Here is a 68,864-nt window from a genome sequence, read left to right on the forward strand (position 1 = left end):
GCTCTGCCCCTCTGGGCTGCAGTCCCTGTCCCCAAGGGGCAGCTGTCTGCGTTTGGGGATCGGGGGTCCTGGGTTCTAGTCCTGCCACTCTTCACTGGGTGACCTTGGGAAGTCCCCTGCCCTTTTTGAGGCCCGGGCCATGTGCCTGGCTCTACTAGGCAGGGGGAGGTATGGTAGACCCACTGAGGGAGGCTCTGGGGCCTGGAACTGTGGCGGCCAGTCCCTTGGCTCTAGGGCTCAGGTGTGGACCGGGCCTTAGGAGGAAGCTGGTCCCAGCCAGCCGGCGTGTTCCAGACCTCAGGCCTCCTGCCTCTAACCCAGTTAGCAGGACTCCTGTCTAACCCCTGTCTGGGGGCCTGGGCACAGGAGCCAAGCCTTCCTCCCTCCAGATGTCCACCCGCCTGAGCTCTTGGGGGCCGCCTCTCCCTGCTGGCCGAATGCCTCTCCCCAGACCCCGCTCCCGAACAGCAGTGCCCTGGTCCCGTGCCAGCTCCCCGGAGCCAGGAGCCAGGTCCCCCCTCAGCTGGCACTCTTGTTGCCATGGTAGCAGTTGCCTTGGAAGCCACTTCCCTGAGTTCAGCTTCTGAACAGTCTGGGAAAGCGGCCTGTCCCCCAGGGGACCGGGGCATTAATCACACTCTTTTCCAGGGTCCTCACCCCTCAAGGAAAATAAACGGAACTAAACCACACCGAGGCCTTTTCACCCCCTCCTCCTCCCCAACCCATGCCAGCCTTGGACTCGGCACCTCTGGGGAGGAAAGAGCATAGGCACGCACTCCGGCCCGGACCTCACGGGGAAACAGAGATTTTGTGGCAGAACTCAGCTGTGACCTGGGGCCTACGCACCCCCAATGCGCCGTCCCAGATCCAGAGGCCTCGGGGACCCAGGCTTCAGTGAGGAGGGCTCTGAGGCTTGCGAGGTGGGGAACAGGTGGGGCAATCATCCTCTAGTGACTCGAGCCTCCACCTCCTTTACCTATGATAGGAAGCACATCACCCAAGGACAAGCTTGTGTTTTCTTTCTCGCAGATGAAACAGCCTGTATTGAGGAAAGAATAAGCAAGCCTCCCTCTCTACATTTCCAATCAACAGGAGAGCAGGCATCACAAAGGTTTCAAGTAGCCTTTAATGACACTCCCCTGTCAAGAGGGAAAAGATGGAGGCCTTGACTGAACACAATGTCTCCCTCTGACGGTATGGTTGCCAATTCCTCCCACCTCAAATAGGACAAGTTAGAAATTCAGGGACAGAGAAATGCTACTTCCCAGCTGAGCATGGAATCTGGACACCGAGGTTCTCTCAAGGACTCTGGGGCCATCCTTCCACTCCCCATGTCTCAGTTTCCCCATCTATTCCATAAGGAGCTTGGATGGGTTTGTAGTTCTGTGATCTTGTAACTGATAATGCTTTACTGTGTCTCTCCTCCATATTTCCTCTTATGTCTCTGGGCCCTGAGGGATTTACAAGGTCAAAACAAAAACAAAACCCTCTAATTTCGAATTTGGTCTCGTTTTTAGAGGTTAGAGTGTTCTTCTGGGATCTGAAACTCACAGTGCACAGGCCTCCCTGCCTCCAGCCTCTGCCATCGGCATCCGCCTTCACCAGGTGGGCAAAGTGAGGTTCAGGAGGTGAGCGGCTGGCCCAGGTCCCACAATGTGAGGTGCCCTGTCCTGCTGATGGTGTGGGGGCCGCCCTCAGCCTTACGCCCCTGCCCAGCTAGTTATGCAAACACTTACTGGGGGTGAGGTGTTGAGATTCCCAGAGCTCAACATCTCAGGAACACATTGTCATAGACAATTATTTTGACAGCTCCTTCTAAAACTAGTCAGTGGGGGATCAATTACGTGTGACAGAGACATGGGCTGTCATTTGATGCCTAATTAAAGGAATAATCAGACCTCATCCTGGAGAGCGGCACAGGGGACGTTGACCACAGCCACTGTAGCTGGAGAATCCCCACCTCCGGGGGCTTCCTCTTATGGGGGCCTGGAACACAGCCAGGGGGCCACTGGCGCTCTGCAGTCCCCCTCCTCTCTATGTACCTTTGAGTTCACACCTGTCCTTGCCCAGGCCCCTCTCCAGCCTCCCGGCAGTGCTTACCTCCGCTGAAGCTCAGTCCGGTGACCCTGGCCTTCTCAGGCCCCCACCCCTGCCCAAGGAAAGCCCCTTGTTAGAGACGGAGGTCCCACGGGGCCCATGGCCCTCCTCCCTGCTGACCTGAGGTGGTCCTGCGGGCCCAGGCCCTCCCTGAGCTCTGCCTTGTGTTCAGAAGCCAGGTCCTCTCGGGGCATTCTGTGGGGCTCACTCCCTGAACCGGCCCGTGAGGGGCTCACAGTCTACAGAGGAGACAGAGAACAGGACAGATGATGGGGGAGCAGTGGTAGGCAGCCCACCCACTCAGGCACCATCAGGAATGGCTTTACAGACTTGGGGCTGGCCGAGCAGACACTCAGCAGAATGGTGGCAGCAGAGAAGGGGTGGAGCAAGGGGCAGGGGTCCCTGTGGAGGCGGAGGGCCGTGGCCTGGCTATGTTGGGTGGCAGACATCGTGGGGAGACAGAGGCACGCACAGAGGCCAGTGGGGCTGGTGATGGGACCCTGGGAAGAGGGCCCAGATGCCTAGGTGCAGGCATAGGACCAGGTCCAGATTCGGGGATTAGGGAGGCCCTGATCCATCAGGGGCCAGAGAATGCAGTAGGTGGCGAGGGCCGGGTCTGGGGGTGGGTTAGGGCTGGGCTGGGCTACCACTGCCCAGCCTTGAATTGGTGGGTCCTGCAAGTACGTTAGACAGGAGGTGCTAGCCATGTCCCCTGGCCACTGGCACCCAGTCCCTGCCAATCCTTCTCCCCATATTTGTTTTCCTCCTACCCCATCTCCTCCCCCCCACCATCTGCTTCCTGCTCTTCCTTCTCAGCCCCCTGCCAGGGATCCCAGGAGGGCTGGGGGGCTCGCCCTCTCAGCCCACTGGCAACTAAGGGGGTGGATACCAAGCCTACCCGAGGAGAAGGAGGTCCCCTGAAATCAGCCTCAAACCGGGACCCCTCAGCCCTGCTCCCCGTAGGAGACCGGAGGTTGACAGGCTGGCGGAGGGGCAAGGGGAGGAGCACGAACTCAGTGGAATACCTCTTTCTCTCCTCCTGTCCCAGTCACTGTTCCTGTCTCTCCTGTTCCAGTCACTGAGCCTCCTCCAGGTCCCCTCCCATGCCCGCCTCTGAGTCCCTAGCAGAAGCCCCGTGTGTCAAATGGCAGAAGAGCGCAGAGTGGGCCCTGAGCATGTGGCCAGGGAGTCTCCTCACATCCCTGGCTGCGAAGCCGCCAGTCTATCCTGCCCCCTCAGGAACCAGCAGCGGAACCTGGGCTGAGAGCCCCAGCGGGCCTCTGGGGCAGGCAGCAGCTCACATTGCAGCCTCATGAATAACTCAGGACCTCCCAGCTGCCTGCATCTCCGAGGAACCCGTGGCCCCTGGACCAACCTCCTCCACTGCTTTAAACTTTAATAGGCCAAGGCCCAGTGGCAGCCGAGCAGGCTCCAGACAGCAAGGGCAGGATGTCCTGGGCAGAGCAGCTCAGGCTAAGCCCTCCTGAGAGGAAGCTAACAGGGGGGACCCGGTGGGGCAGGAAGGCTCCCCAGGACTCTGACAGCCAAGGCAGGATGTGATCAGGCAAGAGTCCCAAGAGTGGCCTCCAGATTCAGGGGCCTTCAAGAGAGGAAGAGTAGGCTGGCGTGACCTGGCAGGGATTCTAGGTCAAGGTGCGGCTGGGGGCCCCTAGGGGAGCGGTGGGATAGGGTTACTAGCCCCGAATCTTCCTGCCCAGAAATTCCCACTCTGAAGGTGGAGCTCCAACAAAGACCCATCCAAGAGAACCGAGCCGTCCGGGGCTTTCCTGGGGACAGGCGCCACCGGCTGCAGACGGTGCCCTGGGCAGGCCTGCATGGACATCCCCATCAGCAGCAGAGACTTCCGCTGCCTACAGCTGGCCTGTGTGGCCCTCGGCCTGGTGGCCGGCAGCATCATCATCGGTGTGTCCGTGTCCAAAGCTGCAGCTGCCGTGGGTGGCATCTTTATTGGCGCCGCCGGTCTGGGTGAGCAGGTGCCGGGCTCAGAGAGGGAGCAGGGGCATGGTCCGGTGAATGAGAAATGGAGGGAAGGGCTGGTTCAACAGGAATTGGTTGGGGAGGACGGAAGCTAGAGGTGTGAGCAAGGCAGCTGTCGGGGTGCGGGGAGGCAGAGGAGGGTTGGGGTGAGGTTCCTTCTGCCAGGGATAAGGACACCGTGGAGAAGGGAGCTGGCTGCCACACTCCTCTTTGGCTGCTCCCCCTCTGGTCCTCTAGGTCCAAGCTCTGGGCCCTTGGGTTTTTGGTGGAATTCATCAGCCTGTTGGGGGTGGGTTGACAGGGGGCAAGTAAAAGAGTTCAGAGGTCCCAACGGGACACTCTGTGAGCCAAGATAAGATCCAACTTTCCTGGTATACCTTGGTAGGGCATCTGTCTGTCTCTCCAGGCATCTGACCATCTGTCTATCTGGGCCAGTCCCACTGATATCCCCACAATGATGCTGAGTACCATCCCTCTCCCCACTCCACCACACTGGGGCAAAAGCAGAGCCAGAAGCACCCGGCTGGTGGGTTCTTGGCATCCGGACCTGCAAACTCCTGCCAAAGGCCACAAACACTTGGTCTGGGGATAAAATGGGGGTGGGTAGGGCACCATCCACTCTTCTGCTAAGCCCTCCCCAGGTCTGGGTGGGAAGGAGCCTGCTCAGGAGCTCCCAGTCCCGCCCTACGGGAGGGTGGGGCAAAGGAGAGTCGGTGGTGATGTCAGCTGGGCCCACTTCCAGCCGGCTGAGAAGGAAGGAAGCCAACCATGCTAATCACCTGGGCAGGCTGGAGCCAGGAGCCTGGGCCTTCACAGCCTGGAGCCCCTTCCCCAGATAGGCACGACTCCCTGCCCCCCCTTAGGGCTGGGTGTTGGGGGGCCGCCCCCTCCCAACACTCACAGGCTCACATTTACGCACCCACAGTCCCAACCTACACACTCATGCTCCTCCCACGCACACCCATATCCCCCTCAGAAAACACCCCCAGGCTCACAGCCTACCCACAGCTTCATGCAGCCGGCACTAACCAGGCCCCTTCCCCATCACAGAACCCCTCTGTGTCTCTCTTCTCAGGGATCCTCATCTTGGCCTACCCGTTCCTAAAGGCTCGGTTCAACCTGGACCACATTCTGCCCACCATAGGTGAGTCCCCCCCCAGCCCCCAGCAGAGCCCTCTTCCAGGGACCGCTGGGTGAGACCCATTGTGTGTAAGTCTGTGGCACACTGTGCGGTGGAGCCGAGCCCATGTGTGTGACTGCTCCTGGCTCTGTGTGTGTGTGTGTGTGTGTGTGTGTGTGTGTGTGTGTGTGTGCGCGTGCGCACAAGGTGCGGTATGCGGGCGTTGCCATGACTACCGTGCAGCGGACTCCAGCCTGTTGCTACAAATGTGCCTCAGCCAGCTCAGAGCACCCAGAACTCCCATCTCCCCCCGAGAGAGTTTCCAACTCCCCCAAAGCCTCCAAGATCTCCAGATAAGCCCATTTCATTCCGTGAGCCCCCATAAACACCCTCTACCACTCCTAAGACCTCAGGACCCCTGTATAGCTCCTTAACTCATCTCTGCCCCCCACATACATGCTACCATCTCCATCAATCCTGGGGGGCTTTATATATTCCTAGTTCTCCCCATGACGCCCACCTCCTTAAAAAGTCTGCCCTCCTCCCCTTCAAGGGCCCGTTTCTTCCAACTCCACTCCCTAATCATGTGGGACACCTCAAGGAATGTGGTGGAGCAAAGACAGCAGTAGGGATGGAGATGAGCCAGCAGGAAGGACTTCCCTTCCCAAAGCAAGACTTGATCTGAGAATGGCTTAGTAACCATGGGGCCTGGGGTGGTCTTATCCCGCAGGGAGCCTGAGAATCCACCCCCACCCAGGGCCAGACCATGGGGAGGGAAGATCCAGTGCCAATGGCAATAAAGAGGGTAAGTTTTAAAAATTCCAGTCCATCTTCCATCTTTGCTCTTTGGCTGAGCAGCTCTGTGAGACCCTGGGAGAAGCCTTGAGGGGCACGCAGAAGGGACGTCCCCAGTCACCGGGAGCCAGCATATCAGGCGGTTCTGCCATGTGTTTGGTCAAAACCCCTCTTGCTCCAAGCTGAGCCAGGCTCCTCTTGTTTGACTTCAGGCCTTCTCCATCATGCCCACCATGGACACTGGGACCGTCCCTAGGTCCCATGCCCCAGTTTACGTTTTCACTCTCTTCTCCAATGACGGAATCCAACTCTCAGAGCTGGTACCTGAAATGGAACATCCTCCTCTCCCATCTCCACACACTGGAAAATTCTAGGGCAGGAGTTTCTCAAAGACGGCCCCAGCCCACAGCGTCTACCACCAGTGGAGGATGCCTAATCCCAGCAAAAGGTCCCATTCCAGACCCTGCTCCAAACACTTACATATGTTAGTTAGTTCCATTCTCAAAACAACCACATAAGGAAGGTACTGTAATTAGGCCCACTTTATATGTGGGGCAACTGAGGCACAGGGAGATTAAGTAAGGCAACTAGGAAGTGGTGGGGCCAGACCTGAAACCAGGTATTTGGCCCCAGAGTCCTCTCTCTAACCACCCCCACCATGCTGCTGTCCTCTTGAAGGGCCATTCTGACCATCTGTGCCTCTTTAAATTCAGCAGAAACGGTCCCCTGGGATGCCCCTCTCCCCCCGTGGTCCCTCTGGGTTGCTCTGCTCCGGAGTCTGTCTGCTCAGGCAGCCCTGTTCTGATCTCTCCCCCAGGAGCCCGCAGCAGCCTGTCCACGGTGAGCAGAACACTGGAGAAGCTGAAGCCAGGGGCCCGGGGGACTGGGGAGGGCTGAGGCAGGGGCTGAGGGGCTACACCCTGCCCTCCCTCCCTGCCTGCTACCCTGATCTCACAGCCCTCCTGGGTCCAAACCAGAGGTGAACCGGGCCCTGGAGACACCAGCCCTGCATTCGCTTGGGCAAAGCTCTTGCAAATGGATTCCATGCTGCCGCATTGGGCAGGGCCTGAAGTGGGGTACTGCTGGACGTTCCACAGGGGACCCTTGTATCAGGATTTTGACCTGGTTTTTTCTCTCTGGACTGCAGCTCAGCATCCTTTCCTTTTTGATCTACTGACTGGTTTCTCTGGAATTTGGGGCCAGAGATATCTCAGTCTCTCGCTCCAGGCTGGCCACGGAAATGAACCACAGGCCCACAGCAACCACAGAGGGGATCCCTCAGCCCTTAAGGCCTGGCCCCGGGCCTCTAGAGCTCACTGGCTAGGTAGAGGGGCTGGACCAGATGTTTTCAGGTTCGCAAAAACTCTGGGCAACTCCTCAGGGACAGGCTCTTGGCAGCAGTGAACCGGACAGGAGCATGGCCTGGACAGACAAAATGGTCACTGCCATGACGTGGAGGCCAGTTGAGGCACCGACCCAGGGGCTTCCAGGAGGAGGTGGCTCCTGAGCTGAGTCCTGTCCTGACTCTTGTATGTGACTCCACCCTTCAAGGCTTTTGGTGATCTGACTCCAGACGAGACGCCAGCCTTCCCTCTTCGCCCCCGCCCTCTCACTGCTCCTGAACAATCTCAAACATTCCAGCCTCCAAACTTTGGCTTGTGTTCTCTTGGAGGCCTCCCATTCCTCTCTGCCCACCTCGGGGGCTCAGTCTGTTAAGTGTCCATCTTCAGTTCAGGTCATGATCCCAGTGATCAAGCTCCGCATTGAGCTCCCTGCTCAGCGGGGAGCCAGCTTCTCCCTGTGCCCCTTACCCTTTCCGTGCTCTCTCTCTCTCAAAAATGAATAAATAAAATCTTAAAAAAATAAAAAAAGCCCCCACCTTGAAAGGCCCACTTCCAAGGATCCCCTTAACACAACACCCTCCTCATCCCCTTCCTTTGTGCCTCCCTCTCTCCACAGTGGCCAGGCAGGCTGAAGGCTTCTTTTTCACAAAACAATTACTAATCCTACTAAAACCTACTGTACGTTGCCCTTTTCTGGTCACTGTCAGGGCACACAGTAGGTGCTCAATAAACGTTAGCGGCTTAGGGGTGCCTGGGTGCCTCAGTCAGTTAAGCGTCTGCCTTCGGCTCAGGTCATGGTCCTGGGGTCCTGGGATCGAGCCCCGCATCGGGCTCCCTGCTCGGCGGGAAGCCTGCTTCTCCCTCTGCCCCTTCCCCCTGCTGTGCTTGCTCTCTCACTCTCTCTCTGTGTCAAAAAAACTCTTTTAAAAAGCTGTTAGTGGCTTAAATTTAATGGGAAAACAATCCCCAATCTTTCCCTGGAGAGCCACGTCAAGACCCATGTACCCACAGGGTTTGGGGCAAGGAGGACCGGGCCCAGGTGTGTGTGGCTGTGCCGAAGACGTGGCTACGCCCTCCACGCCCCTCCTCACTCACCTACACCCTCAGGGTGGAGCAGGGTCTGACCTCCACAGAGCCATCTGCTCCATGAGGCTTCTGTCCTGGTTTCTGAGCAGAGGACAAGCTGGGAAGAGTCTCATTCTTCAAGGGTCAGTGCAGATGACACCTCCTCTCAGAAGCCTCCCCTGACTTCGCTGTGCTCCCCCAGCCCCAGGGCTTCCGTCCATCACAGCCCACATCACTCTGAGTGGTCCCTGTCTACTTCCTCCTCTCGAGAGCCCGGGCCAGAGGACCAGGCCCACAGGTACCCAGTGAATGTTGTAAAACCAAACCAAAAGTGGCAGAGACCACGTCATTGTACAGATGGGAAAGCTGAGGCCCTCCAGAGAAAGGGACTCATCGAGTCCTGCGGTGAGAGATTGGACGGACAGGCCTTGTATCCAGGGCTCCTCTGTCTCCCCACCAGAGCCCCTACCCGCTGCTGTGCTCTGCACAGGGACCAAGCCCCTGGCCACAGTGCGACAGGCCTCCACTCATAAATGCTGGCCAGTCATGAAGCCTGTGGTTCCTCCAGCCTGAGGGAAGTACCCCCCCCTTGCACTTCCCTCCTCTCTACCCCCCATCCCGCCTGCTCGCTGCCCCTTCTCCGTTCCCTCAGCAGCGTTATCAGTGCATAACTCGGGCCTGGGGGCCCCCCTTGATCAATAAGGAAACCCTTCCTCCTGCCCATCTTCAATCCTCACCTGAAGCACCCCAGAACGATGCCCAAGGATGGAAGGGGTGGGAATGGGGGAAGTGGGGCCTGAGCTGTGGGGAGGGTGGGACCCCTCGGCCCGCCACCAACCCTCCCCCAGCGTGATCTCCCCAAGGCAGGGCTTTGGTATCTTCACTGACTGGCAGAGCCCAGCACAGAATGGTGTAGGGGATCAGAGCAGAATAACCTGAGGCATGAACACATAAAAAGGCAAGGGCTATGTCCACTGGGGAAGAACTAGGTAGGGGTTCAAAAGACCCTTGGAACTGGACCCCTGAGACCTCCTTCCCCCCAGTCTAAGTGAATGTCCAGATGCATCCTCCCAAGTGTATCTCCACCCCAACCCCCCAGCCCCCTCAACCTGGTCACAGGAGTGGTCCATGTGGAGCTCATGCCTTCTCCACACCCATGCTTTGGAAGGTGATGTTGGGCCAAGTGGGCAGGGTGGTATGGGGGGTCGTGTTAGGGGGGAAGTGCTCTCTCAGCTCTGAGCAGCTCTGGAACCCTCCAGTATTTCCGCATGGAGTGGGTGTGGGCAGGGACAGGTCATTGGACCCAGCTCTTCCAGGGGTCTGTTCAATAAATGAAATCAGTTCTGTCCCAGAGCCCTGTTCTGACCTCAACTGTGCCTGTGCCCGGCTGGCCCCACAAGGTGGATATAATGCGGTCCTCAAGGAAGAAAGTTGGAGGATGCAGACCTGGACACCGGATCTGACCTGCTGGACTGCGAAGTTAAGGAAGGCTTCCTGAGGGAAGTGATGTCCCAGCTGTACGGTGAAGGCTGAGCTGGAGTTAGCCAGGTGAAGAGAAAGTCAACCATGGTTCAGAGAACACACCGAAGTGGAGAGTGCTTGGTCCAGGCAGCCCCGGAGGTCACAGCCCTGCTGGCCGATCGGGAGGACTGACCACGCTGGGGCTGGAGTCTGGGGATGACTCACATCCTGCCTCTGCATCCCCCAGAGTGCAGGGGGTGCTGGGCAAGAGGCCATGGGGACTTGCACCTCAGTTTCCTCCTCTGCAGCCAGAGGACGGGGTGTAGTGCCTCCTTCGAAGGGCCCCTGTCCGGAGGAAGGTTGGGGGGCACATGGTTCACATCAGGAAGGGTTTATGAATGGATGAGCAAATGAATGAAGGCAGAGGCTGGAGGAGATGCTCTTCCAGCTGAACACCTCCAGGTTCTGGAAGTCAGCACCTCGGTCTCCCACCTAGTCCTCCCTCCCCACCCCCTCATCCCCAATAGGCCCTTCCAGATCCCACTGGGAGATAGTGTCGCCTCCTGGAAGGGCCTCGTGGCCACACCCCATTCGGGGGGGGGTTGGTGGGCGGTGATTGGGGAAGGGTGGTTCAAATCAAGCCCCTTCCCCCGAAGTCTCCCTGCCCCCACAGCTCCACCCCCGCCCCCTCCAGGGAAGGGGCTGCAGACGGAACCGTGCCACCTACGTCCCTCGCTCCAGAGTGGCAACGTCGGCATCCCAGGCCCCCCAAAGTCCGGGCCGGAGACCGCGGGGGTGCTGGGAGCTCAGAGCAAGGTGCTAGAAGCCGCCGAACTAGAGGAGGGAAGGGGAGAGGGGCGGTGCGGCGCGGGAGAGGGGAGGACACTCCGTGAGAACGCCGCTCCGCCCGGGCGCCCAGGGGCCCAGCGGCCGCAGCGACGCTGCGCGAGGGGCACCCGGACCCCGCCGCCCGCCGCCCCCCCGCCCGCGGCCGCCCGGGGCCGGGCAGCCCGGGCCTGCGCCCCCCACCCCCACGCCCCGCACGCCCCCCCCCCCCCCGGCCCCCTGCGCCCGCGGGATCCTGCCCTCCGGCTGGCCCGGGCTGCTCAGAGAAGCGTCCGTCCGACCGGCTCAGGCAAGTGAAAGCCCCACGAGTTGGGGGAGGTTGGAGGGGGACCAAGGGGATGAGACCAGCGGGAGAGGGCGGCCAGGAGGGGAGTCTTGAGGGAGTGGAGGACAGGCTCCGTCCAGCCTGAAACCCCAGCAGAACGGAGTAGTGCCCAGACAAGAGGTCAGGTACCTGTAGCCCGGACAGACTTCTCCGAAAAGAGATGAGAAAGATGTAGAGGGAAACAAGGGAAGGGGACATATAGCATGCAGTGGCTGCCCTGGGCCCCTCTGCTGACCCTGATCCCTCCCTGTTCTATGTAACTCCGTGAGAATCTGCCCCAGGACCCACCTCCAGTCCCGGCCCTGCTGACAGCCACCACTTCCCAAGGCCCAAAGTGATCAGGGAATCAGAGAGAAGTGGGCACAGAGTCACTTCAAAACCAGGACCCAGGTGAAGCCAGGAAGGCAGGACACCCCTGTGACCAACTCCTCTCTTCACCATTTGTTTAACCAGCATTCCCTGGGCCCCTGGGGACAGTCAGGCACTCCACTGCAGCTCTAAGGTGGATATAATGCTGGTCTTCCAGGAAGAACGCTGGAGGATGCCGACCCAGACACCTGACTTGACCTGCTGATCTGGGGAGTTGGGCAAGGCTTTCTGGCGGAAGTGACTGCCCAGCTGCACTCCGAGGGTTGAGCTGGAGTTAACCAGGTGAAGGGGAAGTCGACCACGTTTCAGGCACAGGGGGCAGCATGTTCACCTGACTGCACCTGCTGAGTTCGGCTCCACTTGAGCAAAATCAAGGGGGCCACCTGGAAGAAGCCAGCCAGGAGGCAGCAGTGGGGAGCCCAGGAGGGATGCAGCAGGGAGAGATGGGGGAGGGGAGTGGGTGGGGTAGCATGGAGACTGAAGAGGAAGGGATGGTTTCTAGAGACACAGAGGGAAGAATCTGCAGGGGACTGGCGATGGATTGGGTTGGAAACGTGTGGAGGAAAGCCTGAGGGAGAAGGAAGAGCAAGGCTGAAATTCGGGTTTCTGGCTGGGTATCTGGGCTTTGTGGGAGAAGATGAAGTTTAAGGAGCCTGTTTCCAAGAGGAAGGGGGTGCTTCCAGAAGGGAGGGTTCAGCAGGGCCAAAGCTGTGGAGAGGTCAGGTTAGCTAAAGACTGAACCTCGTTTGCTGATTTCAGCAATGAGGAGAGAGAGAGCGTGTTGGGACAGCAACCAGATTGGAGTGGAATGAGTCTTGCGGAGGTAAAGTGTAGACAGGTAGGGAGTGTAGACAGTGCTTTGAGGAAGGGGAGAGGGTGTTAAGTGGAGGCAGATGTGGGGTTGAAGGAGGGTCTGGTTTTGTTTTAGGACGGGAGGGGCATGAGTGCATCCAGGAGGAGGTGTGGTCCCGGTGAGGGGGGCTGATGAGCACTGACTGGGTGGGGGGAAGGTTCCCCCGGAGCCTTGAAGGCCTGAGTGATCCCAGAGACGTGCTGGCTGGTGATTTTCTTTTCACCCATGAGGCTTAGCAGTTTGGGCATAGACTTGGAGGAGGCAGGGTGGAGGCTTTGCTGGGCGGCTTTGGCAGAAGGACAAAGGAAGAAGTTAAGCTGCAAGACAAGGTAAATTGCAAGGGAGTCACGGGTCAGGTAGTATGCAGAAGGACGTGGGGGCAAGAGGCTCTGGAGGAAATGCTGAGAGCTGCAGGATGGCCCCAGATCAGAGAACAGTCACAGCAAGAGGCAGCACGGAGTCACGGCCACGGGCACGCGTTTGGAAGCCGCACCACCTAGGTGTGAATCCCAGATCTGCCACATATTATCACCATGTCTATGACCCTGGGCAACTAAGGCAACCTCTCGGAGCCTCTGTGTTCCCATCTGAAAACAGAGGTGGCAGTAGCATCCGCCTGTAGAGCTGTCACGGGGCTTAACTGAGATGATATATAACATATGCAAAGGGCTTCGAAGAGTGTTGGGCACACAGTAGATGCCGTGCCGGTGTGTCTAGAGTGGTAGTGGTGAGGGGATAGTCACGGGTAGGATGGCTGGGGCTCTCAGAGCTGGAAGGGCTCGTGGTGCTGACAGGGGTCATGAGGCCCCGGGGCTGGTGAGGGAGAGGGTCGCTGAGGTGGAATGGAGGAATTGGGCACTGGAGATGAGAAGCCAACCAACTAGGAGGGCACAGGATGGGGCGGTTGTGCCAAGGATGCTGAAGTCCCTCGGAGTGGGGGACTTGGGCTGGAGGGCAGGAAGGCCACCTCCACACCAGGCAGCCCGCAGTCCCTCCCCCCACCCCTCCCACGAGCTCCAGGCAGCTGAGTTGCGTGGAGGGGAGGCAGAGGCCCAGACTGAGGCTGGAGATCCAAGTCTGGCCACAGACACGGCCCCTGCTGGGGGCTGTGGCCCAAGGAGTCTGGTGGGCAAGTCAGTGAGCCCCGGGGCAGACTGGACGAGAGCAGGAGGCCCGGGGCAGCCAGGAGCACCTCGCCTGCCTCGGTGCAGACTTGGTCTGATGACCACAGAGCTGTGATCACTGCAGAGTCCGAGGTCCCCGGGGCCCCTCAGCTGTGCGGGAAGCTGGAGCCTGCTGGGCTGGCAGAGATCATCTAGACCGAACTCCCACTTTCCCAAGAGCAAACCCGAGCCCCAGTGAGGGGAGCTTCAAGGACCTTGCCTGTTGCAGGCATGGGGACCCACGGTAAAGGGGAGGGCGCCATCAGAGCAGCTAGAATGGAAGTCCCATTACCCCTCGAATAGGCTCCAGCTCTGCTTATCTCCAAATTGTCCCCTCCCGCCCCCTGCCACACACACACTGCCAGGCGGAGAGAACTCCAGAGCCTCTACTGTCCACTGGCTAGGCAGGCCGCTGAGAGAGGGGCTGTCTGTGTGCTGGCCTGCGTCTGCAGCCCTCATGGTGTCCGGCATCTGTGCGTGTATTTCTGGGTATGTCTGCTCACTGATCGTGTGTGTGCGTGCGCGTGTGAGTGCGCGTGCGTGTGTGCGTGTGCACGCGTGTGTGCGTGTGCGCGCATGTGCGCGTGCGTGTCTGTGTGTGCGCGCGCACAGGCACTCAGGGATTAGGATGATGGGGCCCAGGAGTCAGATGCAGGAGCTGTGTAGCCACACCTTCAGACCTCATCCTCAAGCCTTAGTTCCAGCCTGGGGAATCTGTGAGGGGGCAGGGGTGGCCTGTGGGATGGACTGGGGCGGGGGTGGGAGCAGCTCTGTGGGCTCTGGGGAGGCACAATTCAGCGGGCAGAAGCTGAGAGCTTTCAGGGTAGTGAATAAGCCAGCCCTGAGTAATGGTGGTGTGGGAGGCTCCCTAACGATAGGGAGAGGGCTGGGGATAGACAGCGTGCTAGAAGTATTGGGGGCCTGAGAGTTGGCCCAGACTTTCAGCTGAGGGGGAACAGAAGGGCTAAGATGAAGGGGAGTGGAGGGGTTCACAGTGCGGAGTAAAGAGCCAGACTGAGCAAACAAGGGACTCGATCCCACCCAGAGGACAGGGGCTGGGACTAGCAGCTGCTGCCTGGATGGAAGCCCCAGCCCCTTTGTCCAGAGGCTCCTGAGCGCTTGGAGCAGGACCCCAGGGTCGGGAGGCCTGGCAGCTGCCCCTGGTCAAGCAGCCGCTCTTGCAGAACACAGACCTCCCAGGTCCATGGACCGGGCAGGGGGCACGGGGCTGGCCAGCTGACCTGAAGGGGCTTCAGGCAGAGACTCCCCTTTCCAGGGGCTCTCGCCTCCCCCTACTGAGGACCATCCTCCTTGGGCCTCAAGCTTGTTGATGATTAGCTGGATAGTAATAATCAATTACTACATTTTTTAAAAATAGTCAAACATCTCTACACCTTCCCATAGTGGAAATTCTGGTGTAGGGGAAACATGGGCTTTTCAGTCTGACAGACCTGGGTTTGAACCCCAGCTTTACTGGTTACAGCGGAGTAAACCAGGGCAAGTTCCTTCCCCTCTGTGAGCCTTGGTTTCCTCACGGCATCCTGGGTTCAGGACTGCAGCAGGTCTCGGGGTTGTAGGAAAGACTGACTGTATTCGTGTAGGAAAAGTGCTCAGCACAGAGTCACTAGAGAGGGACCAGAACCCCTGGGCAGTAGGTGGCTTCTCAGGGGAGTGACCTAATCCCAACCCAAAACAGCCGTATCACAGATCAATGTACCATTTTTCAGAAACCGTTTGATATTTTGACAGTAAATTTCTGAGCAGGTTCCCATTTTCACCTCCACACACCGCAGGTAGGTGAGCGAGACAGCAGGTTGAGGCGTTCAGAGACAACAACCCGGTTAAACCTTTCCCTGCATTCTGACAGCTGAGGCCCGGAGAGGGGCCCGATCCCCCAAGTTGCGCACCCAAGCCAAAGTCGAGAGTCTTGGTCATCTGAGGCTTAGCCTCTAGTGTCTGCCTCTGCCCCAAAGTGCTTCCGGCCTAGACTCCCAGACAGAGACCACAGGGCCTCTCCTGCCAGAGGCAGGGCAGCAAGGAGGGTGACTGCTTGATCGGAGTCATGGGCCGCTGAATGACAGTGGTCAGGGTCCTTCCTGGGGGAGGAAAGCACGGTTCTGGTCAGGCCTGGGCCCCAGACTCCCTCCCTGAGCTTTCTCATTCCAAGCCTCAGTTTCCCCCATCCATAGAGGAAGAGCTTGAACTAGGTGATTTCTACCAGCTCAGCAGCCTGAAGTGCTCACTAAAGCGAAGGTGTGTTCTAGTCCCAACAACTTAAGATTCGGAGCCATGACCTTCCTTCCTGCTCAGGCAATGAGGTCGAGGGCTGGGCTTGGGATGAAGTAGAAAGGCTTGAAGGATTCGGGAAAGCAAGAGCATCATCTCAAAGGTTCCTGCTTCTGAAATTAAACACTCCAGAAGCGACGGAGCCGGCAAGTGCTGCACCGTACAATTCATTGGCCAGAACCCCTCACGTGGCCAATGATCACAGATTGGCCAGGAAGTGCAATCATGACATGTGTTCAGAACGGGGAGACCCAAAAAGATCTGGTGAACAGCACCGATGACAGCCCCCCACAGAGCCTGCCAGAGCACCTGCCGCATGGCAGTATCCAACGTCGCAACAGCCCCAGCTGGAGGGTCGCAGTCCGCCCGAGGGAGATGGTGGCCCAAACTGAACTGCGACCGCCCTTTGCACCGCAGATCCCAATCAGCCAGGGTGGAGACACCCACGGGCCCTGAGCCCTATCCCTGCCTGGGGTGGGGACTCCGGGAGTAGTTCTATCCAGGAGCAGGTAAGAATCATTTATTGGCAATTAGCCCTTGGAAGCTGAAGCCGTTGCTTAGGGCCTGTGTTGCACTGAGTATGCTAAGCCAAGGAAGGAGAAAAGTGAGTTTACCTTTCTGGAGAGATGCACACAACACGCCAGCCCCGTCTTCTGTTGTTGATATTTGAGCAGTGTAAGTGCTGATTACAGGAGCTTATCTACAGGGCCTGAGGAGAGTTCCAGCCCCGGGCTCCGGCCGCTCCACCAGCATTTAGCAAACCTAGCCCGAGGCTAGGCTGAGAGCTCAGGCTACAGGGCCCGGACACCAGGTTTCGAGTCCTGACACGGCCACAGCCACGGCCACTCAGAGGTCTTGGGGGAATTTAGTTAATCTTTTTGTGCTTCAATATACTCATCTATAGAATGGGGATATAACAGAAATGCCTAATCTCATGCCGTAAAAACTAAATTAGATGTTACTGCAAACCGAGAGGCCAGGCAGAGCAAGGCTGTCCCGAGTGAGGAGTGTGCTGTCCCTCCCTGGCACTAGCCTTCGCTTTCACTCACCCAGTCATCAGACTCTCTCCAGCCCCAAGGTGTGCAGGCTTTGGACGCTCAGGAAGGACAATCTCAGCCCTGAGGCTGAGCATGACCTGGGGGATAGATCAACTGTTCTGTTTCCAAACTCTGACGAGCCTCTCCAGATCTGAGACCTTCTGGCCCCTTCTCTGGCAACCACCATGATGACAACATGGCTAACATTTATTGAATTCTCACTATGTTCTAGGCACTGTTCCAAGCACTTGATTCAGCTGAAAGCAGTTAATTACCACTACACCCTATGAGGTAAGTTCTGTTACAGGTGTTAACACCGAAGCGCAGAGAGGCCACTTGTCCAGGTCATGCTCAGTTGCTCATCCGGCAGGCTTTGCTCCCCGGTGGTACCACTACCCCATTACTCCTCTCTCATCCCCACTCAGAGCCCTTTTCTGATGTTTTTTCCACAGTTCTAACACAGCTCCATAGCTATGATCTTATCCTTTGAGGGCCTTTATACCTGTGATTTCATGTTCTAGAACAGAATTCTCAGAAGCCATAAATCTCTAGATTCTAATTACATTACCCTTGCTTCTGCATGCACTCCCAGAATTCTAGAATCCAGTGGTCGATCCCAGAACCAGATATAACAGAGAATCCTAGAAAGGAATTCTAACACCCAGTGATTGGGCTTTCAAGTCCAGGTTCAATAGTAGAATCCTGGGGGTGGGGTGGGGGTAGGGTTGGAATCTCATACAAAGCCCAGTCTACAAAGGATCTTGGTTCCTGCTCCAGCCTGTGTAGACACTATCCCTTCTCACTGGCCATCTGAAACATCAGGGCTCCTCACTCTCACGTGGCCACTGACTCCAGGGCCTCATCTGATGTTCGGGAAAGTTAATGTCACTGCCGTGCCTACCAGAGCCTAGGGCGAGGACACCCAGGCCAGGTGGCAAGGTCATTGGGTCCTGGTCCTGACTCTGGGGTAAATTGCTAGACCTCTCTGGGCTTCAGTTTCCTGATCTGGACAAGGAGGGGCTTGAGCAGATGATTTCTAAGGCTTCTTCCACTTGGGGGATGGAGGAAGTTGTCTAAATTCAAGAGCTGACATCTGCCCTCTAATTAGGACTACTGATCAGGATGATTATCATTTGATGAGCACCTAGGCACCTGCTGAACACCTTACAGCCATTCACTCGCTTAATTTAATTAATGCAGGAAGGCTTCCTGGAGGAGAGGAGGTGGAGGGGCTGTGTCTGTCTGGAGCACTAGAGAGAGGATGGCCACCAGAGACTCCAGGGCCTGAGTGGGGAAACGCTGGGCAGACTCTTCCCATACAGGATGGGTTGTGCTTCCCCGAGGCAGAGGCAAGGGGCTGGCCAGGCACTGAACGTAGCCACAGAGCCGAGAGTGGTGGCAGCCGAGTCCCCGCTGACCGTCCCTCCCGCTCTGTGCCCGCAGGACGACCGGGACGACCCTGAGCTGCGCCGCCATGCGGGCCGGGCCGGGCCGGCGGCAGGACGGAGCCTGACGCGTGCCCGGCGGCCCCAGGCCCATGCCGCCCCCGGAGCAGAGCCGAGGCCCGGCGGGCCGGGTGCCCGCGAGCCGCGCTCGGGGCCGTCTGCCCGGGCTGCCGTCGCCGGCGCTGTTCTGCGCCTGCGGCCTGTGCGTGCTGCTGGCGGGCGTGAACGTGACGCTGGTGGGCGCCTTCGCCTCCTTCCCGCCCCGGAGCAACGCGCCGCTCGTGGTGGGGCCGGCGCTGCTGGCGCTGGCGCTCGGCTGCTTCGCCGCCTGCTGCGCGTGTAGCCGCCGGGGCCCCGCGCCCCGTCCGCGCTCGGCGGCCGCCTCGGGCCCGGGCCGGGGCGGCGGCGGGCCGGTGGCGCTGGAGATGGAGAGCAGCGAGCGCACGGCGCAGGACACCACGGCCGTGCAGCTCAGCCCCGCCGCCTCGGCCGCGTCCTCGGGCCGATCCAGCCCCGGCCCCTTCGCCCTGGACGCCCCGGCGCCCGCAGCCGTCTACGCGCCGCGCACCGACGGCGTCCAGCTCAACCTGCCCCGGGAGCGCGTCGCCCCCTAGCGGAGCCGGTGGCGGGCCCTGACTCCCCGTCCGGGCGCCGTCCGTTCGGTGCCACTTAAGAAAAAAGAGGAGGAGTGGGAGAGAGGAAGGAAAAGAGAAAATGTGTCCATATGGGTCCGATGCTGGGCACAGGTGGCCTCATCTGTCCCACGTCTGGAACTTCTGGAAGGGAGAATGTGACAGGGAGGAGGCACACTCACCAAAGGAGGGAGCAGTGCCTTGGCCCTTTAAGTGGGGTCGGCTGGGCCTTACTTGACCTCACTCCCCAGACTCGATGAAATGCCCCCCCCCACACCTTCCATCCCTCACACAACCACCACCACCATGGCACGTGGGCACTGGGAACGGAGCGGCTCTGAGAGGGTCGAACTCCCAGCAAGGCCCCTGACCCCAGGGGTGGGAGGAAGCAGGGGCAGGGAGGAATGTCAGCCTGGGCTGTCTCCTGTCCCTACGCACTGTGAAAGGCCACCAGCTTCCCCTTCTGCTCCTCCCTGCCCTCCTTGTCTCTACCCCCAACATGATCTTTTGGCATTAATGGGGGGGGGGTCCTGATTTGAGCCAGGGTAGTCTCCTAAGATGGAGCTGGGTTGAGCACCTCACTGACTGGTAGAGCAGGGGGAGCTGCGGGTGAAGCCCAGACAGGGGTGAACGGTGAGCGTGCTCCTCCAACCAGGAAGGCCTCACTCAGTGTGATCTGCACTGTGCCATCCCGATGTGCCTCACTCCTCAATAAAGCACCTTTTTTGAGTCAAGTCCTCTGTGATGGTGCAGCCCGGAGGGAGGGACTGACTGCGGAGCTTTGGGCTGAGCACCCTTGATTCTGGGGATCCTCGCAGCCAAGTGCTTCATCTGCCTAGCACCAGCCCCTCTTGGAGACCTGGAAGGGGACCCCAGGGGAGCGGAGCATGTGACTGTGAACATCCATGGGAACAGGCGTGAGAGAGTGGGGCCTGGATGAATATATGAGTGTGTCTGTGCGTGGGGTTGCCTGGCTACACACATGAGATGGGGAGCGTGGGAGTGTTTGGGTGACACGGACATCACACGTGAATGTGAATGTGTGTGGGTGTGCGTGGTGGTGGTTAAGGGGTGAGTCACCCAGTGAGAAGGCTGAGAGAAGGGCTCCCCAGGGCTCTGCAAAGCCTACAGCTTTCTCCTGGCCTGCCTAGGCTCTGCCCTCTGGTAGAGGGAGGGAAGCTGCCTCACAGGAAGAAGCAAGGTTCCTGGGGCCTGGGGGGGGGGGACACTGCAATTCTGGGCCAGCCCCTCCTCTCACTGCAGGGCCGCGGAAAAGCAGGGCCCAGTGATGGTGGCGGACCCCTTGTTGGCCACGACTCCCTGCCCATCCACCTTTGGCTTCATCGGCCTCCCTTTTTGTTTCCAGGGTGGGCTCTACTGCTCTTCTGGCCTGGTCTGGGACTCCCCACCAGCGCTGGGAAGGGCTGACCCCCTCTCTGCCTCTGCCTCTCCTGCTCACTCCCGCCCGCTGACCTGGAGAAGAGAGGGTCTATCTCCGTAGGTGCTAAGCAGGTCATCTCTATTAATTCACAGGGATCGATGCGCCCTAACTTTTGAAGCATCCAGGCCCTGGAGCTGATGACCTCTCCGCAGAGCACTGCCCCACCCCCACTGTGTGTGCACACGCGCGCGCACGCTCACACACCCACACGCAAGGAAGGCCGCCTTCTCAGGCTCAGTCCTGTCTCGTCGCTTCTGGATCACTGGTCTGCAGCCTCAGACGCCATCTGCTGCTGCCTTGGTAGAGCAGGAGGTGAGAGGGGCCACCGCTGCTGCCTCCGGAGGTGGTCTGAGCCACCCTCCTTAGGAGGAGGCACCCCAGATTCTAGCCCTGGTATGCTAGGCCCAGCCCCAACCCCTCTCCCACCTGCTGGCAGAGGCCTGGAATTACATCACCAGGGCTCCTTCCTCTTCTCCCCACCAAAGAAGACTTCCAGATCCTGTCTGGGAGCCTGGCTGCTGGGGAGGAAGAGTGAGCATGTGCTAAGCGCTCAAGGCAGTGGGCCACAGATGGATGGTGTGAGTGAATAGAATGGGGGGTGCACTCCCTGGAGTCTCCCTTCCACGGCCACCCCCAGCGGAAGGTCATCGTTTGTCCCATCTGTGCCCCCTCCCCCCCCCAGGCACACCAGGAGATAGTCTCCATACCCCAGGGTCCACTCTGCGATCACCTGGCCCTAGCAACCACTCCCTCACCCCCCCACCCCCGTACCTTTCCAGGCCTGCCACTCCAGGGATCTCCTCCCCTCACACTCCTTCAGGCCCTTCTAGGGCAGTCCCCCCCGAGGAGCCGGCAAGGCCTGGAAGCACCCCTCTCTCTCACACACAGCTGGACTATTGCTCTGCCCCCGCTCGTCGGCAGGCCCCTCTCAGGCAGGCTCCAGGGGGCCAGTCTGTGGACAGTGAGGACACAACTCTGACAGCGCAGGGCAGCAAGCTCCCTGCCCTCGAGGAATTTGAGCAGGGATGAGTGACTCCTGCAGGGACACCGCAGAGGGCACGGGGAGGAGGGCCAGACCCCCCACTCCCTCCCTGAGATTCTGAGAATTGAGTCGCCGGGGCCTGTCCTCAGAAGTCCAGGAGCTGCAGGGCAGAACACAAAGCTGGTCCTTCTGAAAGCAGGGGTGCTTCCTGGGGCTTTCGGGGCTCCAGGGGTGGTTAGGTGAGCCCCACTTCCCAGAGGGAATTCCTGATAGCGTGGGACAGGGGAGCCCACTAAGGAGCTGGGAACTCGGATCTCCTCCCTCTCTTCCATTGGAAGAAATGAGGGCAGCCACTTAGGACTATTTTTTACTAATTAATTAAACAATTCCTGAGCCCTGCTGTGTGTCCAGCACTGGAAATATAGCAGTGAGCAAGCAAGCTCTGACCGGATTCAGGAGGGGCTTACATTCTACTTGGAGGAGACAGAAGATAAACAAGTAAGTAAGTAAGTAAACAAGACAAAAAATATTAGCTAGTAGAAGTGCTGTGCAGAAAATCACAATAAGGGACTTGTTGAGTGGCTGGGGAGGTCTTCTCTGAGAGGTGACATTTAAGCTGAGCTCTGACGGACAAGAGTCAGCCACGCACAGGTCTAGGGCAAGAACATTTCAAACTCAGGAAATGGCCAGTGCTAAAGGCCTAAGGTGAGAATGAGCTTCGCCTCTGTGTGTCCGGTCAAGAAAGAAGGGCTGTAGGGACAGGGGTGGGAGATGCAGTTGGGGAGGATAGGGGAGGGGGCATGCTGCTCAGCTCATGTACAGCTTAGTAAGCCAGGGTGCAGGGTTGGGCTTTTATTCTCAGTGAAGTGGAGCCACTGGAGGGTTTTAAGCAGAGAAGTGACATGGTCTGATTTATGATTGTAAAGATCGCTCTGCCTGCTGTGTGGAAAATAGAGTGTTGAGGGGCAAGAGAGAAAACGGGGCGGGTTGGGAGGTTATTGCAGTGAGAGATGCTGGGGGCTGGGACTGGAGTGGTGGCTGGGAAGTGGACAGATTCTACACCCATTTTTGAGGTCTCCCTGTTGGAGAAGTTCAAGAGGAGTGAAAGAGAGAAATCTAGGAGGAACTTCTAGAATTTTGGTTTGAGCAGCTGGGCACAGGGTTGGGCAAGAGCCAGGGCTGCGGTAAGGTGAAAGGTCTGTTAACCCAGTGGAGCTGTCCTGGAGTTGCTGAGTTCCGGAAAGAGGATACGAATTTAAAAGCCATTGGCATATGGGTGGTGGGGAAGCTATGAGTCTAGATGAGGCAGCTGAGGAGAGGTGAAGACCGAGAACTCAGAATCTAGAATAGTCTAGAATAGTCTAGAAACCTCTGGATCTAGAGGAGGGAAGGAGCTCTGAATTGCCGAGCTATGAATCTCGCCTAAACTTCTGCTGATAGAAGTGCCTTTCTGATGAGGTCTGTGGTCTAGGAGTTAGGGATTCGGGAGAAGTGAGTAGAATGTGAGCTCCAAAAGATTAGCAGTTCTGCTCTGCACTCAAGTACTCACCTGACATTAGATATTTGTTGAATGACCGAATGAGTAAAAGGTGTGGATCTTATCCCACGGCCAAGACCAGAGGTCTCCGGTAATAGAGTATTATTAAGATACCCGCTCTGGGCAGAAAAGGAGAAAAATCTCCTTACGTGTGTGGGAGTTCCCCTGAACAGACCAATTCCTGTTTTCTGCTTCTTTGTGGGAGGTAGGGTGACACAGGAATATAGAGCCGGCTAGATGGGCAATGATGGATACTCTTGAGGGCCAGGCTCCCAAAAGTAGGAAATGGCCCGATAGATTGGCTAAGCCTTGGGAAATCGGCACTGCTAAGGAGGGCCACCAGAGGGCACCCTGGGCACATGACAGGGGATAGAGACCGCTCAGCCCAGCCAGGCTGCACAACTTTGCCTTTTCCCCTTCTGAGGGCCAATGCCCCGAGGAAGAGGGGGAGCAAGGAAATGGGCATATAAGAGGTAGGGGGTGTTAAGTCACCCAGATTTACTGACACCTCCAACCCTGAAACCTGACATTATAGCAGGAGGCCTGACTCTGGACAAAGACAGCCTTTATCAAGGTCACAGGTAAGTCCTGAGTCTGGTCATAGACTGAACCTTCACCTTGATCTTAGACTGAGCCCTCACCCCAGTCCATACTGAGTCCTAACCTAAATCTGGTCACACTCTGAGCCTTGACCCTGCCTGGTCGCTACACGGAATCCTGATCCTGATCTTAGACTGAGTTCTGACTCAGTCCATTGACTAAACCCTGATCTTTTATCAAAGATTGAACCTTGACTTGGGCACAGACTGAGTCTTGATCATGGACATATATTAAGCCTCTATTCTTGTGACAGACTGAATCCTGATCCTGATCCATACACTGAGCCCTCAATCTGGTCCCAACCTGAACTCTGACCCTGATCCATACATTGAACCCTGACCCTGGACAAAGACTGAATCTTCATCCTGGTCACAGACTGAGTCAGGTTTCAGCCCCATAAGGAAATAACTCCTAGAAATACTTTTGAGGGTAAGAGAAGGAATTCTGGGCCTCTGAATCGTCCAGAAACTCCTGGACATTGGACCCCTGAGAGGCCAGGCAGAGAAAGGCTGTCCAGGACATGAGGAAGGAAGGACAGCTGGGCCTTCTCCAGATACCCCTGGAGCTCCGGGTGGGGCCTTCCTGCCTGCTTGTGTGTCTGCGGGGCCCCCAGGCTGGGAGTTTCTTCCATCTGTCCTTCTGACTCCCAAGAAATCTTGGGCAAATCCCTTTTGTTGTCTACCCCTTGTTACCTTTGAGGGACAATGTAAGGAGAAGGTGTCCTTCCATGGACCAGGCCATGACTGAGGGCTGGCAGGAAGAGAAGCCCCTTCACTCTGGGAGCTCACTCTGGCTGGTCACTCCAAATAGGCAAAGAAAAAGTGAATCATGCTCAGGGTAGCACCAGCCAGGCCTCAGCCTCAGGTTGGCAGGGGCCCGTGAGCGTGAAGGGGGTGTGGGTCAGGAAGTAGAAGTCCCAGAGGTCCCTGTACCTTCCGGGGCTCTGTTGTGTGTGAGGGCTGGGAGGTGCATAAGGGACCACACACCTGGGCCCAGGGCACACGGACCAATTCAGTTTCGGCCCTACTCAGGGTTCAGCCTGGGCGCCTTGCCCTGCAGGCACAAGCTGGCCTCTACCAGGCCCCCCGGCCAGCTCACCTTGCGAGGCAGTGAGGGCAGGAGTGGGGGCCAAGCCAGGCAGGAGCCTGGGCGGGGGAGGGGACGGCTCTAGTCAAAAAACGCTGACGCCAAAGACAATGAGCTCTCCGAGGCTGAGGCAACTCATTTGGTCCCGGCCACGCTTTATTAAATTCTCATAAACCTGTCAGGGGGGACAGGGCTCGCTTCAGTTTACCTCATTAGCCCGACACAATGACAGTGGGGGGGGCGGGCAGAGGGAGGAGGCGGCAAGGGGAGGCCCTTGTTCAGTGCTGAGAACTGAGCCAGCCGGGAACATAATTGAATTAAGTGGCTTTTGTTAATGGTTTTTAAGACTCCGAAGTGTAAATAACATTTAGGGGCTTTCTTTTAATGGTGCTGGGGTTTTAGAGACCCAGGGAGCTTAGAAGAGGCCCAGCAGGTCCCTGCCCCTCTCCCCCACCCCAGGGGAGCCGGCAGGGGAGGCACTGAAGTTAGACTGGGAGGAGCGAGGGGAGGGGCCAGAGAAGGTTCGACAACTTCCTGGTGGGTCTTTGAACAGTGACAGGTGGTGGGTGACGCGAGCAAGGGAGGGTGGAGAGGCTGGGGCGACGGACGGTGATGACCTGCCCAGGCTGGGATGCCACCACTGGACAAAATGGCCGGGGAGCTCCCTGGAGTGTTACTGGAGGCATGGCTTGGGAGTGTTCAGGGGACCAAGCCTCCTGGGGCACCCAGTGCTCATTCCTCACTGATGGGTCACGGGACTCTTGAGGTTATGGGCTTTATTGCTTATTGCCAGTGGGAGGGGCTCCCCTTGGGAGGTGGTGAGCCCCTCATCACGGCACATGTGGGAAAGCTGTGCTGGTGGATTGCACTAGAGCCCGGGTCTCCTAAGGGAGACTGGACTTGAACTGAGCTATAAGAACCTGCACGAAGGGGTGGGGAGCTCACTTCTCTAGGGGCACAAGGAAGGGCCTGGGGAAGCTGCGTGCAAGGAAACAGACACGTGGGCAAGTTGTTTTGGAACCCAAGCCCTGGCTTTCCTCAGTGACAGCATCCCCCTCCCTGCAAATACGACCAGGTCCAGGACTTCCCTGGGCTGGAGGTAAAGGGCTCTGACTAGATCCCAAGGAGCTGGAGGTGCGATGGGGTAGGACCGGCCCTAGGCCAGCCCACAAAGGGTTAAGGCATTAATCGCCCTGCGTGCGACAAAGGGAAGTGAGTTTTCTGATCCAGAAAGGATCAGTCCCTGGGACGCCCCATCAGACCCTTCAGCGTGAAATTACACCCCAGCAGGGGTGCTCCCCCCAACTCCCCGCCTAGGCCTGGCACAGGATTAGGGTCTGGAGTCATCAGTTTAATAGATCCCACCTCGCCTCCCTACCCCTCTCCCCCAGGAGCCTTCAGTCCTGCCTCCAGGCCTGGGCCAACCTTTTTACTCACCCACCGGCCACCTGGCTATGGATCAGTCTGGTCATTCTGGCCTCACTCTTGGTCTCGTCATTCCATCAGTCTCCTTGGCTGAACCCTGACCCCACCCATGCACTGAGCCTTGACCCCACTTCCTATTTTAGTTTCTTCATAACCCTCACTCAGCACCCCAGGTGTATTTGTTTCACTGATGATCTGGGTGTTGTCTGTCTCCCCACTAGCACTCGGGGCCTTTGGAGCAGAGCCAGTCTTGTTCAGCACTGTCTCCCCAGTGCCCCGGCCCTGTCTGGCCCATAGATGGTGCTCAGTAAAATGAGCTGACTGAGTGCCTCCCATCCACCTCACGAAGACTGGGCTGTGGTCCCTAAACTCTGGACATCAATACTCCAGGGGCAGAGGTAGGAGATGAAGGCTGTGTGCCAGGCCAGGGCCACGGCTTCCGGAAGAGACAGGGGCCTAGCCTCAGCTCTTACGGACGCCAAGAGTGAGAGAGAGAAGGGAGAGGCCCTACATGGCCAGAGGGTGCTCACTCATCCTTGGGTGCCATCCCCGGAGACGCTTGCACCCACTTCCTTAGGCTGCTGCTAGGCCTTTGCCACAGAAGGGCCTCTAAGCCCCACCCGCACCCACAGCTGGGCACCCCAGCATGGGGAGAGGTGCTGGATGGAACAGTTGAGGAAAATGCCGGGGGCGGGGGGGTGATACCACACAGGACAGAAACCGCAGCAAGACATTCAGAATCCAGTGCTGTCCAAGGCCGGCAGGCAGCCCATATAGACTACCCTCCAACCTCTACACGGGACACCGAGGTGCCCAAAAAGCCAGAGCTTGCCTAAGGCCACACGGCAAGGGCAGACGGGGATCAGGTTCCCGAGGTTCGAGGCAGAACTTGTCCTTCACACCACAGCTCCAGTTCAGTTGGACACCAGCTGTGAGCCAGGCTTTGGGCCGTGCCCAGTCCTGCTCAGGGCGTCCTGTCTGGGTGCGGCCGAGAGGGCTCAAGAGAGGGAAGGGGCTTCCTCTGCCCTGGTGTGATCAGGCAAGGCCCCCTGGAGAGGGTGGCTTGTGAATGGCTTCTAAACAACGAATAGGCTTTCCCCAGGAGGAATCAGCGGAGCAAACATGTGGGAAAGGGCACTGTGAGTGTGTGAGGTACCACATGGTTTAGTTGGACGTGCCAGAACAGGATGAATAGACATGTCCTATGGGCACAGCCCCCCAACCCCACCCCAGGCCAGGCCTGATGAGGAGGTGGCTGATTTCAGCTCAGTATGAAGAAGAACGCCACAAGAGTCAGACCTGGTAATGAGCTTCCCATCCCTGCAGATTTGTGAGCAGGGGCTGGGTTTTGGTGACTCCTGCCCAAATGGGGACTGTAGAGACCCCTGCAGATGTCTATTCTCAGAACCTGCAGCAGGAATCTCCAGACCATCCCCAAGGCCAGTCCTCCAGTAGGCAACCTGCCACCCCCACCCTTGTGCATTCACTTGGGTTCAGCAGGATTCTGATGGCTGGAATGGGGGAGAAGGAGATGCGAAGGCGGGCAGAGAGACTCCTCTTCCAGCTACTCAGGGTCCTGCCTGTGTATCTGTAGCTTCCATCTGGCCCAGTCTAAGGGACTTTAGTCCAAGCCTGACTGAAAAACAGGACTAAGACCCTGAGCGGGACTTTTCCCATATCCCACAGTCCGAGAGGCAGATGGGGGCCGCACGGTCTTTCTCTAGGCGGCTTACAGAGGGCAGACTGAAGGTGAGCCTGAATGAGGGAAGCCTTTCAGGCCGTCCTGTCCAAGCTGCCTGCAGGGGGCCTGGGTGTGCCGGGGAGAGGCCCGGGGCTCTGAGGATGTCCTGTACCTTCCAAAAGAACTGAAACTCCCTTCCATCTGTCCCATGTTGTCAAGCATCCACCTCGGCCTGACCTGGATTCTTCCTGCGATAATGCAGCTCCTGTTTTCTTGGAGTTCTCTCCTCTGAGAGAATCTTAAAGGAAAAACCAAAGAATCTCCTCCCCGCTGGCTGCCCAGCACATCTGCATGGAGGCCAGGGGACGGATGGGGTGACCTGTGAAGGATCCAGACTTCCAGGGCTGCCAGGCTGCTCAGGTGGAGGTGGCGACAAAGAGCGGCTTTGTGCACAAACGCTCACACTCACACGCACCCGCACACGCCCCACACAAGCTCTTTCCAAGAACCGCTCTCCAAGCCCAGTTGCCAAGATAAAGGAGCCACTGGGCGGTCAGCCCCCAGGAGGAAATATCGCTCCTGTGGCCTTTGTTGTTCAAAGGGCTTTGCGAAATCTCCAGACTCCTCTTGGAACCGATCCCGGGCTGAGGTGGCGGTTTCCCCGCAGCTGGAGATGTAGGCAAGGACTTCCAGACCTCCCAGGCCTGGCAGGGGGGAGGAGAGCCCCAGGGGGCCAGGCTTGGAGTCCTGAGCAGCATGGCAGCTTTAATCCTTCCCTTCCATTCTTAGCTCACTCAATTCCCACAAGCCTGGGGGTAGGCAGAGATCTCCCCATTTTATAGTGACAAAACAGAGGTTCAGAGAAGCCTACAGTTTATTAAACAGCCCCACAGGGAATTAATGCTAGGAATGAAACTGACTTGGCCCCAGTCACAGACTTAGCTCAGCCCATTCTGAGCCCCAACTCTGACCTCTAATTGAGCTGTGACTTGCCCTAGACTGACTGAGCCCTGCCCCTGGCCTTGGCTGATCCCTGATCCCAGCTACACAGAGAGCTTTGACCCTGGCCCCTAACGGAACTACAGCCTACCCCAGACGGATCCCTGATCCTAGCCTCAGATTGCCTCTCCTGTTAGCTGTAAACCTCATGAGGTCAGAGGTCTGTGCTCCTCATTCACCCCCCTACTTTATGTTTCTATATGTGTGATTACTCGAATAATCTCTATTTTACCTATTAGACTATATATAGGGCCAAGGAGCTGAATCCATCTTGTTTGCCAGCACTTAGTATTGTAATAGCAATAAATAACAAGTATTTGTTGAGCATTTACTAAATGTCAGGCTTTGTGCTGTTTTACAGATGCTATCTCATCTAATCCTCACAAAGAACCCTGAGGTAGGTGTTATCCTGAGTCCATTTTACAGATGAGGACACTGAGCCCTAAGGTCACACTAGGAGGAGGGATATAGAGGTACAGGATGCTCTTAGTAGTTCCCTCATGCATCACATTCAGCTGCCTGGTGAGGGCTGGGGGCAGAGAGGGAAGCCTCAGCTGTGAGAGGAAGAGGGCAGGTGCAAAGCGTTGAGAGCCTTCTGGAGACTGAGTTTCTGAAGCTACGGAAGGGCCAGGTGAGGGGCGCCTGGGTGGCTCAGTTGGTTAAGCATCTGACTCTTGATTTCAGCTCAGGTCATGATCTCATGGTGAGATGGAGCCCTGCATTGGGCTCTGTGCTCAGCAGGGAGTCTGCTTGGAGATTCTCTCCCTCTGCCCCTCCCCCAACTCTCTCTCTCTCTCTCTCTCAAAAATAAATAAATAAATCTTTAAAAAAAAAAGTGGGGCGACGGGTGAGTCGGACGGAGGGAGATTGTGATGAGGGAGCCAGACCAGCTACATGATTTGTGGAGTCCAGTGCAAAATGAAAGTGCGGGGCCCTTGTTTAAAAGTGAAGGATTTCAAGATGGCAACGTCAGAACATTCTAGGGCTTGAGGGCACAGGCCCATGAAGGCAGCCCTGGGAGGGAGGACGGTGGGTGAGGGTGGACGTGGGGCTCAGGGGACATGAGTGTCCGAGGAGCAGCTCGAGCCGAGGACGGACTCACCCGTGGGCATCTGGGCGGGATCCTCAGCAGGCGGCCGGTGCGGCCAGGGAGGCCCGCACGTAGAGGGGAGCTGGTGCCGCTCTCTGCGCGTTCAGGGGCGCCTGTCTGGAGTGTAAACTGAGAGGAATGCACGCCTGGGGGTGGGGTGAGTGTGTGCAGAACATCCAAGCAGCAGACTGTGGGCTGTGTGTCTGAGGGCTTGTGTGGGAGGTGTGTCCAGGAGTAGGGGAGAGACGGACACCCTGAAATTGTGGAGTCCAGTCCAAGTCAGCATGTCCCGTGTGTATGAGAGAGAGGATGTGGGGGGGGTGAGGGAGGGAAAAGGTATGTGTGTAATTGTGAGTGTACGGGAGTGTGCGTGTGAACGTATGCATATCCCCACCCACCCTCCTGGGCCCTGGTCTGTGTTGCCTTCCCTGTTGTGAGGGGCTCCCAGGTGAGGGCGTCCCCCAGCCCAGCCCCCAGGCCTTTGTGAGGCCAGAAGCTCCCTGAGACATTCCGGCCTGCCCTAGGGTGGGCAGGGCCACAGAGCTGCTTCCTAGGCTGCTGGGGTGATCCCGGGCCAGTGGTGTCAGGTTCCCGGGCGGCCAGGCCCTCCCTCTGCAGCCCTCTGAGGGCCTTTGTTGGAAGTTCAGACAAACTTGTCAGGGGGGCGGGCAGGAGGCCACCTCCTAATCGGCTTTCCCAGAAGGGAGAGGAGAATGAGAGATTGGAGGTGGAGGGGGGTGGCGCTCCAGTCCCCGAAGCTCTGTGGGAAAGAGGGGGGGAGGGGTAGGCCTAGCCTTACTGGCCCTAAAGGGGTCCATCCCCCACGACCTCTCAGGAGGTTCTCTGTCCCCTGGGCCCCTGAGGGACTCAAAGGACACTGAGGCCAACGCCTAAGAAAAGGAAGATTTGAGGGGAAGCTTCAGGGAACCCCCCACTGCCTTTCTCATCTCACCCACGACCGGCTGTCCCCATACCCGCTGCATGCCAGGCGCTCAGCCCCTCGGCCTCTTCCAAGGCTTTCTCCTCTTTACCTCATCTGAGCCTCCCAGGAAGCAGGCTGGACATAGTTAACGATTCCCATTTAACAGAAGAGGATACGGAGGACCAGAGAGGGGCAGTTATTTGCCTTAGTAAACAGCAAGCTGAGAGTAGCTTGTCCCAACTCCATAATAGAATCTTCTTTTCCTCGTTGCATTTCCCTGAGGTCCCATCCTCAGAGTCACTCTGTGTGATCTCATGTAGTAACGAGGCTTCATTCGCCATGTCTGTGTTAACAACCACCAAGGTTAAGAGCGTGGATTCTGAGGTTAGCCAGGGTCACACCTTGGTTCACTTATGACTAGCTGCGTGGCCATGGGCAAGCATTGAACCTCTCTGTGCCTCAGTTTCCTCATCTGTGAAATGGAGATAATAGTACCTACCACGTAGAGTTGTGTGAGGATTGGGGGACTGAATATTTGTAAAGTACCAGGCACAGGAAAAGTGCTATGTAGTATTTGTTAAATAATTTAAGTCAGCAGTGCGAACAACTCTCCTCCTGAGCCCTGGTCCAGTATACTCCAACATCTTCCCTTGAATAAATAAATGAAAGGCTCCTCAACTGCCACAAACAAGGCCAGAATGGGCTCCGGCTCATTTCCTCACAGGCACCCCAGCCCAAGTGCCTCCATCTACCATGTGGCCAAACCAGAGAGACTCAGGAGCATCCTTGACCCTTCCCGTGCCTACCACGGTAGTTCTACTTCCTACATTTCTCATCAAGCTGACCCCTTCTCCCCTGCCCTCTCCTCCCGGTCCACATGGATGCACCCTCCTCTCAGCAGGACATGACAACCGCCTCCCCTCTGGTCTCCCAGCCTCCTCACGAACCACCATACTACGAAGAGATGGGGAGGGTGGGTTTACTAAAATGCAGTCTGATCACCCCACTCCCCTGCTGGAAATAACTTTTAATGTCCCCCACGGCCCTTGGGGTGGAGTCCAAGCTCCCAGCCTCTCTTTCCATTCTCAGCCCCTGACTGCCCCCCACCATCCTCAAGCCCCACCCAGACAGTCCCCTTGCTCCTCCAGGTTCAGGGCCTCACCCAGCCAGCTCAGTCCTGCAGCTCCGTATGTGCCCCGCCTCTCCCAGGACCCTCTTCTCTCTTGCCTCCTGGTGAACACTGGACCTAGGAAGCACAGCTCAGAAGTCTTTCTCCCAAGGGGCCTTCTTGGCCTCCCCAGGCTGAGCTAGGGACCTTTCTTCTGTACTCCCAGAGCTCTCCATTTTTTGAATCCGAAATCACCCTGTGTTGTAACTGTCTTGAGAGCATGTTTTCCTCCCTCGTGTCTATGTCCCCAGCCCCCAGCACAGGGACAGGCATAGGGCAGATGCTCGGTAAGTGTTGAGTAGATGAGGGATTCAAACTGCGGGATTCCCGGGGCACCTTCTACACCCGGGAACGTGTGTTCTGTGGGGCTGACGCATGGAGGAGGCATCCCAGTGGCTCAGGTCTGGGAGGAAGCAGTGGGAGATTTGGGGCAGACATTTGATCTGCCAGCCTCTCATAGGGAGGTGGGAAGGCAAGGTGAAGGGGGGTGCCCCCCCCACCGCCCTAATCCACAACCACACTGGGGAGAGAGGAATGCGTCTCCTGGGGTCGGCAGCGACCAGGGAAGTGGGGAGGTCAGGGCCCTCCCAGGGTCCCCGCGGCCTGAGGCACCTGCCCCCCGGAAGTGTGGCCGGCAGCTCGCTGCACACTATTAGGGCCTGCAGGGGTTCTACCGGGAAATCTCCAGAGGGGACTCTCACCACCCCCAAACCCCAGCCCTGAGACTGCACTCCTCCTTCTGGCTCAGGGGCCCTGTGCAGACACTCCGGAACCCCAGGGAAGGGCCATGAAGGCTGAGTAGGGAAGCTGGCCTGTCATCTTTGCCACAGAAACGCGTGCGCGCACACACACACACACACGCACATGCACGTGCACATGCACACGCAGACACTTAGGAATTCATGGCACAGGTTCTCCTACATACATATAGACTTATAGGCTATAATCACACACACACACCCTGCTCACCCTGAGCTGGAAGGACCTTCATAAATCTCTAATCCATCCTGCCACCCTGAGCAGAAATCCCTTCTTCATTCTCTGATTGTTCATCTCTGAGGACAAAGAGCTCACTCCCTCCAGAGGCCACCCATCCCACTGGAGAACAGCTCAGGCTTTAGGTCCAAATGTGCCTTCCTATCATCCCCTTTTGGTCCTGGCTCACTTGCTGTTTCCATGGAATCCCCTGCCTCTCTCCGCCCTACAGACCCATCGTCCCAGGCTACCGTGCATACCCCCAGCTGCCCCTGCGCCCACCACCTGTGCTGTGGTCTAAGCAGCCCACAGAAGATGGGAGCCCCCCACCCCGGCTCCTCTGTTCCCCACGAACACTCCAGAGTGGCATAACAGCTACAGATGGAAAGGGCCACGGAGAGAGCCACGTGGCCAGCCTGCCTCCCCCGCTTCTCCCCCACCGGCCGCAGCACTGGACAAGCAGTAAGTAGACCTTGAGACAGCTGCCCGCTCAGCCCACTGCAGGCATCTCAGGGAACGAACCTGGACCAAGGGCTGTGCTGCTGGATTCTTTTATTAGCCAAGAAGGACAAAGAACAGGTCACAACATCACAGGAAATCAGACGGACGGATCACAGGACAGAGCGTCATGCTGCACTACGCAGGAGACAGGGCAGGGAGGGGGAAATTTGAGTCTTGTTTTTTTCAACTAACAGAATAAATAAATATGGTACACAGTGTTTTTGCCACGGCCTGGCACGACCTCTAAGCACAAATGGTCACAAAACGGCTGGTGTGGAAAGCAGTCTGTCCAGCCCGCTAGCTGCGGAGTTGGGGTGGGGGCCCAGGCCCCTGGACCATGCTCTGGGGGAGTGAAGAAGCAGGGAAACGGAGACCTCAGATAAGAGGGAGAGGTGAGGAAGGAGGCTTTCCTGGAAGGAACAGTCAGAGACAGAGGCTCGGGGTGAACCAGCAGGCCTGGGGAAGGCCTCCATCTCAGGTGCAAGGGGCCCACCGCAAGCCCATACCCTCGGGCTCCTGTAGGAGACACGCAGTACGCCCTCCTCTCACTCTCTAGCCGCTTTCAGGAACTCAGGCTGGTCCCCTAAACTAGGTTGACATCCGCCCTGGGCGGGGGATCATGCACACTCTCCCTGCCTTCTCTGGGCTGGTACAATTGGCTCAATTGAATGAGGAAGTGTTGACAAAGATCTGAGGGAAGCTGGCTGAGCCTGAGGGGGTCCTGGCTCCAGCCAGGAGAGAACATGGCTCCAGGGTGGACTTGCCCCTTAGGAGGTCAGGGCAGGCTTCCTGGAGGAGGTGGTGAGGTCCAGAGCTGTTGGATTCCAAGGCCCACTGACAGTCACCTGCATCCAGGGACTGTGAGAAGCATCCGTGCCCGTGCCCGGTCTAGATGAAACTGTTTTCATTTCAGAAACAGATCTTCCTGGAACTGATCCCAGAAGACAAACCAAAAATCCCTTATGTCTAGAGTCTCCACACCCCTTCAGTCCTCCTGCCTAAGTCTCTTTTCTTCTGATGCTCCTGTGGCTGTTGGATTCACCTTCCAAATCCCAGATCCCAGATCCGGGTTCAACTCATCCCCCCTTCCCCCACCTGCCTGTCTTGGTGCTTGCCCCATCAGGGTGAGGTCTTTAGCCTGGACTCAAGGCCCTCAGCCCCACCTCTCATGAAACCAGGGCCCCCTGCCCCACCGTCCACCTAGTCTCACTCCATTGCCTTGTTCAAATAGCTTTCCTGGCCCAGGCTACCATCCCCCTCACTTTTTTCCCATCCAAAGCCTTCTCCATTGGCCCCAGCTCAGATAGACACCCCTCCACACCAAGGATGATGGGCATCAACTACTCTGCAAACCAATCCTACCCGGCACCAATAGACAGCCCCCTGCCCCTCAGCACTGGGAGAGGAGACACACCTTAGGAATCTGTACCCTGGTTTCCAGATGTGGTTTCTCTAAGCAGGGGGTAGAGGGTTCAGTGGTGAGCCACAAAGGGTTGGGGATCATGACTCGGAATCTGTGCAAGCCACTCCCCTCCCCTTGCCCTGAACCCCTGACACTATGTGAAGGCACGGCGATGGGGCAACCACAGAGCCTGGCACTGTAGCTCAAGAAAATCAGCATCCGATCCAGATTTTCTCAACTAGAAGGGACCCATTCTATGTATTGGGAGACTGAGGTCCAGAGACTGGCCGTGCCCATGCAGAGGCTTGTACCCGCACCACTCACTGCTTCACAGCAAGGCAATGGTAATTTTCAACTCAACCACTGTACTTTCGAGAGCCTTTTTGTTGTTGTTATTGTTGTTGTTAGTTGAACTAAAAACTTCTGCCCTGCCAGGGCTGTGAGCACGGACATGCAGAATGTTAGAGCTTGACAGGACATTACCGGCCATCTCATCCAGACCGGAAACAGGCCCGCCGCTTGGGAGGGGAGGTTGCTGAGCTGGGTCCCTGGCCATGAACAGGAGGACACCTTTCCGTGTCAGCGACTAGCTGGCCGGAAGCCCTCACTGCAACAATTGGCCCCAGGACGCACGTCAGCGGAGGCAGAGACTGCGCGCTGTGGTGTGGTTTGCACTTACTGTGATCAGGAGTTAAAATTCCGCCTTCCTTCCTGGCTCAGATGCACCCCTGCGATGGACTCTAACTGCTGAACCTGGAGGCCAGGTGGTGGGAGAGGAGAACCTGCCCCTGTTCCCCTGGAGAGACCTCTCTCTGAGAGCAGCCCTCCCCCCTGCTGCCTCCCTCAGCCAGAGAAGTCTCACCAGAGAGTTCTAGAGCCCTGTGGTCAGTCCTGGCTGAACGCCAGCAGCAGGTCTCTTCCTGGAGCTCTTAGGGGCAGGGATGCCGCCCTTCTACTGCCTGCCTCAGCCTGACTCCTGCCTCCATTCCCCTCCTCCTCGAGCTTGGGAATGGGGCCTCAAGGCTGGGAAAAGAGAGAGAAGAGAACGTGACTCGTGACCGCTTCTAAATGCCAGGCCTGAGGGAGGGCGGTGAAGGGGGCCAGCTCCAGGGGCAGCAGGGTCTCCAGCTGGGGCCTCCCACCCCCACTGGGGATGGAAAGGAACAGCAGTCTAGAGAGGGCCCGTGCAGGGAGGAGACGGGCAGGTGGGAAGAGGCAGGAGGCGAGGGACAGTAAGAAGCAAAATTACTAAGAGTAAAAAGTCACAAAGCCTGGGGATTGACAACACCACACAGCCAGGACCAAAGAAAGAAAGCAGGAGTGGGGAGAAGAGACGTGGGCCAAGGTCCAGAGCAGGGAAGCTGGAGGCTGGGGAGAGCGGGGTAGGCAACCCGACAGAGGCAGGTCAGGGAAGGAGAGGGTGGAGAGAGACAGAGGAGAGCCAGAGAGCGATGTGGAGGCCCGGAGGTGGAGGCAAGGGCTGCAGGGGGCCTGGGGCAGGTAGGTGGGGGCCTGAAAATATAGCTTTAGATATTTATATTTATAGCTCACATTCCACACATCGACTTACTAGGAGGCAGAGGGGAGGGAGGGCGGGCAGGGAGGAGACCGGGCTGGGGTGAGGATCTGGCCATGAGGGCCTCACTCCCCTGCAGGAGGCGGCAGGCGCCCTGGCCTCGCCTCCCCCCGCCCAGTTGGGCCTCCACGGGATCCAAGCAGGGCCATGCAGAGGGCGTGCGGGTGTGCGCTTCACCTCGGGCGGGGGCTTGGGGAGGGGGACAGGGAGCAGGACTCCAGGGCCCCGGGATCCCCGGGCTCATAGAGTTAACTCCTTGCAAGCCATCTGGGGATAACCCTGGGGCTGGGAGGGGGCACCCAAGACCCCCGGCTGGGTTGGAGGCCAGCAGTCAGTTGGGCAGCGTATCGAGTCCCAGAGAGGCCGCGTGCTGCTTGGCCCGAAGCCGCAGGTTCTCGATGCTCGTGGTTTTACTGTTCAGGGCGGCCGAGGCAGGTGCCAGGCCGGCCGGGGGCGCGGGCAGCAGTGGGGACCCCCACACGCCCTGGTGGGCAGCGGCGGCTGCTGACAGGGACTGGTAGTAGGACTGGCAGTGCAGTGAGCCCAGGGGGGCCATGTTAACGCCCAGGTAGGGCACGGCGGCAGCGGCCGCAGCAGCAGCAGGGGCCGGGCCCCCGACTTCGAAGGATGAGTAATGCACGAGGTTGTTGGTGGCCGCCATGTGCTGGCGGAATTGCTCCTGCAGACGGAAGAGGCTCAGCGGGGAGGAGGAGTAAGAGCGGGAGGGGCCCAGGAGGCCACCCCCGGGGGCTGCAGGAGCCAGGGCCAGGCTGCCTGGGGAATCTGCAAGCAGAGAAACCGAGAACCAAGGACTCAGGACAAGGACAATGGTCTGCCAGGGGGGTTCCCTCAGACTTCCCACCCCCTCCGCACTGCAGACAAGACAGGTGTTGGCTGAAACCATATCCACTCATCTCAGCCAAGGCACCTGCTGAAGCATCCCTCAGGATCCTGGGAGGGAGGGACCCAGGCTTCCTGGGGTGGGGGGGCAGGAACCCTGCCAAGGCCCCCATGTCTGACTTCTTGGGGATACTCCTTTTCTTTTCAAGAACTGTCACCTTCCCTTCCCCTCTCCTGTCTGTGGCTCCTCCCACCCACCAGCTCTCTGCCTGGGCTCAGGATTTGTGTCTGAGATAGGCCTCATTCACAACTCCGTTCCTTCAAAAACATGGTTCTGAGTCTCTGCCGCGTGTGAGAAGCCCTGGTACCAATGTGGTATTCACCCAATAGGCACCACTTTGTCTGTACTGGTTGTTAAATACCTTCATATTTCCATGATGGTTGATTAATAGCTTTTGCCCCGAGCTCCCCAAGTCCCCTCCCCTGCCGCCAAATCCCTCCCCAGAACCCCCAAGACTTTCCGAGGATTCAGCAACTGAAGAGTGAAGAACTGGCACAGGACTGCCAGGGCCAACTCCCCCAACGGGCCATGCCCTAGTGCCCTGTGTTAAAAGCTGATTCTCCCCGCTCCTCTGATCCACCTCATGTTCCCAGGCCCCTGTCCCACCGGATCTGGCTGTCCTCCCTGGGCTGGGCCCCCGCCCACCCACCCACCGCACCTGCCAAGCCTCACCTGCCTTGGGGCTGCCCCTCTTGCAGCCCAGCCCCTTGCTCTCAGCCCCAGGGCTCTTCTCAGCTTTTGGATCCCCGGCCCCTGCCCGGGGATCCTCCTCCCGGTCTGGCTGGTCCTCAGGGGCTGACTCACTGGCCGACTGCTCAGATAGGCTCAGGTGAAGCTCGGCAGGGGGGTCACCACTGGGCAGGCTTGGGGGCTGTTCAGTCTCCAGCTGGGTATCTGGGGTTGGGGCCTCTGTCTTGCCTTCCCCTTGGGAGCCCTCGGCCTCCTTCTGCTTCTGGAGCTGCTCTTTCTGTAGGCTGCGCTGCTTCTTCCGGAACTTGGCCCTGCGGTTCTTGAACCACACCTGGGGATGGGAGAGGAGCTGTAGGATGTGGCACTGGGTGCTCTGGGAGGGGAGGCGCATGATAGCATTGCTGCCCACACCTCCCAGGAAACACGCGCCCTCGATCGCTTCCCAGACTCCCCGGCTAGCACTGCAGGCCTTCACGGAGAGAGCAGCTCCGCCGCACTCGGGGCCGAAAATGCCTGCTCGGCGGCAGCAGGAAGCAGACTGATGGGCCGGTGCCTGTCTGCAGGGTCTCCTCAGAGGAACGGGGCCCTACCTGCACCCGGGCCTCCGGCAGGTTGGTGCACATGGCCAGCCTCTCACGCATCACCACATCCGGGTAGTGGGTCTTCTGGAAGGTCTTTTCCAGGGCCTCAAGCTGCTGAGCGGTGAACGCCGTGCGGCTGCGGCGCTGTTTGCGGTGCTGGGAGCCATAGCGGGCCTCCAAGATGATGTCTTGAAATGTACAGCCGTTGGAGGGCAAGGAGAGGGGGCCCATTTAATTATGGGAAATGGGTTTTGAATCTTACTTTGCTCTGACCCCCCTGTGGACACCCGGGCCCTGGCAGAGCCGGGTCCTGACCCTTTCCCCTCGGAATTCACCCATCTTCTCTCCATATGGCTTGGGTTCCAGGATCTCCCCACGGCCACATTTGCCATAAGGACCACAGAGCTCTGACTCATCTCCATGAACCTCTGTCAGGAATATGGTTGACAGGGTCCTCGTCTGGTTTGGCAGTGGGTGGGTAGGTAGGTGGACATTGCTCTAAGATCCTTAAAGTCCTAGGATGTTATGAGTATAATATTTTAAGACCACACGACACTAATAATCTGTACATCAGTGTCACAAAGGTTCCAATATCCCATGACCCTTAGATTCTGGGTACCGGCAGAATACTGGCCCCTGGCTATGTGGAGCCAGGCTGGCAGCTGGGACGTATCTGCAAGGTCCAGTTAGGGGAGGTCTGACCGGTAGCCCTAATTCACTGGTACTTGATTCTATGTCGTCTGGGTATGACTCTCGTTATCCCAGTTGTTCTACGCGTCTCTGACGGCAGGACCTGAGGCTCCTGCTCTCATGTCTCCTCAACAGAAAACCTGGCTCTGGCAGGACCCTCAGAGCACAGGAAAGTTTTTGCATCTAGTCTTGCCCCTTTTGGCTGCTTCCTCAAAGGAGGACAAAAAGACTAAGTTCTAACCACCGCAGGTTTGGAGCGGAGACAGAGCTGGTGGACCACTGCTTCTACAGTCCTGCTCGCACGGTGGTAACATGAAGACAACTCAGGGGGCGCCTGGGTGGCTCAGTCAGTTAAGCGTCTGCCTTCAGCTCAGGTCATGATCTCAGGGTCCCGGGATCAAGCCCCATGTTGGGGTCCCAGCTCAACGGGGAGCCTGCTTCTCCTTCTGCCTGTGCCCCTACCCCCACTCATGCTCTCTCTCTCTCTCTCAAATAAATAAATAAAATCTTTAAAAAGAAGAAGAAGACAAACTATGAGAGATGATGGACTCTGAAAAACAAACTGAGGGTTCTAGAGGGGAGGGGGGTGGGAGGATGGGTTAGCCTGGTGATGGGTATTGAGGAGGGCACGTTCTGCCTGGAGCACTGGGTGTTAATGCACAAACAATGAATCATGGAACACTACATCTAAAACTAATGATGTAATGTATGGGGATTAACATAACAATAAAAAAAAAGATTCTTAACTATAAAAAAAAAAAAAAGAAGAAGAAGAAGAAGAAAGAAAACAACTCAGGATAGAGGTCTACCCAGGGCTGGTGTCTAGGATCCAGCCCTCCTGCTTCACTAGACTCCGGTGGATGGACAGTAACCTCTCTCCCCTGCCTCCCATTGCTGACAAATGGATCCTGGGCTGTCTACATTGAAGAGAACCCGAGCTGTGTCAGGCTCTGATAGGGCTGCCAGGGTCCTTCCCCTGTACTCCAGGGATTGGGGAGACATCCACAACGCCCTAAATGAGGAAGGACACAACTGGGTTTCCAGAAAGGCTCAGACTTTGGGTTGCTCTTTCAGCTTCAAGAGGGAGCCCTGAACCTCTCACAAATTGGCACTAATCCCAGCCTGGACTGAGCTCATGCTGGTTACCTGGGGACTGGGGACCCCTCAGTCAGCTGAACGCTGGTTGAGGGAGCAAGAGTTCAGCATCCTGCTACCGGCTCCAGGGACCAAAAGGGTGGGTGATCACAGGGGAGGCCAGGCGGTCTGTCCCGTTCCCGTCAGCAGAACTTTCTGCCAGAAGGTGAGGCCTCCAAACAAAGGCCCACCTGGAGCTCATGTCCCTCCTTCTTGAGAACTGGAGAATGGGGGTAGAGTGCTAACTATTCCAGGTCTTCTGCCCCCACCAGCAGAGGGGAGCCCCCATCCCCAATTCCTCTCTGGGTCTAGCACACAGTGAGAAGCCGGTGTCTCCACCAGGATGGACACAGGGAATTCACTGCCAACCAGGGAAGCAGCCAGTCAGGACAGGACTGTACCCACATGCCACACTGGAGACTCATGTCCCACGCTGATCTAGAGAAGGTAACCAGGGGCTCCGTTTTATCCACTGAGCCCCGCCCCAAGGCCTGGCAGGGTCTCGAGGAGTGGGAATGGCCGCCTCACCCTCCCTTCCAGGCCCGCACCTCTTCCCCAGCAGGGTCCTCACATCTCATCCCTTTTCTGTGCCTTTGCTCATGCACTCCCCTCACCAACGGCCTGGCTCCAGCCCCACGGCCTGCAGGAAGTCCTCTCTGACTACACCAGCTGCCGCTGCTCTGAGCTGCCCCACCAAACGACCCTCACCGCACTCCTGCCATGTTCTCCTAGGTGTCTAGGAGCACCGACCCCCCGGGTGCTCTCAAGCCCTCTGAGTACTGCCTGGCACAGGGCTAGGCCCACGTGGGCTCACCAGCTGCTCAGGGTTTGACCTGGGACAGGAGAGAGTGCACGGCACCCCCTCCCAGGAATCATGCCCCTAGCCTATGCTGTCAAGTCCTTCTCACGCCCAGTGAGAGGCTGCAGGGCAGGGGGCAACGTTCCGTTGAAGGTAGAGGGAGACACAAGGCTGCAGCTCCCTTGTGGCCACTTACCTCAGGACTTGAGTAATAATGACTTCTGAGCACATCCCAGTCTCTGCCGAGTACTTTGCGTACGTTACCTCAAATAACTTCCCAGCCAGCCTATTGTCCCCTCTTTATAAGGGGAGACCCAGGCTCAGAGAGGAGAGGTGAATGGGCAGATCTGCAGTGACCACAGATCCGGGACTTCAAAGTTCTATTTTTAGCCATGACGTCATGTTCAATGCCCCCAGCCCCACCCCCACCTAGATTTAACCTCTCTGAGCCTCAGTCTCCTGGTCCATAAAATGGAGGTAATAACCTCTCTTCCTCGGCCTTGAATACTGTGATGCACACGGAAAGCCTCACAGAGCCCCTGGCACATCATCGGCATTCAAAACACGGGAGCTGTTATTCTTTATGTGCCTTCCTGCGCCTGAAGTGTCCTCCCTGGGCACTCCAGCCCACTTCCGGCTACTTCCCAGCTACAATCCTCGAGCCTGCTCCCTTACCCTCCCACCTCAGCCTTCGTCTGTGAGACGGGCTAACGCGTCCGCCCACCACCATAGGGCTGTTAAAGGGATCTGAAGGCTTGGGGCGGCTCCAGCGCCCAGCACAGCGCCAGCTAACAAGGAGTGCTCTGGATGGTCACACACAGATTTTGAATCGACACCTCTCTGTGTTGCTGAGTGACCTGGGACTTCCAGAGCCTACCAGAGTAAACTTTCCCAGTGCTCCCTCCCTCCTACTGGGGACCCCCAGAGCCTTCCCACCCAGACCTGTCCTCCACCCCCAGCCCCCACCGTTCTGTCCCCAGGGTCCCATCCCCACGGCCCTTACCAGCCAGGCGCTCGGCCAGGGTAAGTGCGTGCACCGAGGGCCGGTAGTCCGGGGCGTGCTGGGCCTGCTGGGCCGCCTGCTGGTGCAGGTTGTACATGGCACTGAGGGAGTTCATGGCGTGCAGTGAGTAGCCGTTCACCCCGTAGTGCTGCATCCCGGCATGCGCCTGCAGACGGGGAAGGAGGAGAGGGGGACAGGAGACAGGGTATTGCACTCTACCCTGGGGAAGACACCACCCCCAGCCCAGACCTGGGACGCCCGCCTCAGCCCCCAGGGCTTCTGCGCCTCCATCGGAAAGCACCCCGTGCTCTGGGCTCTGGAGTCAGACTGCGTGGGCCGGAATCTTAACTGTGCCACGCAGGAGCTTTGTGACTTTGGGCAAGTCACTTCACTTCTCTGACCCTCAGTTTCTCCCTCTTCGAAATGGGGCTAATCATAGAACTTATCACATGGGTTTGTTGCAAGAATTAAGAGAAGCATTTACCATAGGGCCTGGCACATAGCGTGTGCTAAAAAATGTCAGTCATTGTGATTTATCAGCCCTGTTGCTGCTTTCCGAAGCCATGTCTCCACTTAGTCACCCAGGCGCTGCCTTATTTGTACCTGCATTGATTCACTCATACACTTACTATTCATTCAACCATTGAGGCCCACATGGGGCCAAGTCCAGGGCTGGACTGGGGACACTGAGGCATTTGACGAGATCGTGGATTAAGACCTTCATGTGCTGCACAGATGTAAGAACACTATCGTTATGACTGTTACATATTCACTACCATTACCTCCCTCTATTTACCATTTCCCCAAGAGCAACCAACCCCATTTACAGATGGGTCTACTGAGGCTTAGAGAAAGAGCAGGCACATGTGAAAGCCACACAGCCAATCCAGGGCCCAGCCCACCCACACTGCTTCAGTCTCATTCTTTGGTGGTCAAGTTATCATCCTTCCTCCTGAGATCGCCCAGCTCGGCATGAGGTCCTATCAGCCCCAGGTCTCCTCTGGACCCTCATGGTCCTCATCTGACCACCCACCCTGTGTCACCCTGAAATGGCATTTTTGGAATGTGCTCCAGTGTCTGCAGGCTCCAAAAGACACACAGGTGCTTCCTGTTTCCTGGGTGTGGGAGGGAAAGGGGGAGGGTTGCGGCAATGGCAGGTCCATTTGGTAAGAGGAAGAACTTGCCCAGGTGTCCCAGCTCCCCACCCTCACAGAAGTAGACGCTCAGGCTACACATAACCCATCATCCACAGCATGCACCCGCGAGCATGCGCGCACACACACACACACGTTTCACGCACAAATACACATGCATGGACATTCTCAGCAAGGCACTCACAGATGCAGTCATATTCACACACAAACTCAGCAATATTTACAAATTCAGTGTCATTATTCCGGTGGTTCTGCACACACTCTCACAGATATCTATCCATGCAGCAGACGTATCTACACACAAACATTACACTCTCACACACTTATATATTACACATATTTGTTCAATAAATATGTATTAAGCACCCACCTACTAAGTACCAAAGCCCTTGCCTTCATGGAATTTACATTCCAAGGGAGAACTACAAACAACAAAGAAATTTATGTAATAATGTCAGACAGGAACAAGTGCTCTGAAGAAAATAAGACAGAGGAGGAGAATAACAAGAGGAAAAGGGAAGATTATTTGAGAATATGTGGTCAGGAAAGCGCTCTCTGCTATTTGAAGTGAGTCATGCAAAGTTCTGGGGGGAATGCTTTCCAGGCAGAAGGAATAGCAAGGACAAAGGCCCTGAGGCATGAAGAAGCTTGGTGTGTATGTGGAACAGCAAGAAAGCCAGGGCAGCTGGAGCCCAGAGAGGGAGAGAGCAAGTGAAGGGGATGGGGCCGGAGGGAGAGGAGAGGCCAGACCCCAGAGAGTTTCATGGGACGATTGTGGGAGTTTGAATTTTATCCCCACCGTGATGGGAGACTCCTGGAGGGTCTTGAATAAAGAGTAACATGATACAATTTGTCATGAAAAGTTCACTTTGGCTACAGAGAACAGACTGCAGGAGGTGAAGAAGAAAAGCAGAGAGACCAGGTCACCACAGAAGGCCAGGCCAGCAACCGAGGTGCCCTCTGCTAGGCGGTAGGGGTGGAGGTGGTGAGAAGTGGTCAGATTCACGACGTATTTTGAAGACTCGACATGACTGCTGATAGATTAACTGTAAGCTGTGGGGAAAAGAGGTCAAAAAAGGATGACTCGGGGCGCCTGGCTGGCTCAGTTGGCAGAGCATGCAACTCATCTCAGGGTTGTGAGTTCAAGCCCCACGTCCGGGTCCCTGCTCAGCAGGGAGTCTGCTTCTCCCTCTCCCTCTGCCCCTCCTCCCCGCTCATGCTCTCTCTCTCTCACATAAATAAAATCTTTTTAAAAATAATAAAAAAAAAAAGATGACTCAAATTTTTTACCTAAGCAACTGAGTGAAGATGGATCTTTTCCTGAGTCAGGAGCATTGAGGGAGAAGGGGGTCTGGGGAAGAAGCAATAGGAATCAAGGTTTTGGGGGGACATGTTAAGTGTGAAATATGGATCTGATGTCCAAGTAAGCGTGTTGAATTGGCAGTTGGATATACAAGTCAGGAGCTGAGGGCTGGATTTATAGATTTCTGAGTCAACACTCACACATAACACCTACCAACAACATTTACTTACAGAGGCCCACTCTGTGCACTATAAACATGACCTCAAGGGCAGAGATCTAAGAGAAAAGAAGGATAGACATGACGACATAGTGTTTAAACACTGTAGACTAGAATATACCAGGCACGCCTGGGTCACTCAGTCATTAAGCGTCTGCCTTCAGCTTAGGTCATGGTCCCAGGGTCCTGGGATCGAGCCCTGCGTCGGGCTCCCTGCTCCACGGGAAGCCTGCTTCTCCCTCTCCCACTCCCCCTGCTTGTGTTCCCTCTCTTGCTGTCTCTCTCTCTGTCAAATAAATAAATAAAATCTTTAAAAAAAAAAAAAGAATAGAATATACCATAAACAAAGCTAAAAGGCAAACAACAAACCTGGAAAAATCTTTACCATATATATGATAGAGCAAAATTGATTTTAAAAATAGCACAGATAAAAATAAGAGAATACCCATAATATATAAAGAGCTCTTCTCTAGAAACAAAAAGATGGTCACCTTAATAAAACAGTGAAGTAACTGAAGAGACAACTTATTAGGAAAAACACAAATAGCCATCTGACCTATGACAAAAAGCTCAGCCTTCCTTGTAACCAAAGAAATAAAAATAGAAACAATAAGATACAATTTTTTCACCAATCAGATTAGCAAATATGAAAAAAAGTTATTACCCAGGGTTATCTAGAGGAGTGGGAAATGGTCCTTCTCCTACTTCGCTGACAAAAGAGCTTTAGTCCCTGCATCAGAAGCCTTTAGAAAGAGCATCATTTGACACAACAATTCCATTTCCAGAAACATATCCTTCAAATATGCAGAGATGTGTGTACAGGAATGTTTATCACAGCTCTGCTTATGATGGCAAACAATCAGAAACCTCACTGTCCATCGAGAGAGCTTAGTTCAGTGAATGAGGGGACAGTCATGCCCGCGATGGAATACCGTGCCACAGTTTGAAACAATGATGTGTATCTGTATGTGCTGATGCTCACAATATATTGTTGAGTGGAAGAAGGAGGTAACAGTATGCATGATATGATCCCATTTTTGTAATGTATGTATAAATATGCATAGAAAAGAAGTCTGGAAGGTTATACCCTGAAATGTTAACAGAGGTTATCTCTGGGAGATAGCAGATGGGATTACTGATGATTTTCACATTTATATCTTTTCTTTCTTTCCCTTTTTTGAGGGTGGGGATGGGGAGGGTTATCCAGGTGTTCCAGTGGATGTGGGGATGGAGCCAGGCCCCAAAAGGTGTCACAGGCTCCAGGTGGGGAAGAGGAAACAGAGTTTAGAAGTAATTTTATCCATCCCCTTCCCCCACCCCTGCAGGGCTTTGTTGCTTTAATACTCAGTGCTGTTGATGTGGTGGCATTTTAATTGACTTAATTATTGCTGATCTCACAGTTTTCGATGCACGACAAGTCTTTATTAACTAAAGCCAAGGGAGGTACTGCTCTCGGTGCTGCAACTGCCCCAGCTCACTGGTCCTCCAAAGGTCTCCGAGACCTTCCCAGGCTGGCCTCTGCCCGCCCCTCCAGCCCGATGCCCTCCCTCCCCTCAGCACCCAGCAATCTCAGATTACCTGCCACTTCCTCTTGTCACCTCCATGCCTTTGCTGCTGCTGGGCCCTCCCCCTTCACCTGCCAAATTCCTCCTTCTCCATCAAGGCCTAGTTCACCTGACACCTCCTCAGAAATAGAGCCTTTCCCAATTCGTCCCTAAGAAGGCATCTCTCCCCTCTCCAGGCTCCAGAGAGCTAAGCTCAGGTCATAGAAATGATGATGCCAACAAGAAGAAAACAACAGCAACAGCGTCTGATTCCCGAACACACTCTGAGCCCTGGCTCACCACACAGAGCACCCTCCATGGAATTTCTTAACTCTAGCACCTGACTCAGACTTGTGTGATGACACTTCTACCTCCCCCACTAGACGGAGCTCCTTGAGGGTAAAAGGGGTAACTCACGCATTTCTGGACTCCCCACTGCAGCCCAGATCACAGCCCAGATCACAAGGTCAGAGGCAGGGCTCAGGAGATGAGGATCAGATGAATAAATTAATAAAAACAACTCTGTATGAAGTGCCTCAGATACATCAGCCATCTCCACCCATCCTCCCAACACCATAGGAGGTAGGGACTGTGTTTATCAGATGCGGAAGTGGAAGGTGAGAAAGACCGATTAATTTGTTAAAGGGCAAGTAGCTAGGAAGTGCTGGAACAGGTTTCCACGGTGAGGTTCTTCCCAGCAACTCGTGTTTCCTAACCCCGGTCACGCAGGCTCTTATTCCAGCATGTTCTGTTCCCTGACTTCCAGCATCTCTGATTTGATCCAAGGCAACAGGATGACAGCAAAGAAATAGCACATTTCCCCGGTGTGCACGCTTGTGCATGCATGTGTGTGTCGTGAGATGAGGCTGTGTGTGAGCCCAAATCTTCCCAGCTGAGCTCCCCTCTCCCCAGCCTCACACTCCTCTTCCTCACTCCAGGTAGATGTCAGGGCCCCTGGTCTCCTCTGAGGCCACAGAGGGGCCCTCGTCTGTGGATGCCACTTACCACCCGAGCTGTGCACACGTGACAGCACACAGTCCCACGTCTGCAGCTCCTCTCAGTGTTCCCGTGTGCCCATGTCTGTACGCAGCCTGACCGCGACTGGCCGCATAACGGTGTGTGTGTCTGTGTTTATGTGCGCATCTGCAGCTATTTATGTCTCCGTGCGTGTGCATGTCTGTGGGCCCGTGTGCATGCATGAGCTGATGTGCGTGCGTGTGTGTGTGTGTGTGTGTGACCAGAGGAACATACACTAAACGGCACCCTCAGAACAAGGTCTGAGGGAGAACAAGAGAGAAATACAAGGAGAAAAAAAGGTGAAAAACCAAGGAGATGGAGTTGACGCAGAGATAGATCAACACGGAGAAAATGAATAGATTTGTCTCGTCCTTTTCTGTTTGTTTGTTTCTACAACACCTAGCACAGAGCCTGGTACACAGCCAGTGTTTAGTAAATCATAAATGCTGAATGGATGAGAAAGAACCACAGGCTAAGAGAGATGAAGGAATGGTTGAAGGAAGCAGGGCCACCGTGGTCCAGGATGGTCCTCAGGGCAGAGTCCCACCACCTCCTCTGTCCCCAGGATTAGAAGCCAGGGTCTGGGGAGAGCCCTGCTCAGTGGGCCCTTTCCCAGCAATCAGGGCAGCCCAGACCTGCCCCTGGGGTCCTCAGCCAGGCCCAGCAGCTGGAACCCCATACACATCCACTTCTGAGTGCATGGGTCCTAGAGCAAGGCCAAGAGCCGCCCAGGCTGGAGTCCTGCAGGGCCTGCGAGAGCCTCTAAACAGGGCCCTGCACTCCTGGCCCCAGGCCGGGCCCTGCGCGGGCTCAGCCCACTGCACACTCCAAACAGAATCAATTATATATTTAAAAGGTGCCGCCCCGCAATTCCTGGCGAGCCAGGAGAGCCATCCATCATGGCGCGGCCGCGTTTCACAAGCTGTCGAATTGTGCTTACATTGGTTAAAAGAATCTTTATATTTCATTAAGCAAGCAGATCGGCGGATCTCCCGCCACAGGCGCCATATAGATGGCTTTAATTTTCCAAATCTGCAAATGCATCCGTTATGTCCCCGCGTCGCTGCCGGCTGCGGCCTAATGCCCAGCCAATCGAAGAATCAAGCAGAATTTTATTAGGGGGCATTTTTTATAAATTAACAGCAGGACTGCTAGGAAACTGCACGCAAGGCGCCTTTGATTACCAAGAGAGTGGACCCTTCCTTCAGTCACACCCGGCTCAGCACGCCCACAGGCCCACGCCCTCTCTCTTCACCTCCTCCTCTCCTGTTCCGAACTTTTAATTCCCCCTCAGCCCCACACACAGTGGGGAGCAAGGCAGAACAACTTTGTTTAAAGGGATGGAAACAAAGCATGGGGGGGGGGGCGTGCGGGAACCAGCATTCTCTGAGGATTTGCCTCCTCTGTTCCCAGCCCGGCCAGACACATTATCTCATAAACAACGACAGCCACCTTACAGGGCACAGTGACCATAAGCCAAACCCTCTTCTCGCTCACAGGCTTCAGCACAACCCTGCTAGGTAGGAATTATTATCCCCATTATATGAATGAGAAAACCGAGGCTCAGGGAGGTAAAAACCACCTGCTTAAGGTCCCACAGCATGAGCAGTGCGTAACCCAGGGCTGGCCAGCCACCTGAGGGAGGCTGAGGAGGAGAGATTCCCTCATGGGGGTACGTGTGTGTGCACACACACATGGGGGGGTAGCGGACCAAGAGGACCTAGAACACTTTCAGCTCTGAGCAGGTGGGTCCAAGATTTTAAGAGGAGCTCTGTGCCTCGCACACGCCAGATACTCAGCTGCGGTCACCTCACTAATCTCTTCCCTCAGCTCTATGAGGGAGGCACCGTCGTCACCCCTGCTTTACAGAGGACGAACTGAAACTCAATGAAGGTGAGTTACCCTTGGCTGACCTGTTGGGGAACTGGAAAAGCTGAGCCCCCTCCCAGGAAGCACCCCTATTTCCACATGGGTCCTTAGTCCCGAGTTGCCAAGAAAGAGCAGTGGGGACATGTGATGTAAGGGGGCAGCAAGAGCCCTGCCCTTCCCTGAGCAAGGGCCCTACGGTCACCAGGTCTGAGGGCAGACTTGAGATGAGCGTGTCCCCAACTTCTCCCTCTCAGATGCTGTTCTACAGCTTCCCTCTGAACCCTCCAACTCTGAAAATCTCCGCTGTCAGTATCAGGCACCCAAAGGTGCAGAGAGCCCAGGAACCAGCCACTTCCTCCCCTTGCCAGGGGCCAGAGTCCCCCACCCACGGCCTCCCTCCCAAGGGCGTGGGCCACAGCACCAACAACTCAGTGATTCAACGTGGCCAGCAAGGCCACAGGAAATGGCCAAGGACACATTCTAGAGACACACATAAGGGCTGATGGCTGGAAATGTGGCATCATTTGCTTCTAGGTGTGTAAGAGCTGGGGAAACTGGGGCACATCCACCTCCCTCAGATCCTCATCCCCTAGATGGCCAACCCCGGCCCCGCTGCTCCTATCAGTACACATTCAAACCTGTTTCCATTTCCCCCTTTTAAAACAAATGGGCTCATCTCGCAGACCAGTTATCTCTGGTCCCTTCAAAGATAAATTTCTTGAAAGGCATTTCCAAATTCATCATTTCCACTTCTCCCTCTTTTGCTTCTCCCTACCCTCCTGCACCACCACTCTCCCACCCAGCACTGAGATATAGCTCTCCAAAGTCATTGTGTTGCTGCCTCCTCCCCTGGGAACTCCTGACCCCTCACACTAGGCTTAGGTACCCCCTTTTCCAGGAAGCCTCCCGTGATACACCAGGCTGGGTCAGGTGACTTCTTTGAACTCCTATCATAGCATTACCTCACCAGATTATAGTTAGTTGCCCATTTGCCTGCCCTTCACCCAAAACATAATAATAACTATTTTTACCAGCCATCCTGATAGAGACCTGACAGGCAGCATCTCATCTTATCCTTACAACAATCTTGTAATTCCCATCTGGGACCTGAGACTCAGAGAGGTAGAGTCATTTGCCCAAAGCCACACAGCTAAGCAGCTTAGCCAGGATGAAATCCAGGGAGTCTAACTCCACAGTGTGAACTCAGTGCCCACCAAGAACTCACCAGTTAGGGTGTTCCTGTAGGGCAGGATCTGGCTCCAGAGCTAGTTCTCAGGACCTAGCACAGGGGACATTAGACCCTCATTCCTCAAGTAAAGAGAGCCACTGTTTGTCAGGCAGGGGACTCTGGGGTAATGTAATGAGTTCTAGCCCCACGGGCTCAAATTCTAGGGGAATGGTCAGATGTCCTGGGTGAGAAGAGACAAGCTTTAGGAGAAGTGATAAGAGCAGCAGAGCCCAGAACTCAGTGAGCCAACGCCCAGAGTCTCCTCCTCACCTGCCCGACCTACCCTACCCTAGCAGGGAAGATCGCATGTCCCCACCAGAAGCCACGCCACCTCCTGGCCATAGCTGTGACCCTGACCTGGCCACAAACTGAGCCCTGACCCTGTCCCACATGAAGCCCTGGCCAGTGACTCTCACCTTGGCCATGCCCCATCCCCCAGTGGCATTTGATAAAGGTACCATGACCCCACATTGCTACCATTAACCTCACACTGCTGGATCCATGTAGGGAGGGCATGGGCTATTGTTGAGGTCCAGAAATTCCAGCAGCCCCTTCAGCTGAGGGCCCCCAAAGTGGTTCTGGATTTGGACCCAAAGACCTCAGATGGGCCTCAGGGTGTGTAGCATTGCAAGGGTCAGCTCAGATGGGGTGCTGGTCTGGCACCTAGAGCTCATCAATTCCTCAAAGGAGATTCTTACCTCCCTTTTTGGTTTAGGGGTGCCCCCCCCAGTGGGGAGAGCTCCAGGGTCAGAGGTGGGTCTTGGGACAGGCCCCACCTCCATGGCCCTCCTGAGGAGCCCAGAAGCTTAGTTCCCTACACAAACTGTTATCCATTAACATCCAATTATCCCTTGGTCCGAGCCATTAATTATAAATCAGAAGCTAATTGGGGTAATTAGCCCCCTGCAGGCTAATGGGCCGAGACTAAGGGAGGCCACTCTGCCTACCCTCCTCTGGTTTTCTGAGGTGTTTAATGTCGGGGAGGTGCAAAGAAATCAGGCGGCTGGAGTTAATTTTTTTAAGGCAATGAAATGCGGCAGAGGGAGGGAGAAAAGATGAGAGAGGCCAATTTTTGTTCTTTTTTCTCGAATCCTGAAACCCGTCCAGCACGTATGCTCTTGAGGACAGTGTGGTGCGGGGGAGGCCTGACCATGGGTCCTGGGAGTAGAACTCCAAATAATTGCTCGATTCTCCACCTCCTTTCCAGCATAGATGCAGCTAGAACGCTAGAGAAAACGGAGAAGTCTTGGTCGGAGCCACGGTGGCGCGGAGGTCGGCCGCCAGCATGTTCCCGCCCCTCCCGCGAGCGGAGGAGGCCGCCTAGCTCGCTTGGGACGCCCCCGCTCAGGCTTCCGCGGGGACGAGTGGGCCTCCCTGGGCTCGTCCAGACCCAGACCCGGGCCGGCGCTGGGAAACAGACTGCAGAGTCCCAGCAGAGCCGCCGCTCCAGGCCCCGGGGTGGGCTCGGAGCGCTGGAGGAACTCGGAGAGGAGTGCGCGGTGCCGGCTCGGAGTGCTTGGTTCCCGCCCTGCGCGCAGCCACACGTCCGGGTACAGAGGGGGACTTGCGGCCCGGGGACGCGAACAAACCCTGGTGGATAGAGCTGTGCAGGCCGGCAGGGGCCGCGAGAGCCCGTGGGCTCCAGTCACCTGGGCGCACTGAAGCGGCGCCCGCAGCGGCGGTAGACTGGCCGCAAGCAGTGACCCCATCTGGGAAAGGCACTCTTGCCTGGTGGCCTCGGGTCCACAGAAGTCTCCGCTGTGCCCCTGCCGGAAAGCCGGCTCAAGTGCGAAGAACAGTGGGAGCCAGAGCTGTGATTCCGGGTCTGTGCGAGCTGGCACGTCCAGCCATCCTGCAGCACTGGGGCTGTGTCAAATAAGTCGTTCGAAGAACTGACGTGAGACTTAAACAGAAAGAGAGATCGCTGGGTGGCGGGAGGGCCAGACCCGTAACCGAGAACCCAGCTCAGTGCCCTTCTTACCAAAGGGGAAACTGAGGCGAAGAAGAGCAGTGACTCGCCCAAGGTCAGAGACGAGGGGTACTCAGAGCAGGACGACTGTCCAGACCGGACCACACGCTGGGCTAGAAGCTCACACGCCCCCCCACCCAGCACCCCTCCCTACCCCGCCTGCCCGCTCGGTAATGGGCTTTGGCGGGCGGCGGTGGCGTCGCCCGGGGCCTTGATTAGATATTTATTGCTGTCATTTACATGGGCACCGCAGGGCGGCCGAGCGGGACTGCGGGAAGGGGCGGGGGAGGAGGAAAGGAATGGGAACATGGGGGAGGGGGGCCAGCTCCACCCAGACCAGAGACCCAGAGAGCATGGGGGGGAATTGGGAGCGCAAAGGCCAGGCACCCGTTGCAGACCCGCGGGCCCTTGGGCTGCTCTGGCAAGACGAAGAACTGGGGTTGTTGCACCTCCCAGCATGGTCCTCGGGGGTGTCTGGTGTGATGAGCAGTGAGTGTCCCTGTGAGTTTCACCTGTGTATATAACTGTGTCTGTCTGTCTGAGGGGTTTTGAGTGTGTGGCCTGCAGATCTGCCTGTGCGCCCCTATGTGTGTGTGTTCTCTACCTGTGTAGCTTCTCACCTGGGTAGGTCTTAGTGAGCTACCCCTAGCCCAGGTGAGCCTATGCGTCTGACTGTGTGGCAGCGGATGCGTGGCCCTGTGTGTCGGTCAATCAGAATGGCCCCCAAATGTGTGTGCAGGATTAGCTCAGAGATGGGGGTGGGAGGCTGTGCCCCTTGGTCAGGTTCTCCCCCTTTGCCCCCACAACCTACAGGCGGGGTCAGGGTGCTCCAGTCCCCCAGAACCCAGGGTTCAGGGAAGCTGGCACAGAAGGCAGTAACTGATCCCTCAACTGATCCAAGCCCACAGGGCCAGAATAGTGTTGGCTGGCGGCTCCTCTGGAAACTGCTTCCTGCTCAAGATCTAGCATGGGAAGTGTGAGTGAGTGCGCAAGGGCCCAGGTGTCCAGAACAAGTTGTTTGTATCTGAGCAGAGAAATGGCTCCAATTGCGTGACCACATTGGATGATGCTACGTGTGAAAGTGAGCAGCAACCCCCCCTCAGACACTCACCCGTCACCCTTGAAGCTGACCAGCAAGCCCGCCAACAGGCCGAACCCATCCAGAGGCCCAGGGTGCTCGCCTTCGCCCCGGGCGGGTTTCCACTCCTCTGCACCTTTGCCGGTCCATTTGGATTTCCACGCAGGGTTTGTTCCCCCGCAGCCAGGTCCTAGCAGGAGACGGCGCTGGAAAGGTCTGCGAGGGGGATGGGTATTTACCCCCATTTTGAGTAGGGATTCCCTGCTTCTGGTCCAAAGATTGTGTATACCCCAGCCACGGAGGAGAGAAATTTGAACCAATTATCCAGATAATTTGCTCTCACTAGGTAGCAGATTCGATTTTTTTCTGACCGCCTAAACACACATTAGCACAGCTGGCTCGCAGAGAGTGGAGGTAGGGACTAAATTCACCAATCCTCAGGTCAGACTGCTTTCCCTTTTGGGGAGGACTGGGGATGCGGGGAAGTTAAAGGCGAATCCCAGCAAAATTGAAAACAACTCACTCCACCCCCCTTAAAGCTAATAGACAAGACCTCCCAGGAAGACGCTGGGCCCGGCCAACCCGCCTGCAGCGCACAGGATCCCGAGCTCCAGCGAGTGGAAGAGACGGCGGCCACCCCGCCGTCGCGGCGGCGAACTGGGCACTTGCACAATTTCCACGGCTGCGGCGCGAACAACCTCCGAGGTGCGAACTGCCTTCCCCCCCACCCCTTCTGTAAGGCCCATCGAGTCCGTAAAGCCTTTCCCTCTTCCCGACGTCCTTAAACCGGGGGAGCCTCAGAAAACCAGCACCAGCCGGGCCAATCCAGGGCCTCTGCAGACTTTCCTAAAACGAAAACGGTCGCCCGGTGTCCGGCGGAACCGGCCCTGAGCCTGCGCTGGAGACTCTGCAGGTTCCCTGCTTGGGGGGATTCCAAATACCCAAAGAAGGCTAAAAGGCCGCGGACCCCAGCCCCCAAGCCAAACCCCCACATCGAGCACATCACCAGCCTAAAGAGCCCCCCCTCCTGCCTCTGCCAGAGCCCAGAAAAGTTCGAGCCCCAGTTTCGGGGCGAATTTGGAGGAGAGGTTGCTCCTAGGCACCCCACGCGCACCGCCAGGGCCGCCGGGGCCCCAGCGCAGAGCCCGGGAACTTGTGACTGGCGAGAAAGTTCAGCCAGCTGTGTCCGGGACACCGCCTGTTCCCCTCCAGAACCCGGTCAAGGCCACCCGGGGTGGGAGGCCCAAAGACAAGAAGACCATGGCAGTTTCCCCAGCCCCTTGACCGCTCCTCCGATGCACCTCGAGGGCCGCTCCAGGGACTGCCCCAGCGTGCGGTTCCTAGCGTGAGCTCACCCGACCCACGCCAGCCGAGGCCGCAGAAGGCAAAACGAATTCCAGGGGACTGGGCCCGCCGCGCCCCGAACATCCACCTGGGGTCCCCTAGCCCGAGGCCGCGTGTACGCGGACAGAGGCAGGCTGAGAGCTGAACCACCCCCAACTGGAGAATTCGTGCAGAATCGCAATCCCGAGAGAAAAGGCACACTCGTCAGCGGCGGCGGAGTTTGAGCCGGAGCCGCGCGGGCGCGACCTGAGCCGGATCCCGGGTAATGTCCCGGGCACCGAGGGGTTCGCAGGCGGCGTGGACACCGAAGCCGGGGAGGCGTGGGCGGCCCCTGCGTTCCCCGGGCGGGGACCTGGGCTTCGGGCCGCGCCCCCCTCCCCAGCCTGGGCCCCGGGCTTTACAAAGCCCGGAGCGCATCTGCTCCGCATTACCCTGGCCACCTCCTCCCCGCCCCCTCCAAACTGAGAAGGATTTGTCTCCGCTTAATATCCAAACCTTTTTTGTATTTATTTTTTTTCAGGGGTGAAGTAATATCTTCCAAATGAGGCAAAACCGTGACGGATCCGAAGCGTTCTCTGCGGGTGCCTGCGTCTCCGCGGGCCAAGGCTTCCGTCTCTGCCGCGGCGCGTTTCTGCCCACGGCTCTCTCCTCTCTCTCTTTCCGCCTCGGAATTCCGAGTTCTGCGCGCTTTCTGTCTCCTTGGGTTGCTCGCTGTCTCTGACTCCGTTTTCAGCCCTGGGTATCGTTCCCTCTGTCTCACCCTGCGTGTCTCCCTCTGTCTCTCCCTGAATCTGTCCCTCTGGCCTTCCCCTCTGCCTCCTCTGTCCCTGCGCAGTCTGTCTGGTCTCCAAGTCTCTGACCGCAAGCAAACTTTCCAAGCCTCCCAGCCGGTATGGGACTGCAGGACCACAAGAGGGGAGGCGGTCCCCAGAGTTCTCGGACCATGCCCTCCCCGTCCCGGCGCCCCTCCCGGCTCGGCCCCGTCGGCCCCGCCCGCTCGCACCTGGTCTCCCCGGCCGCGCCGCCGCCGCCGCTGCCATCTACGCGCGCGGCGGCCGGGGCTGGAGTTTTAAACGGCGTTTCCCGGGCGCCCGGCGCGGGCCCACGCGCTCCCTAATGGCCCCAGTGGCTGTCAATCACGCGTCGCTCCCGCCCCCGCCCCGCCCCTCCCCGCCGGTGCGGCGCAGGCACTCCTGGCCTAGGCGGCCAGGGTCCGACCGTCTGTGGGTCTGTGGGCCCGGCCAGCATCCGTCACCTCCTCCGAATCTTCATCTTTCGATCTCCCAGTCCCGGGAATCTCTGCCTCTCTCGGTTCTGCAAACGTCGCAGGCCAATTCCTGGGACGAGGAGGGGTCTTGAGAAACCTTTCCCTCCCAAGGCCTCACCCGCGACTGGGGGCTTAGCACCAGGATCGGTAGCGACAGCGTGGGGGCGCTCTGGCTGACCCCCACCCCCGCCGTCCCCCCAAGATTGGTCCTGAGCAGGGCGCGCGCACGCACGCGCACACGCACACACGCTCTCTCTCCCTAAGGTCCCACACCACCCGCAGCCTTGCCGCCGCCACACCACCACAGCCCCCCACAACCTGAGATCGGAACTCACCGCTAACACAGCCCGCACGCAGGGTGGTGCTCCTAACCGCCGGCCTCCAGTTTGGCAGCTGTAGGCCTCTTAGAGAGGCTGCGGATGCGGGGCTCAGCTTCACACGCAGGGCATGCACCTGTCTCAAGGGGGACAGACACGTGGTTCCAGGCCCACATGGGGAAAATCCTGGGCCTGGGGCCCTCACCCTCACATTCCTGCCAGTGGCCTACTCCCTCCAGGCAGGACCGGTTCACAGGAAGATGACGTTCTGGAGCTGGCTCTGGGGCCAGGTGGTGAAGGAGGCCAGCCTCCTGAAAGGTGTGTCGGAGGCGTGTGCCAGAGGGGCAGGTTAACACCCCGGCTGCTGCTGCTGCCCTAGTGACAAGTGATTGTGTTGAGGCTCCGTGTGTCTAGCTGTGTGGCTGTGAGAGGCACTTGGCCAAGGGTGTGTGGGGTGCATAGGGTGTGTGGGGTGCATACGGTGTGTGTCCCTGTGTGGCTGGGATTCTGTGCAGTCTGCCTTTGGTCACAGTGGTAGCAACTGTGAGTCAAATGTGGGGTGTGTCCTTGTGACAAGTGCTCTCATGACTACAAGTCTACGTGTAACTGTGGTCCTAAGTCCCTTTTGTGTGTATAACCAATCTTTGTGCAATTGTGAGTCCAAGCATGATTGTGAATCCAGGTGGCTATATGTAAGATAAACACAGGGTGAGCACATAGCCTTAAACTTGGGGCTGGAACAGCTGGACCCTGGTTTTGGCATTCCCTCTGGTAAGTGAAGCTCCTGAGAGCTGGGCTGTTTACTTAGGGGCAAAGGCATGAAGGGGTGGAAGATGTTGGCTGGTTGCTGCTGCCAGTAGATTTTAGAGCCCTGGCCTGGGTCAAGGAGGTCAGGAATTTTGGCCTGGGCAGGGCAGAAGGGGCCCGTGGACAGATTTGAGGATTGATCCCCAGGCAGAGTTAGGGGCTGAGCGCCTCAGGGGGGGCAGGGAGTGGTGGGCCTCAGAAGGGAGGGGAGAGGAGGGGGCGGTAAGAGGATTAGGCTGCTTAGACCCTTCTCTCCCACCAGGATCCCCCACCCCCACCCTAAAGCTCCAGAAAAGATTTCTTCTGCCAAAGCAAAACCGTTTAGGCTCCATTTAAAGGGACAAGAAAGGTGGAGGCGGGGGCTTTAAATAACCTTTTAATTTCCCTTCAGGGATCCAGCCCTGTGAGGGAGGGGAGAGAGGAGGAGGGAAGGAAGGGCAGGGGAAGGAAAGAAGCCTGTCTCTTTGGCTTAAATTATCCAGACTTGGGCCAGACCCTTCACAAGCAGAAATGGTGGGAAGGATACTGCGCCCCCACCTGGCTGCCCTCCACGCACAAACACATGCGCACAGATAATCCCGGAGAAAACCCGTAACCCCCTCCACACACAGTCACTCAGTCACACACCAAAACCCAGATACAGGTGCACGTACGGAGCATCCCCTTTAGAGATGCACAAATGAAGGAGGGGTCACTGAAGTCCCTCCCACGGTAGCACAGATGTGGAATCCCTCCCTGTCTCAGGCCATCCCTCCTTGGTGGTCCCAGAACGGTTTGCTGAGGTCAGTCCCCCCAAGAGGAATCCTGGCTTCAACTGGGACTCCCGTCCCAGCAGGAAGGGGCTTCATCTTTGCCAGAGACCCAACTCTAACCCATCTCTCTTTTGTTCCCTCCTCAGACAGGACAGGGGGCTGCCAGGCAGACTGGTGGGACGGGGACCCCAACCCAGTCAGGGCCTGACTTGGGGCCAGGTTTGCCAGGCCCAGACTTGCAGAGCAGGGCTGTTGAGGATGAGCAGTTTCTGCAGGTGAGCTGAGGGCTACGGAGGGTTCCAGGTGATGGGGAATAGGGCCCAACTAGGCACCTGCTCTTGGAGGGAACTTGTCTGCCACACAGACTTTGAGCCCAGCTGGCGAAACCCCTCTGATCCCAGGCCCCTGCCAGGGCCAGCTCTCCCAGTCCCAGAGGTCTGGAGGTGGTGGCTGGGCTGCCAGTATGCCTCAAGCCTCATGGTACACACGGGGCCTCCACAGACTGGAATTCCCAGGCACCTGGAGAATCCCACACTACCTCACAGTGCCGCGCAGGGCTCCACAGAAGGGCACGCTGTTGGGATCCTCATTGTCATATTCCCACCCCGGTGTACTTCCATACATATTGCAGCACAATGTTGGATTCCAGGTTGATTGTGGATTTTAGGGGACCAGGGGCAGGGGGGGGCGTGGTGGTGAGCAAAATCCCGGGCACATAGCTGGGACAGAAAGAGAGGAAAATGGGGGAGGAGGGGTGGGGGAAAGGTATCCTTTAGGGAGGCCTGGGGTGATGGAGAGCTTGGCAAGCCACAAGGTGGGTGGGTTTTACTGATTTAACAAAATTATTCCAAAGGTGCCACCGTCTAGACAGGAGCTAAGAAGTAGAAATGATTCAGGGCCTCCCTCCCCGGCCTGCTCCTGGAACCTCCCACCCTCCCCGCCCCTGGGCTGTGGCTGACACCTTCAAAGGGCTTAAAAGGAAGGCGTCCCCAGACTGGCTGGGGACCCGCCCCCAATAGACTTTCCAGGGCTGCTGGGGCTGGGAGTGGAGGAAGCGGTGCATTTCGGGATTTGGTTGTATGTTTGTGTGCATTCATTATCCTGTGAGTTATGTGCATATGAGTAGTTACATGTATATACTCCTATATTTGTGCACAACATATGTGTGTACACGTTTAAATACATAATATGTGAGTGTAGACTGCGCCTATGTGGATTGTGTTGGGGCATGCTGGGGGAGATGTTTCTAAATTGGACCAAGGTAGTGGGTAGGCGAGGGATGGGTTAACTTGGGAACTTGGGAAAACCGGGTGCTCACAGGCATGGAAACTCTGAGACCACCGGTCCCAGGCATCTGTGCAGAAAGATCTGGGAAGTGAGGGTCCGAGGTTCCCTAAAGTCCCATCTCTGGGCTCAGTTTAGAGCAGCAATGCCAAACCAACCCCCTGCTCCCGTACCACACACATACACACATTCTGAAAGAGAGCTCGTAGCCTCCTTGGCCACTCACAGCGCGAGAGGGAAGGGGGCAGACGCCCCGATGAGGCCACTCGGTAGGCGCCCCCAGACCCTCGAATTGCCCGAACGCCGGCTGCGATGGAAGAGGCTCGCGGGGCAGACTCGTGACCGTGCCCCTCCACGCTCCTCCCCGGAACCCCACTCTCCCCTGCGTCCGGATGAGTCGGGAGTCGGGGGGTCTGGAGCCCTGGTTCCACGTGGGGGGCGCCCGGCCCACTCCCCAGCCCGCCCCCACGGCTGGCGCTCCCCCGGGCAGTGGCGAGGTGGTGGGCGGCTTAGAGCTAATTCGAGAGTTAATGGCGGCGGCCCGGCCCCCCGCGGCCCCCTCCGCGCCCCCCCCCACGCCCCACCCCCACCCCCACCCCCGGGCAGGGCCGCGGGCCGCCCGCAGCTGCGCGGTCCGCGGCGATTCATCATCTTGATCCATGGCGCGCGCTGACGGCGGCCCCGGCCGCGCTGACAAGACTAACAAAGCAATTTGCCACGAGCCATCTCCTGGACAGGTTATTAGCGCGGCCGCCGCTTAAAGAGCCCTCCCCCCAGCTCCAACCCCTGCGCGGGGCGGCTACCTGCTCTGTCCCCTCCCTCCGATGGCCTACTGCCCCCCGCCGCTCAAAGATACCCCGGCATATTCCTGGCCCTCTCCGGCCACCCCAAAGTAACCCCCCCCACACACACACTCACCCTGCGAGTTGCTCTGCGTTCCCGCCTCCCCTACCTGGGCTCCATACCTGTCCGCTGCCTTCCTACAACCGGCTCCCGTGCCCAGCCGCTCCCCCAATCCCCCCCCCCTCCTGGCCCCTTCCCACCGCATCTCAGCCTTATTCCCAATACCACCTGAATTACCCCTCACCTTCTTACTCCCAGAGGGTCCCCCCTCTTCTCTCCACCCTCCTCACCTCCTCTACCTACCCCCTTGCCATCAGGGATTGGAAACCCTATTAATTACCAGCTTTGGGGGAGAGGGATCTTTTACTGTGCTTTTGAATTTCCTCCCGACCACTTCTGCCCCCAGGTAACCTTACTGTGGGGGTTGGGGTGGCGCAAGGCAGCTGGCTAGCTGTGGAGGTGGGAGGACACTGCCTTCTCCAAGGGTACCTTGATGAGGGAGCTTGATGGTGAGTCATGTAGACTTTCTCTGAGGGGAGGCTATGAATGCCAGGGGGAGATGTTGCTCCCTATCCAAACAGAGGCTCAGAGAAATTCAGGGTCACACAGCAGGTCAGTGCAGAAGAGGGATGGCAACCAGGTGTGTGGCCTCCCACACCTTGGCTTCATTCCCAGGCTACATCCCCTCTGGAAGGAAAGGAGACCAAGAGATCAGGGTGCCCTCCTTAAGCAACTCCTCTCTCACCTGCAGTGAGGGGTGGGGAGAACTATAAAGGAAAGTAGGTGGGTTTGGCCAGATTTATCTATATATGATAGATAATGAGAGAGAAGAGCATGCCGCCCATTCAGATCCCCCCAAAGCAAAGGGACTATTTGGTCGTTTCCCACAGAAGTCTTCCTTAAAAAAATTCTCTGGGTAGGTTGGATGCGGTCCTTGAGAAGTATGGCAGATCCGCGTGAAGGGACTGGATGTGTACTAGGTGAGCTCCTGGGGGTGTGGGTCTGGATGCATGGATAGAGCCAAGGGGTGTGTACTTGAACAGGTGGGGGTGGTCAAGTGTGTCCCTCTGGATATATGTATGCACTGGGGGCTAAGTGTCTTTTTCAGTGTACACGGAGGCCTGGGAGGGGCCAGCATGGGGCCTAGGTGTGAACATGTCTGTGCACACCGAAGGTAACTGGCTTCAAAACCAGGAAGGAGCCCCCACCCCATTGTTTGCTCTTCTCCTAGATTGTCAACATTCCCAAACCATCAGCTTCTATAGTTGTGATGCAGAGAGACAGAGAGACGTGGCCCTGCTCTAAGAGCCTGGGGGACCTCCTTCTGAGGGATTTGCATATAAGAGGGGGCACTCTGTCTGAAGGACAGCAGGTCTTGAACCTCTACCATGACCCAGCTTGGTGCTGAGTGCCCAGGTGGGGGCAGGGGAATGGACCATGTGCCGGGAACCTGACTTTTTTCTTTTCCTGTAGCCAACCAGGCCATGTCTTCACCCACAGGGAGATCCAGCTCTGTCGCTGCCTGCGCCACCACTGTGTCCCTGACGTGAAATATGGGGGGCGCGGGCCGCGCTGGGGAGATTTGTCATCTGTGCTCAGCGGGTGACTCTATCTGCAGACTATTAGAGTATAAAATATATTTTACAAGAGTTTTAGCTACAGGTGACTTGCTCTTTATTACTAGATGTGGGCAAAATCAATACTTCTGTAACTAAAAGATCATTTATTTTGCTTTTTGAAACATTTTTCAACAGGGGCACTGGCTAAGCTCGCAAAGCTATGATTAAGAGTTATGGCGGCTCCTGTTTCCCTTAACCCTTTAAGGACCGCAGTCCAGGAGCTTCTAGTGCTGGTACCTGGCCATGGAAAGCCAGACACACGGACACACATCCCAGTTGCAGCAAACACAGACACACTGACTGAAGTGCACAGGCCCCCATAAAGCCATCGCTCAGATACTCGGGTTCTCATATATGTACACATACGCTCTCCCAGGTACACACAGAAATACAGCAGCGTATACATTCCCTCCCGCCCAGAAACCCACAAATCAAATGCACATGTGCACAAATGCACAAATCCATGCTGCATAAAAGCCACCAGCACATATGTCTACATACAAATATTTCCCACCTCACTTCTTACACCCACATATACGCACCATGACCCTGAGATGTGCACAATCACATTGTGCTAACTTGTGACTGGGTCAGTGGCCAGCCGAGAATGGGGACTCTGAAAGGGGGTTGGAAGATGCTGAAGGGGGGATGGTCTCATGAATGCAGCTATGGCCACTACTGGGCAAGGCATAGAGAGAGGCCAGGAGTCTCAGAGCCCAAAGATGGGATCTGTGGAACCTGGGCCCTACTCCAGTCAGCCCAGCTCTCCTCAGGCCCTCATCCCCATGACTGCCCTGTGCCTTTTCTGTCAACTAAAGCAGGGGGTGGGTTTTCTGGAAGCCACTGTATAGGAGAGCTGTAAAGTCACATAATTCTGTCAAAACTGCTCATTGGTGACCACCTCTGGCCTGGGTGGGTTCAGAATGATTAAGTGGCCACATGCCATTTCCAGAACGGCATCACCTAACCATCCTGTGGCCATTGTCTGATTCAGCGAATCAGCGTTATCCAGTTGTTACTTATCTCAGGGTTGGCGAGAGACACGGAGGAGACAGTGACTTAACCCATCCATAGGGGAAGCTCTAATGGGGAGACTCCAGACCATGAGATTGGCCAAGTGTATCAGTTATCTGTTGTTACATAACAGATTACTCCTAAACTTAAGTGGCTTAAAACAAACATTTACAGGCACACCTCGGGGATATTTGGCAGGTTCTGTTCCAGATCACCACAATAAAACGAATATCTCAATAAAGCAAATCAAATGAATTTTTTGGTTTCCCGGTGCATAAAGAAGTTATGTTTATACCACACTGTAGTCTACTAAGTGAGCAATAGCATTATGTCTAAAAAACAATGTACATATCCCCATTAAAAATACTTTATTGTTAAAATATGCTAACCATCATCTGAGCTTTCAGCTGGTCATACTCACTGATCCCAGATCACCCTAACAAATATAATAATAACAAAAAGATTTGGAATCTTGCAAGAATTACCAAAATGTGCCACAGACATGAAGTGAGCAAATGCTGTTGGAAAAAAATGGCATTGATAGACTTGCTCGATACAGGGCTGCCATAAACCTTCAATTTGCAAAAAAAAAAAACAAAACCACAAAAAACAAAAAACAAAAACATAGTATCTGCAAAGTACAATAAAGCAAAGCTCAATAAAATGAGGTATGCCTATATTATATCACAGTTTCTGAGGGGCAGAAATCCAGGAACAGCTTAGCTGGGTGGTTCTGGCCTGGGGGGTCTCTTAGGGATTGCAGTTATATTGGTTAGGGCTACATCCTCTGAAGTCTTGACGGGGGCGGGGGGGCCTCTTCCAAGAGGGCTTGTTCATGTGGCTGGCAGTTGGTGCGGGCTGTCAGCTGGGGTGCCTCAGTTCTCCTCCATGCAGCCTCTTGAGCACAGTAGCCTGGACTTCTTTATATGGTGGCTGGGATGAGAGAGAAAGAGAGGAGAAAAGTCAAAAATAGAGGCTGTAATCTCTTAAACCTAATCTCAAAAGTGACATCCCATCACTTCTGCTATATTCTAGTCCCGGTAAGTAAGTCACTAAGTCCAACCCACACTCAAGGAGAGGACAATTAAACTCCACCACTCAAAGGAAGAAGTATCAAAGAATTTGTGGGCATAGTTTTTAAACTACAACAACTAGGCAAGAGGACACTTGCGCTCTACCCAGTGTCTGCAAAATGGCAAGCATCTCTTGATGGCTCCAGACTCCAGGAAAACCATGAAGCATCCTGAAGTGGGGAAGGCGTGGCCAGGTGATGGGGGAGACAGAGCTAACCCTTGCTCAGGACCACAGTATAACAGTATAATTGCACAGTAATTCCACGCATGGACCATGGAGCCAGACTGCCTGGGTTCAAGTCCAGGCTCTGCCGCCACCGACTAGCTGTGTGACTTTGGGCAAGTCACTCAACCTCTGTGCCTCAGTTTTCTTATTTGTAAAATGGGGGAAGTAATAGTACTTAACTTCTAGGGTTGTTCTAAGGGTTAAATGAGTTAACATTTAGTACAGTACCTGGTATGTTATAAATGCCACATGAGGGGGCGCCCGGGTGGCTCAGTCGGTTAAGCATCTGCCTTCGGCTCAGGTCATGAGCCCAGGGTCCTGGGATCGAGCCCCACATCAAGCCCCACATCGAATCCCACATCGGGCTCCCTGCTCAGTGGGGAGGCTGCTTCTCCTTCTCCTTCTCCTGTTCCTCCTGCTTATGTACTCTCGCTCTCTCCTCTCTCTGTCAAATAAATAAATAAAATCTAAAAAAAAAAAAAAATAAATGCCACATGAGTTTCAGCTAATACACTCAGTTCCTACGTCTCATTGGCAGATCCCTCCCTGTGGACACTTTCTCACAAGGAATTTATTGAGCACCTTTGATGTTCCTCAGACTAAGCCCATCTAGCCACCACCACCACCCCAGTGACGCTGGGCCCTTCCCTGACCCCATCCCCTCAGGCCAGCCCTGTGGAAGGCTAAGCAGACAGTCTGGGCTCCATGAGCTCCATTTGACCCTGCCAGCCGAGCACTGCCATTTGCGGCCTCTCTGGGAATGTTGTGCAGTATGTTGGCCACAAACATTTTATGAGCGAGAAGACAGGAAGAAATTTTCCTCTATCGACCGACCGCAGTCAGGCCTGCTCCCTCCCCCTCCTCTTCATAGGTCTCCTTGGTGATGAGGGGGACAAGGTGAAGACTGCCCTCACAGCAGAGCCCTGAGGAGCAGCCCAGTCCCAGTGCCCCTTCCCTCAACCTCCTCAGGCCCCCACCCGCCCCTGACACAGAGGGGTAGGCAGACCTGGATCCCAGAGTCACCTCAGCCCCTTGGGGCAGGCATCCTCTCCCAGCTCACCTGCTCTAGGAGTCCCAAGACGCTTCACCCAAACAACAAGAAAAGAGAAAAGTAAAGTTTTGAGAGGCAACTGTGCATAAAGCTACACCTATTCATTATGAAGCACTATCCTCTCCATTCTGAGATGATGTCTTTTCAACTTTTTTGATGTCCAAATATCCTTTCTTTTATGAAATGAAACTGAGAGCCGTTGGCAGCTTTCCCTCAGCGCCCTTATATGGCAAAATTAATAGCCGGCAACTTTATGCTGGACCCCACATTTTAAAAATATCACTCTGTTCTGTGCAAGAGGCACAAAACTGTCCCCCCCCCCCCGAACACCTGCTGACCCCTAACCTGGGCTCAGACACCAGGTGAAAGGGGGAGCTCACCTCATTTCTGCCTCAGCTCTACCAGCAACTTGGAGTGACCCAGGACAAGCCCCTTCCTCTCCCCAGCCCTGCTTGGTCTCCCCATCTGCTATATGGGCGGTCGGACAGATGTTCTTTCTCAGTCGATGATTCTCAACTAACTCTGACCTTTCACCTGGGTACCCCCACCTCTCCCTGCACTCCACCCCCTTCACCCCTAACCTGAGATGACTACAGGTGGATGCCGACATGCCCGTGGAGCAGGTTAGGCCTGGGGGGGTCACCTCTAACTGGCCTGAATGCCCCTTTGCCAGGCTCCCCTGGAGACAGTCTCTGAGCTGGGGGCAGAGATGGGAGGGGGGTCTTCGGCCTTTGGCTACGGGGACCCTCCGTGATGCACCAGGGAGAGAGAGAAGGATTTGTCTCAGGGGCTCCGTGGAGGCTGAGTTCTTGGGACCCCCTCCCCTCCCTGCCCCCAAGGCTTGGCTGGAGCACAAGGGGCCCCTTTGTGGGGCCTAATCTCAAAGCACTGCGGCTTTAGCGACCTTCAGGGATGAAAGCGCCAGGAGCTGGCGGCCGGGAGGTGGTGTGGGGGCAGCCCCACTAATCCCTGCGCTTTCGCCAAACAAAGCTGCCAGGAGGGGCTGGCTCCCAGGAGATGATCCAGGGAACCAATTCCTGGAGCCTAACCCGCTCTGACAGCCCGAAAAGGAGAGGCCCGCCACCGCCCCAGTGGCCCCAGCTTGGCCACGGGGGATGAGGAAGGCCTGGCCTGGGACCTTCTGCGCCTCCTCCTGTCCCCCCATGGACTCCTCTCCCTCTCCGTGGGGAGGTGTTCCTCTACTTCCTCTCCCTCCCAGCCCAGCTGCACTGGCCCCTAGTTCCTCAGCCCCCAACACCTTAACCTCTTTTCGGGCCCTGGTACCCTAGTCCCTCAACACCTGGCTCTTTGCCTTTAGCCTCCAAGTCCCCCAATATCCCATTTCTCAGTATCCCAGACCCAGATCCTTTAGTTTCCAATCCCCTGTCCCCTAATTCCTCACCCCCAGTCTCGACTCTCAGACTCCCACTCTCCACCTCTCCTCCCCCAGCCCCTAACTCTCCAGTCTCACAGCCCTCTGGCTCTCACCCCCCTAGACCCCACCTCCTGCCTCTGGAGACCTGACAACCCCTGCTCTCCCAGCCCTGCCCCCTCACCCCCCACACCTGACCTGACGCCCCTGCTGTTCCACGGGTATGTCTGGCTGTCTCTGTCCCCTCCCATTCCATTGACCGGTGCTCAGCTTGGCCATGGAGAAGATTGAGGAGGGAAATGATTCTGACTCAACCTTGCTGAAACCCCACGCCTCCCACCAGACACTCCCTCCAGCCATAATCCCCCTGGAATCCTGATGCTTCAGCCCAGGCTCCCAGGTGAGCACAGCATCGTGGCCAGAGGAAAGGGCAGGAGTCCTGCTGGCTGAGGAAAGCCGCCCAGAGGCCTAGCTTCCCAGGGCAGGGGGTGTCGGCAGGGCTGGACTCTCTGCTGCTCCATCCCTCCCCTCGGCTGAGGAGACCCAGGACGCAGAAGTCTCCACCAGATCCAGGGAAGGCCGGGTGCCAGGGGTCACCCGGGCCCAGCAGAGGCCACTGAAGAGCCAGGATGACTTTGGGGCCTGCAGGGAGGGACTGGGCAGGGCAAGAGGGTTGAATTCCCAGGAGAGGGGTGGGGGCCTGGCCAGCCCAAAGCATTTTCCCACCATAGCCTCTGCCGCCTCCACTCCACTAATCTGATTACGCTATTTACCAACCTCCCATGGGCTGCTTAGGGCGGAGGGGGTGTTACACCAAGGATCTCAGTTCCAGTTCCCAGCGTAATGGGAGGCCCAGAAAGGTGTTTATGTGTCCTGAAATGATTGTGCCGGGCCATCCCTCCTGCCCGCCAGGGCGCAGGGCTGTCTAAAAGACCCCTCCGCCATCAAGTTTAGCCTCCGTCAGGAAGTCTCCTCTGCCACCCTCTGTCTCCAGATGCCTGGGTCCTCTCCAAGCCATTTCTGGGCCCTTCATGCTGTCCCACCCAGAGCCATAACTATTAAGATAGTATTCAACTCACGAGGCAGTGCCTTCCTTCCTAAGTTTATGTGAGCTTTTCGGTGCCCAGGACAAAGAGGATGGTGGTGCAGACCCCAAGAGCCTGCTCCACGTAGTTGGAGTCAACGTCCCTCACACTTGCTTTGACCCCACACCCAGGTTCAGGCCCTTCTTGAAGGAGGGGGGTGCCACAGGCCCTGGCTGAGGTTTCACTGAGAAAAGAACCTAAGGAACCTCGAGCCTCCCTGTCTCTCTCTCCTTCTATCTCTCACACACACACACTGTGCACACACACGCACACGTTCTTTATTAAACTGTCACAGACACTGCCACACTGTCACACAGGGAAGGTCCACCGTCCCGGCCCCTCCCTCGCTTCTGCACCACTGAGCACCAGACAGGTCTGTTGGGGACACTGGCGGCCTGGTGGCCTGGCATGGGCTTGCTTCCTCCCCCAGCTGACAGGTGAAAGAGAGAGAGAGAGAGAGAGAGAATCGGCATGGAGGGAGGACGCTGCCTGGAGATGAGAGGGAAGTGCTCTTAAGGGGGCTAGAGGGGAGGCGCTGCCAGCCTCCCTGAGGGTGGAGGACAGTGGAGGTGGCCCTGCCCAGAGGAAGGACAGCACCTCTTCCTCCTCCCTCTCCCCAGAGGTTTAAGGCCCCAAGTTCATTCATCCCTTGCAGGATTTCAAATAGAGAAGTTATTCTGAGCAACAGGCAAGAGTTTCTTTAAAAAGCTAACAATACAAGGCCAACTTCAGACTAGGACAAAGCTGGCCCCCTCCTGAGGGTTCCCACCCACGGTGTACTCAACACTTACCCCTTCGGATTATTCTAGCTCTGAGTGATCTCAGCGATGGGGTCCCAGAATAGAGAAAGGATTCGGGCGCCCCCTGCTGTCTGACCTTCAGAACTGCGCCCTCTCCCCAGGGCGCCCCAGCCCGGATCCTTCTGTAACCCACCCTGCCCCACCCCAACCGCACAAGACCTCTTCCTCTCACCTCCCACCTCCAGATGCCCTTGGTTGGGTCAAAAAAACCTATCCTGCTTGGGCTCCCAATTTCCCACTGGCAGCCAGCTGGAAAAAGGGATAGCCTGCCTAAGGTTGGAGCACTTGTTAGGGGGATGGAGTTCCAAAGGCTGAATCTTGGCTTTTTGCTCCCTAAGGGACTGAGGGAGACTCACAGAAAAATGGCTAAGAGAGGAGAAGTAAGACTGACCCAGAGACTGGGGAGGAGGGGCCAGGGGAGAGGAATCTGATGAGAGAGGAGAGAGGGGGCAGATCAGAGGGGCACAGGTGAGAAGACATAGTAAACAGGCCAGGTGAGGTGGCACAGGTGATGGGAAAAAGAGAGCGATGCACAGGTGGGGACACAGGTGAGCTGGGGAAGAGCAAACGGGGCAGGAATGATGCAGAGTGAAAGGAGGCCACCAAGGGCTCA

General features: G+C 56.7%; 3 protein-coding genes and 1 long non-coding RNA gene across 5 annotated transcripts; 3 read left to right on the forward strand and 1 right to left on the reverse strand.

The window, feature by feature from the left end:
• Positions 1-3,797: 3,797 nt before the first annotated feature.
• Positions 3,798-9,199, forward strand: KNCN (kinocilin). Of its 2 annotated transcripts, XM_036065865.2 has the most exons (4): positions 3,798-4,083; positions 5,171-5,239; positions 5,946-6,020; positions 6,828-9,199. In XM_036065865.2, exons 1-4 carry the CDS (start codon positions 3,933-3,935, stop codon positions 6,905-6,907), a joined length of 375 nt encoding a protein of 124 aa, XP_035921758.1. In that variant the 5' UTR covers positions 3,798-3,932; the 3' UTR covers positions 6,908-9,199. The 2 variants fall into 2 exon arrangements, with proteins under 2 accessions (XP_035921758.1, XP_077927863.1); XM_078071737.1 differs by lacking the exon at positions 5,171-5,239.
• A 1,733-nt stretch (positions 9,200-10,932) lies between these two features.
• Positions 10,933-18,266, forward strand: LOC144381775 (uncharacterized). The gene is made up of 3 exons (XR_013447589.1): positions 10,933-11,018; positions 11,581-11,701; positions 18,202-18,266. It is a non-coding gene; the product is annotated as an uncharacterized LOC144381775 (long non-coding RNA).
• Positions 18,267-18,295: 29 nt separating this feature from the next.
• On the forward strand, positions 18,296-19,550 carry TMEM275 (transmembrane protein 275). The gene has a single exon (XM_036065867.2). The coding sequence runs from the start codon at positions 18,296-18,298 to the stop codon at positions 18,815-18,817; it is 522 nt and encodes a 173-aa protein (XP_035921760.2). The 3' UTR covers positions 18,818-19,550.
• Positions 19,551-36,405: 16,855 nt separating this feature from the next.
• DMBX1 (diencephalon/mesencephalon homeobox 1) lies at positions 36,406-42,309 on the reverse strand. The gene is made up of 5 exons (XM_078071781.1): positions 42,268-42,309; positions 42,019-42,184; positions 38,402-38,580; positions 37,794-38,142; positions 36,406-37,003 (listed from the first exon to the last, which is right to left on the reverse strand). The coding sequence occupies exons 1-5, from the start codon at positions 42,307-42,309 to the stop codon at positions 36,552-36,554; spliced, it is 1,188 nt and encodes a 395-aa protein (XP_077927907.1). The 3' UTR covers positions 36,406-36,551.
• Positions 42,310-68,864: the final 26,555 nt, after the last annotated feature.

This window comes from Halichoerus grypus, chromosome 5 (genome assembly GCF_964656455.1).
Source record: "Halichoerus grypus chromosome 5, mHalGry1.hap1.1, whole genome shotgun sequence".
Lineage (NCBI taxonomy): Eukaryota > Metazoa > Chordata > Mammalia > Carnivora > Phocidae > Halichoerus > Halichoerus grypus.

Coding starts and splice junctions, on each gene's coding strand:
- TMEM275 (XM_036065867.2), top strand. CDS start 18,296: ATGCCGCCCCCGGAGCAGAGCCGAGGCCCGGCGGGCCGGGTGCCCGCG.
- DMBX1 (XM_078071781.1), bottom strand. CDS start 42,309: ATGGAGGCGCAGAAGCCCTGGGGGCTGAGGCGGGCGTCCCAG. Junction 42,185..42,267: donor GGCTGAGGCGGGCGTCCCAG/GTCTGGGCTGGG, acceptor CCCCGTCTGCAG/GCGCATGCCGGGATGCAGCA. Junction 38,143..38,401: donor TGCCGGAGGCCCGGGTGCAG/GTAGGGCCCCGT, acceptor TCCCATCCCCAG/GTGTGGTTCAAGAACCGCAG.
- KNCN (XM_036065865.2), top strand. CDS start 3,933: ATGGACATCCCCATCAGCAGCAGAGACTTCCGCTGCCTACAGCTGGCC. Junction 4,084..5,170: donor TATTGGCGCCGCCGGTCTGG/GTGAGCAGGTGC, acceptor CTCTCTTCTCAG/GGATCCTCATCTTGGCCTAC. Junction 5,240..5,945: donor CCACATTCTGCCCACCATAG/GTGAGTCCCCCC, acceptor CTTATCCCGCAG/GGAGCCTGAGAATCCACCCC.